Here is a 72,089-nt window from a genome sequence, read left to right as displayed (position 1 = left end):
TGATGAAGGAAATAAAGGAAGGGAAATCAGGTGGCAAAATATTAGGGCCAAAGACCAGGGACAGAGACCATATAGCATAGGGTACATGACCGAGTCAGAAACAGGCAGAGAACCCCAATAAAGAACCACCCACCATATAGTTATTGACAACAAACATGTACATTTAGGCATTCAAAAATATGAGGTAAACATTCATATGGGATTAATGTCGATAGCCCAGCAGGAGCTGTAAATTAGCAAGAAATGGCAAAAACATAAAGTCCACCAAAAAGAAAATTAAGCAGGCAACAGGTGTATCATAGGAACATGTGAGCAGCAAACAACAGCCTCACAGGGCGTATGCCGAATTAAAAAACCAGCAGCAGACTTCACAATATGCCGCAGCAAGGACTCCTAATGGAGCAGCATCCCGACCACCATTATGCCTCACAGGAGAGGCAGGGAAGCAGCCACGTCTTCGGTATCGTGGACGCGAGGGCGGTTGAGGAACATAAGGCCATTCAGGTATAGAGACACGCGGCAAATGAAGAGCAGCATAAAAATCCGGAATATCTCCGGAATCTCGAACAATCAGCAACCCGCCATCTTTTCGAACCTGTAACTGAAAGGGGTGTCCCCACGAGTAAGAAATTTCATGCTCTCTTAGCACATCCAACAAAGGACCCAGCACTTTTCGCTTATCTAAAGTCATCCTAGACAAATCAGACATGAATTGGATCTTGACACCATTTAATAAAACGTCGTCTTTATCTCGGGCCTGCCTCATGATCCGTTCTTTAAGAGCCAAGAAGTGAACTCGGCATAAGACATCTCTAGGTCTGTCAGGATCCCGATTACGAGGACCGAGAGTTCTGTGAGCTCTATCCAACTCCAGAGGATCATCAGCGGGGCGCTCCAGTAAGGAGTTAAACATAGGCTGTAGAGTGGGTATAAGTTGCCCAGGGGAGACCTCCTCAGCTCCTTCCAAGATGGCGCCGCCGGAGGGGAAACAAGACGGCGTGGGGACTCCGCTTGTTGAGGGGCTTTCATCTGCGACCAGCGCTGCTGTTCCAGATACTGGTTGTACCCTCTCCTCTCCCTGTGGTCCTGTGGGACAGTTTCCACCCATACTGGCTGGGGGTGAACAATGTTCTCTTGGGACTGTCATGGCGTTTCCCACTCTGGAGCGCTCACCTCGTGGTGCCTGTCATGGCGGCCGGGCCTCACCTACTTTCTCCTCTTCTATGTCGGGGCCTTCATCATTACCCCCCATCTCCTTCAGCAATACAGCAGGCCACACGTCTCACAGTCTCGCTGCCCCAGGGGATGATTTACAGGGATTGAGGCTACAGTTGTCTGCTCTACCCATTAAACAGGACATGGAGCGTTATATTAATCGCCTGGAGACCACTTATAAATCTGAGATTCAATCGCTCACTAATAATCTCTCTCACTTGTCTGATCAAGTACAGCGTATGGAGGGCGATATCTCCTCTGTCTCAGTGCAACAGGCTTCACATGCTGATCATTTAGAGCAAAACTCCCACCAGATCCACATGATTTTTAATCTGTCGGAAGACCATGAAAACCAGAACCGTCGTAACAATATTCGACTCCGGGGTGTTCCTGCCCGGACTCACTCAGTATCAGTGTGACATATTAAACGCAGACGTCACATTGGAGGAAATTAAGGGCACAATACTGACCCTATCTAATGGGAAAGCCCCGGGGCCGGATGGGTATACGGGGGAATTTTTTAAGTACCTAAGAGATGAATTTAGCCCCGTTTTGGTGGATTATTAAAATGCCTTACTTAGATCAGGTCTATTTCCCGCTGAGGCCAAAGTAGCACATATTTAGGTGCTGCCAAAAAAAAGGGAAAGATCCTCTTGACCCGGGGTCTGATCGACCTATATCGCTAATAGACCAAGACCAGAAATTACTATCCAAGATTTTAGCAAACCGCTTAGCTGTATATCTGCCTGCATTGGTGGGACGATCTCAGGTGGGATTTGTTAAAGGTAGAGCATCAGTGGCGAATTTGCGAAAGGTGTTGATGGTTTTAGAGCAGTTAGGCATGATCCCCAGCCAGGCACCCGACTGTCGCTCTTGGCGTTGGACGCAGAGAAGGCTTTCGATAACGTACAGTGGGACTGGCTGGGGATGGTGCTTCACAGGATGCTTATCCGGGGAGCCTTTAAGGTATTTTTGAAGGGTGTTTATGCTAATCCCCAAGCTCGTATCCATACCCCATGGTTTCTGTCAGACACTTTCAATTATATAAAGGGACCCGTCAGGGTTGCCCCCTGTCGCCACTATTATTTCATTTAGCATTGGAACCTATGGTTAGGTTTTTAGAGGAATCTGCATTGTTTAGTGGCATACAGGTGGTGTCTTCAGTAGTTAAGATAGCCTTGTTTGCTGATGATGTCATTATTTTTCTGTCAAATCCCCAGGCGCATTTATTACCTGTATTTCGTTTTCTACGTGACTTTGGGCAATGCTCGGGGTACAGAGTCAATGTCACTAAAAGTGAACTTTTGGAATCAGGACAAACATTTCCTAGAACCTTCTGGCAGTCCCTGGGTGTGGGATATATCCGGCTCGGCAATGTATTACATATTTGGCCATTAAGATAGGGAAGTTATCTGAGCACCTGTACAGCCTTAATTATCTACCGTGCCTTCAAAAAATACAGGCAGAACTCACGAGATGGTGTCCGCTACCGTTGTCCCTGTTGGGTAGATGCCATCTGATCAAGATGATCAGTTTCCCTAGACGTCTATACCCCTTCCAAACGCTCCCGCTGTTGCTTAAACATGTTGATGTTTCCAAACTAAATTCCGCATTTACAAAATTTATTTGGGCAGGCAAGAGGCCTCGCATTGCACTCACTAAACTGATGCTAGGTAAAAATGATGGGGGGAATAAAGTTTCCTAACGTAAGGGGTTATAATGTGATATGTCTCTTTCGCCATGTAGTAGATTGGCTTCATGTATCTAGCCATTATTCCAATTTAGACCTGGAATGGGCTTATGCCTTGCCCTGGAATTTGAAAGCCTTATTGCATTGTAAAGTTGCTTCACTTCCGTATCGTCTCAAAACCTCCATTATTTTGAGGTCCTAGCTTGGAAAGCGGTTCGTAAACTCTTTGGCCTGCCTCACTTAATGTCTAAACATATGCCTTTATGGGGGCATCCAGAATTTTTGCCGGCAGTAGAGAGGTGGTATTTTTACCTCTTGGGATGCAGAAGGGGTCACGTGCTGGTGATCTTATACATGTAGACGACCAGAAATGGCTTAACGCGTCTGAAACTATGGCCAAACTAAGGTCCTCAGAGGGTAATTTTCCCCAAGTGCGATCATTTTGTACATCTAGGTTAAGGGATTTATCTAAAGAAGCCACCACACACACACTGGATGAGGTCATAGGTCCAATGTCTCATAGGGTGACTATTTCGGTATTGTATAGAGCACTTAACGACTGCTTTCTATGAAGACGTCCCAGATCAATGTTCAAAGCTTGGGAAAGGTGGACTCAAGATCCGGACATAGGAGAGACTATATTGGAGGGTTGGGAGACGATACGGAAGGTCATATTGAATGCGAGATGGAGGGAAACCTACTTTAATCGAATGCATTCAGCAATATGGCTTTGATATCTTACCGTCTCCGTCATTCCCAGATCGTATCACTTCCCAAATGTAATACCCCATTGACGAATCTTTGGCATGGAATATGGAGTTGCGCTCATACTAAACGATACTGGCTGATGGTGCACAAATATATCTTAGATCATTGGAAGGCGAATCTTCCTATGACGCCTCATTCACTGCTGTTCCACCAGGCGAGACCACTAGAGGAGGACGGTAGTCGGGAGACGAGATCTCCTCCCTCCCTGGTACACACAATTTTAATGGTGGCCTTGAGGAGTCTTCTTTCTAAATGGCTGGACACTGACACACCGGTATTGACATGATCGTGTTACACTTGAAAAGGTTATTAGGTTTGAAACGTGTAGAGGCAGAAAGACGGAAAGATTTGGGAGCTGAGAAACTATTTAAAGAGGCTCTGTCACCAGATTTTGCAACCCCTATCTGCTATTGCAGCAGAACGGCGCTGCAATGTAGATTACAGTAACGTTTTTATTTTTTAAAAACGAGCATTTTTGGCCAAGTTATGACCATTTTTGTATTTATACAAATGAGGCTTGCAAAAGTACAACTGGGCGTGTATTGTGTATGTACATCGGGGCGTTTTTACTTCTTTTACTAGCTGGGCGTTAGGAATGGGAGTGTATGATGCTGACGAATCAGCATCATCCACTTCTCTTCGTTAACGCCCAGCTTCTGGCAGTGCAGACACACAGCGTGTTCTCGAGAGATCACGCTGTCACGTCACTCACTTCCTGCCCCAGGTCCTGCATCGTGTCGGCACCAGAGACTACAGTTGATTCTGCAGCAGCATCAGCGTTTGCAGGTAAGTAGCTACATCGACTTACCTGCAAACGCCGATGCTGCTGCAGAATCAACTGTAGCCTCTGGTGCCGATGTGTCCTCGCTCGTCCGACACGATGCAGGACCTGGGGCAGGAAGTGAGTGACGTCACAGCGTGATCTCTGGAGAACACGCTGTGTCTGCACTGCCAGAAGCTGGGCGTTCTGAGGAGAAGTGGATGATACTTCTCGTCAGAACGCCCAGCTAGTAAAAGAAGTAAAAACGCCCCGATGTACGCACATAATACACGCCCAGTTGGACTTTTACTTTAAACACGCCCAGTTGTACTTTTGCAAGCCTCATTTGCATAAATACAAAAATGGTCATAACTTGGCCAAAAATGCTCGTTTTTGAAAAATAAAAACGTTACTCTTAGCTCCATTGCAGCGCCTATCTGCTGCAATAGTAGATAGGGGTTGCAAAATCTGGTGACAGAGCCTCTTTAATAAGTGGCGAATCTTTATTGAATCACAATGTACAGCTGCTGAGATAGCAGAGATTGTTCCGCCATTTAGACATTCCGTCTGGTACCATAAGGAACTTCTGAAAGGTACTCTGGGGGGGTTGCACCTCATATCTTGATAGGAAGTTGTTGAGGAGGGATCATTCGCTCTGATTAATTCTATGTGCTGTTCAATTGTATTTGCTAAAGTCGTGATCTGAGGTAGGGGAAATACTGTTTTTCTTTTATTATGCGAAGCTGGTTATATGCCATGATTTTTCTGTTCTTTATTTTGTAATTGTAATTTAAATGTTGCTCAGTTATGAAGCACATTAGATGTGATCTTTTTGCCTGTTAACAACAAGATGTGAAAGTTTGTTCATAAAAATTATGTTTAAAAAAAAAAAAAAGACCCACTCCTCCGCTGCACAGAGCACGTGTATATTGCCTTATTATAGGCACTCCACTACTTAGGGGCCTCCAGACACTACTAGCAGCAAAACATTGGAGCCAGAACTACTTTATTTTTGTGTGGAAACTCTGATGCCCCATCTTCCTGAATTGCCAACCAAGATACTCAGTGGTCGAGCGTTCGTGATTATGGCCATAGGGTGAGGGGTAGAAGTAGCCTCCGGCTCTGTTTATCACTGGGCAAATGAGATCAAGTTTTTTAACAACATGCCCAATTCTTGGGATAGACAAAATAGACGAGGAGACAGCACTTCCAAAATATGTCAGCTTTTTAATCACCCGTGCGACGTTTCAGTCCAGCAGGACTTTTCCCAAGCATGCTTGAGAAAAGTCCTGCTGGACTGAAACGTCGCACGGGTGATTAAAAAGCTGACATATTTTGGAAGTGCTGTCTCCTCGTCTTCTTTGTCTATCTGGTATTGGGGACCGCGGATCCGGTCCTATTGAGGCGTGCACCCACTTGTGGTCCAGTGCTGTGGTAATTTTCTGCTTTCAATTCTTGGGATAGGCCATCAATGTTTGATCCATGGGGGGCCGACCTCCGAGAACCTCGCCTCAGTACAATAAAGGGGCTGTGGCTTTTGCATGAAAAGCCGAATCCCCTTTTTCTACATAGATACAGTGCCTCATCCCTACAAGTATTTGGTATTGAAACTTGTCCTATTTATTTGAGCTCCGGTTTCGGTGCATAACAGATACAGTCGGAGCCCGACGGAACCCGTTGACTTTAATGGGCTCCATTGTGTTTTCATCATGGTGACTGTAACTTTACCGTATGTAATAGCACAACATACTGCACTATTGTTTCCAGCATTTTCGCTCGGATCTGTGAAGTCCCCTAACGCAGCCTCCAATACAGATGTGAACAGGCCCTTAGTTGCACAGCCCTACTCAACCATTTCTTACGCAATTAATTACGTAAACTTGTTTGTTCCTTAGACATGACATTTGATGGAGAGTTCGGACCAGCCCAAACTTAACATGTAATCTGGAATACTGGACAAAGTATATCAGGAAAAAGGTGGTTTTCCCCAAACACAATAACATTTGCAAAGCTAAAACTTTACTGCAGGCTTGAGCTGCAGCGCTGTGACCTCAAGACCAGTAAAGCACAAGGAAGGAGAGGAAGGGAGAATGACTTTATTGTATGAGCGCTGTTTAACCCTTTAGGACGAGGGTCAATTTGGGCTTCTGGAAGCAGCTCCTTTTTCAGTATTCACTTTTTTTATATTTTTTCTGTGTGAGGTCTTTTTTTTTTTTTTTTTGCATTTCGGGGATTATATATATATATATTTTCCCATTCTGCCCTGGGTGATTTTAATTAGTTTAAAGAGGCTCTGTCACCAGATTTTGCAACCCCTATCTGCTATTGCAGCAGATAGGCGCTGCAATGTAGATAAGAGTAACGTTTTTATTTTTAAAAAACGAGCATTTTTGGCCAAGTTATGACCATTTTTGTATTTATGCAAATGAGGCTTGCAAAAGTACAACTGGGCGTGTTTAAAAGTAAAAGTCCAAGTGGGCGTGTATTATGTGCGTACATCGGGGCGTGTTTACTACTTTTACTAGCTGGGCGCTCTGATGAGAAGTATCATCCACTTCTCTTCAGAACGCCCAGCTTCTGGCAGTGCAGACACAGCCGTGTTCTCGAGAGATCACGCTGTGACGTCACTCACAGGTCCTGCATCGTGTCATTCGAGCGTGGACACCGGCACCAGAGGCTTCAGTTGATTCTGCAGCAGCATCGGCGTTAGCAGGTAAGTCGATGTAGCTACTTACCTGCAAACGCTGATGCTGCTGCAGAATCAACTGTAGCCTCTGGTGCCGGTGTCCTCGCTCGTCTGACACGATGCATGACCTGTGAGTGACGTCACAGCGTGATCTCTCGAGAGCACGCTGTGTCTGCACTGCCAGAAGCTGGGCGTTCTGAAGAGAAGTGGATGATACTTCTCATCAGAGCGCCCAGCTAGTAAAAGTATTAAAAACGCCCCGATGTACGCACATAATACACGCCCACTTGGACTTTTACTTTTAAACACACCCACTTGGACTTTTGCACGCCTCATTTGCATAACTACAAAAATGGTCATAACTTGCCCAAAAATGCTCGTTTTTCAAAAATAAAAACGTTACTGTAATCTACATTGCAGCGCCTATCTGCTGCAATAGCAGATAGGGGTTGCAAAATCTGGTGACAGAGCCTCTTTAATGCTGGTTCCTACTGTCACGGTGCGGGGTGTGGACCCACTGGGCCGTACCGCGTAGCGGGGATGGCAGCTGGCCAAACCGGAAAGTACACAGTTCAATGGTTCAGCGAGAGTACCTGAGGCAATCGTAGGCAGTGGCGAGGCGGACACGTCCAGAACCAGGCGGTGGGAAGTCGTTCGGTGAGGCGTAGCAGGGTAGCGTAGACTGTAGCACAGCACGGTAGGTAGCACAGCACGGTAGGTAGCACAGCACGGCAATAGCACGAGTAGCACGGAAACAGGATACGGAATACAGGAGCAAGGTACACTGGGAGGCTGGAAGACACTGGGAGACCATAAGCAAGACGAACAACGGGAAAACTAACAACGCTCTGGCAAAGGGCAAGAGGGCAGAACCCTTTTTATAGCCCAGGGCATCCTGGGCCAGATTACAGTTTTTTCAAAAACGCGCGCACTGGCCCTTTAAGGCCGTGCACGCGTGGGCGCGCGCACCCGCCGGAGACACTCGGAATCCGGAAGAGAGTGTCGGCGCCTGACTGGGGGACGACGCTGCAGGCAGGTAAGCTGTCCATGGCCACGGCCGTCGGGGTTAACGACCGATCGACGGGCCGTGGCCATAGACGTTACACCTACCATCACCAAGAATATGTAGGTTTAGTCCCAGTTCTGGGTGTATGTGCAGCGTAGGTTCCCACCTCAGAGGTCGCCTTGTCGTGGCAGGTGGGCTCACACAATTTGATCAACATGTGCGCTAAGAACCTCCCTATTGTAAGATTTAGCAATAATGCATATTTATTTATACTTAGTGGCTTAGGTGGCATTAGTGTTCGCAGTGTGCTGTCGCCATTTTCTTGTGTGCTGTATGTGTGTGTGTATATATATATATATATATATATATTTTGTAGCAAAAAATTTGCAATTGATTTATATACATCTTTTCTTAAGCTGAGAGCGCAAAAAATTTGAATTTTCGGCATTGTTGTTTTTGAGGTTTTTCTTCTAGTTCTCATAACACTTTAAATTGTTTTACATTTATTAGATGGGTTGTAACGATTAAAGGGACATATCATTTATATATTTTTTTTATCTGTCAGCATTTTTGAGGCGTCAAAAAAAGAGCAACTCGCATGCGTCTCCACTTCGCCACCTCTTCTTTGCTGAAAAGCCATAAGAGGATTCCTAATTTCCTTGTAGGTGGGTGTCCCAAAAGTAAGCAGTGTATATTCTACCCATATAATGCTGAGCCCCTTAATAAACTTTTTAAAGGGGCCCCCTAGTACATTTTTGGGACATTCAAGATTTAGTGACCGGCATTCCATCCTCAGTGTAGGTCCCTTGGTCATATCTACAGAAAGGTTCATTGAATTTAATAGATATATAGAATTGAAGTCTATTTCAATCTGCATCTAGAGGGGTTCAGGCAGTGGGTTCCATTTAATGGACCCCAAGTGATTACCTCTTCTGACGTGTCACAAGATGGTTTAGCTTGGGTTCTTCTTTGAACAATACACAGTATTTATCTTTTATGATTACTCATTATCATTTTGGCGACAATTGATCTATGTGAATGGGCATTTGGCAAGGATCACCTTACATTTGTCCAGTCGCCATTCTATCAGCGGCTCTCTGCGAGTGTCACCTGATCTGTACAGAACACTTGAACACATCTTTGGTAGGATTGTCATGTGTTGACCAAGTGCTATGAAGGTTTTTCACTTTTGTACTTAGTCAATGAAATGTTCCGAGTCTTGAGATGGTGACTACGTTTAAACAGCTGTTGTTCTGGTCTTATGTGTTTTTTGAGTCATTGACGTGAACAATGCTTAATGGTTTAAAGCATAAGAAACTGTGGTTTTCATGGAGTGAGTCAGAGCAGGAGAGACAAACTACAGCCAGGATTATAACTTGCCTATCAAGGATGCCTCGTCTAAGCGTAGAAATGTGGGTGGCAGTGCCACTTGAAGTTGAGTGGGCCCATGACAAAAACCTTATCTGAAGGTCCTTATAACCGTACTAAAACACAACAGAAATACCTCCTTACCGTAGAGGATTTTATGTTATGATGTAAGAAGAGCAAGACAAAAGTCATTATTTTTCTTGTTTTCACTGGGATAGGTGGCGCCAAGGAGCGCAATTACGCTATGCAACAAGATAGATGTCTACCATTTTGACTAAGAGCAGAACACGGTTGAAGAAGATAGCTGTCTTGGGTGCAGCTTCTTCTCTACGCAAAGAATGTCCACCAAAAAGCCCCACCATTCCTGGAAGCTATGATTTCTAAGGATACCAATGGATATTGAAAAACAATGAACTCACTAGATTCATTAGGCACTAAGGGGGGAATATATCCATAGATTTGCGCCAGTATTTTGGCATAAAAAAATGGAATACGTTTTTTAAAGTGCCAAAACAGGTGGGCGGGATTTACCAGTAGTGGGTGTGGTCTCCACTTTTTAAACAGATTTCTTCATTTTAAAGCCGGTAAATGGTGCAAAATTTGGCGCAAATCTTCACCTGCTCATAGAAGGCTTAGATTTTATTTTCTGGCTTTAGCCAAAATGCACCAACGCACATTTTTTTTTTTTAGACTGGCTTATGACGAGTCTTCTAAAAAACAATAATAACCGCAGTAAATGGTATAAAATAACACAAAAAACAATGCTCACCTTTCCGATCCCTCATTGAGCCAGTGCAGATGGTCCGGCAGTCTCAGTCTTTGTTTACAAGCGGCCAGCACATGACCCTGCAGCCAATCAATGCCCTACTACTGGCATCATGGCTCCCGTGGCTAAGCGGTAATGCCAGTAGTAAAGCACATGACCACTGTGGCCACTGATTTGCTGCATCTGGCACGTGCAGGCTGCTTGTTAAAAAAGGCAAAAGGACCGTCTGTGCTGGATTGGCGAGGGATCAGAAAGGTGAGTATTGTTTTTTGTTATTTTAAAACATTTGCTCCTGGTATATTAATTTTTTTTCAAAAGTTGGAGAACCCGTTTAATAAATCTGCCCCTGACATTATACATAAGATTAATAAAATGGGGTTTGACGGGGTGGTTTTGCCTTGGACATGCCGTGATATCCTTAGGTCTTCTCAGGAGACCTCTTATGAAGTCTGTCTTGTCTAGGCATTATGATTGGATAATAGAATATGCCCATGTTTAAAGAGGCTCTGTCACCACATTATAAGTGACCTATATTGTACATGTTGTGATCGGCGCTGTAATGTAGATTACAGCAGTGTATTGTTTTTTTTAGAAAAACAATCATTTTTGACGGAGTTATGACCTATTTCGGCTTTATGTTAATGATTTTCTTAATGGACAACTGGGCGTGTTTTACTTTTTGACCAAGTGGGCGTTGTGGAGAGAAGTGTATGACGCTGACAAATCAGTGACCAATCAGCGTCATACACTTCTCTCCATTCATTTACACAGCACATAGTAATCTAGCTAGATCACTATGTGCAGCAACATACACACACACATTAGCGTTACTGAAGTGTCCTGACAGTGAATAGACATCACTACCAGCCAGGACGTGATATCTATTCAGAATCCTGACACTTCGGTAACGTTTGTGTGAGATTTACAGCAAGGCAAACGTAATCTCGCGAGATTACGCTGTAAATTGTCATTTAAAACGAGATTACGCTTGCTTTGCAGTAAATCTCACACAAACGTTACCGAAGTGTCAGGATTCTGAATAGACGTCACGTTCTGGTTGGTGGTGATGTCTATTCATTGTCAGGACACTTCAGTAAGGTTAATATGTGAGTAAGTGACTGCACATAGTGATCTAGCTAGATCACTATGTGCTGTGTAAATGAATGGAGAGAAGTGTATGACGCTGATTGGTCACTGATTGGTCAGCGTCATACACCCCTCTGTACAACGCCCACTTGGTCATATAGTGAACCATGCCCAGTTGTCCATTAAGAAAGTCATTAGCATAAAGCTAATATAGGTCATAACTCCGTCAAAAATGATCGTTTTTCTAAATAAAAAAAACTGCTGTAATCTACATTACAGCGCCGATCACATTATGTACAAGATAGGCCACTTTAAAGAGGCTCTGTCACCACATTATAAGGCCCTATTAGATGGAGCGATTATCGTAAAAAATGTATAATCGTTCAAGTGTAATAGATAATTGTCATGTGTAATAGCGTGCAACGATCGAACGGCGAACAATAAATCGTTTGATTTCTGTGGATCGCCATATCTAACTAAACAAAAGATTATCGTTCGCCCCCGCCGCATCCCCTTGTCTAATCAGAAATCTTCCAGTCGTTAGTGGATCAGAGATGAGAAGCGGGCGAACGAGCGACGTTCACAGTAAAAACTGAACGGCGAAAATCTTTAGCAGTTATTGTCTCGTCTTTCCAACGCAAATCATTCGCTAAATCATCACTCGTAGCTGGTTCATGAAAGAATATCTGCCCGTCTGATTGGTCCCTTATTTGCCCTCTGGAGGGATTTTCTTTTATATGGTTAATCCTACTCTTTATCCTATATATTAGCTGCAAGGTGGATTTGTGCCTTTTTTTTTGCTGGGATTATTGCAGCAGTTACTCAAATATGCTACATTTTTACCAAATTTACCAAAGCCCTGTCGTCTTGTTGCAAAAAAAACCAAAACCTGCTTATATGAATACACCCTTAGGGTATGTTCACACGGCAGCGTCCGTAACGGCCGAAATTACGGGGCTGTTTCCAGGAGAAAACAGCCCCGTCATTTCAGTCGTAACGGCATGTGCAGGCGCTTGAACGCCTCGTCCATTACGGACGTAACTGGAGCTGGTTTTCCATGGAGTCCATGGAAAACAGCTCGATTTACATCTGAAGAAGTGACATGACACTTCTTTGGCGCGGGCGTCTATTTACGCGCCGTGTTTTGACAGCGACGCGTAAATATACGCCTCGTGTGAACAGACAAACGTCAGCCCATTGCTTTCAATGGGCAGATGTTTGTCAACGCTTTCAAGCCATAATTTCGGACGTAATTCCAGGCGTAAAACGCCCGACTTACGTCCGTAATTTGGCCGTGTGAACATACCCTTAGTTTCTATGAGATGTTAGTTCATATGTACATGCGACTGAGCGCACCTGTTACTGATACCATAGAAAAACTTTTTGTCAATGCAAATCGTGACTTTTGGGCAATTTTGCAATAAATTCCCCCCAAAGACTATGTGCATTGTACAATACTATGAATAAAGGCCCTTTTTACAGTGGGCGATTATCGGGCAGGCAAGCTTTCATATAACGCTAGTTCCCGATAATTGGGCAGCGATCAGCAGATGAACGAGCAAACACTCGTGGTCGTATCGTTTTAAAAAAGTACAATTTTATAGTTGTCGGCAGCACATCATGGTGTGTAAACAGGGAGGCGCGCTGCCGACATGATGATAACGTATGGGGACGAGCGATCGGAATAACGACCGCTCGTCCCCATCCATAGCTCCGTGTGACCGGAGCAAATGAGCGCCGATCAATGGTGTCTCGATCGGCGCTCACTGCACCGGCTGGTTGGCGGCCGGTGTAAAAGGCCCTTTAGTCTGGGGTTTGTACGTTATTATTAAGTCACTCCTTTTCCTCATAAGATTTTTATTAGAGCTCCTATCAGCTGTACAGAGTCTGATACAATGCAGCGAGATGTTGACTTAAAGGATTTATCTCTCTTCCTTTTATATGATTTATTTTTCCTTCCCTTCACAGTGACTTAGCAAATTCTTCCTTGCAGCAATCTAAATTTAATTGCAGCAGTTGTCCACAAGGGGCAGAGCTGCTCTGTACAGTTACCTGCTGTGACTTCGCTGCTTCTGCATGTTGGGGCTTTTGTTGATGAAGCAGAGGTCAGGGCGGAAGCCAGCACAGTACTCATCTAAATTTAACATTCGGCTGTCGGAGTGTTGAAACCAAAGGGATTGCTTGGCTCACGCACAATTTTGCAATGCAGTCATTTTCATAGCAATTTTGAAGGGTAAATACAGGCTGGTGTCTGGGGTCATAAATTTTTATAAATCCATTAAAGTAATCATTGCTACAATTTGGTGTCTTTTTGTTTTATGACATAATTTGGGATGGGCACATTGTCACTAACCATTGAAGTGAAAAGGGGGTTATGGAAAGTTGGAAGTGAGTGTTATATCCCCTCGTTCTAAGGATTGCTGGGGGTCCCACTGGTAGTTCCTCACTAATAACACTTTTAAGACATGGCCTACCGATTTACAAGAGGATCCGCGGCAGAAATCTGAGGCTGACCATCGGGATCCTGCTGTGGATTTGCAGTTTTATCTGCCGCGGATTAGTCCTATTCAATGAATGCGGAGTCTCCTGTAATATGTAAAGAATTCTCTGAAGATTCTAGATAGATAGGGAAGACTTAACGGCGAGGCTGGTAGAGGAGGGGTAAGGGAGAGCCGGATCACTTTACTCCGAGGCCTTTTCAGGACAAGTCCAACTGCTAACTTCATCTCATCCAGCCAGGCCAGACTAGTACAAAACCATAGTCCTTACATGATCCAGTCTGATTCTCACCCAAGGGGAACCCTTTTGAAGAAATTGTGCCAGATAATGAGTTCTGTTCCTGCTCAGGATTAAAATAATTCACAAGGTTTTCATCTTTTCCAACAGCTGGCTGATTTAATTACCCATTTTGTTGTTACAGTCCAATCCCCGAAAAATACATTAATGCATAGATCAAATGAGCGGGAATGCTACGTCCACCCCATAATAACACCGCAAACACCCGTTCACACAAAAGCAATCATATCACAAATCTCTTATGTCCTTTTAATTTGGCAGAGCACTAAATTCAAGTCGATCATCTAGGCCAGGAGATTTACCATTGCACAGATTTTATATTAGGAAAACAATAGAACAACCACTATGAGCGAGGACCTTGAATCTTCTATGCGACTCGGGTGGATGAAGCAAGAGGGCGATTGACCCATTGCCTTCCTACATGGGTCACTGTGCCTACGCAGATCTTCCCCTCTTCAATATCACTACAACATTAGTAAATAAAGTTTGGGTAACTGGCTCATTGAAATAGTATGGAAGGAGGATAAGAGAGCGTTGGACTCCGTGGGGTGCTGGCATGAACTAGCATTAGAAAGGAGGCCTATTTCAAATATTGCTATGGCCCCCTCTACTCTATTTACACCTCTCACTGTGAGCACCTTCTTGTGAAGCCCGTCGATTTTTCAGTTTGGGCTGTTACTCACCGCACCCAGTTAAAGTGGTACGTCTTCCCAAGTGGCTGCAGCTCCAGCCAATGGTCACGTCCTGTTATGCAACCGGACGCCTTTTCTTCTGCTCCAATCTCCAGCCGGGACTCTCGTCCTCTACACCAAAGACAGCGTAAGGTTACCCGGGCAATTGGTGCTTCTGGATGACGTCGGCCCTAGCAGCCTATATTGAGGGGACTCTGACCCTAAATTCCGTGACTGCAGATAAAGGTACAGTACAACCTTGCCTGGCTTTTGTTCCTACCGTTATTGACTCTGATCCATACCTTGACCTCGGTCTTGTTAGTAAATTATGCTCCTGTCCTGCCCTTTGAATACATTTCTTAGTTCTTGTGGTCTACTGGTATCAACTCTAATCCTCCAGCTTGACTACATTCCTGACTCTGCTACAAGTTTTCTGCTACAGAGCATCTGCCGCCAATGTGTGACTATTCTAGGGATTGCGACCTGGGAATCCGACAGGGAAAGACCGTACCTCCTTCTGGGGGTTAAAGTGATTTTCCCAGAAGCATAAATTATCACCTATCCAAAGGATAGGTGATAATTTTTTGATCGCTTGGAGCCCCACCGCTGGGACCCCCACCGACCATGAGAACGGGGTTCCCTAACACCCAGATCCTTTTCACAGCAACCCCGCAGTGAGGAGGAGCTTAAATGGAGCGGTGGTGGAGCATGACCCCGCCACGCCATTCAATTATTATGCAAATTATGGAAACAGCTAAGCTGTACTTGGCTGTTTCTGTCATTCCCATAGACTTCGAATGGAGCAGCAGTGCGCATGCTCGACCGCCGCTCCATTCAATGTCATCCTCCCTGCGGTCGAGCAGTAAGAAGAAGAAACTGGGGGTTCGGGACCATCGTTCTCACGATTGGTGGGAACCAAAGCGATCAGAAAATGATCATCTATCCTGTGGATAGGTGATAATTTATGATTTTAGAAAAGTCAGTTTAAGGGTGAAGATCGGGAAGATAGACTCCGCACACAAGACTACAGTAGCTATTGCCACCCGACTGCAGCTAAGCGGATCCACTTCAGAGAAATGTAACATGGGCCATATCAAATGTAGGGATATTTTATTGTAGTCCTTTATAATATGTTTGGGTGAAAACCCCTCTTTAATTCCTTCCATTTTTCCCTCTAGCTATTGTTGTCTAGTAATGATAGGTCTGACTTTACCAGTATGTATTTTGCTGGGAACCTGCCCCTCGAATCCACTGCCATTCTTGGAATTTTTGAACAACACATCCTTCACTAGGATTTAGTTTAGTCAACGTCTTCCAAAAAGAAAACCCACAAAGCCAAGGGTGTGAATTTATCATTGAAGAAGTTGCTGAGTCCTCGGATATAACAAAGCCTAAGATGTATAGAGAACTTGCCGAAAGTTAATTTACCGTCTCTAACCCCAACATCTATTTTACTCTATGGCAACGTGGAAGGAGTACAGGGTGATACCACGGGAGGATTAAATGTGGCAGGAAACATTTTTAAAAAGACGTCCAATGTAGTTAACACATATACTGTTAGAGAGACATACCAGACAGGGCTCTGCTGGGATTTGGTCTTAATCTTATAATGCACATTATATATCCATTAACTCTTTCACAATAAAAGGAAGCATTCGGTGGCTCGCGTCCAGCAACTAAATGTAGATCACTGAGAGATCAGATTAGATCTGAGCATCATGGTGACTCGTCTGCATGATATATTTGACATTTCTAACTCTGGTCTTGACTACACAGGCTGGAAAGAAAGTTAATTTTATGCCACGTGAACGAAACTACACCATGGTATGATATTGCGGAGGTCAGGAATAGATGTGTCCAAAAATTTGGATGAGATTCTACTTACCAGGCCATCACTAAAATTGTATTATCCAAAATAGTTTAGTAGTACTGTAGGTCAACAGGATGTTTCCAGGACCTTTACGTGAACTTATGATAATATGGCCAAATAGCGCCAACTACAGGGGGCAGATTGTAATGCAATCAAAAAGTTGCAACAGAGGCAGATTTAATGAACATTTCTCAGGGCCGGCTCCAGTTGTATGCGGGCCTTTGGATGTCGGAAATCACAGTGGACCCCATGTCTACCTGGCCTTTAGGCTTTACAAGCATAAAGCATGTTTACCCAGATTACCATGGGCAGCCAATCACAGTAGGCCCTGGCATCTGTCTAGGTTTGCCTGGTGCTGATGCTGGTTGACCACCCCCGTCGGCACTGTCATGGTGACCAATAGTGGTTGTCATCTATGTGCTGTGAAGTTGGAGCTTTCTTTAAAATTGCTATATAGCTGAAAGGACCACAAAGGGGCAGACACTGAATAATCACCTAAGATAGACATTGAAGGGGCTCCTGGGAGCAAAGGCACCAAAAAGTGGACATACCTGTAACTGAGGTATTTAAGTGGGCTTGCATGTGGCTGAGGGTAAGGCCTTATTTACACGAGCGTATTTCACGTCTGTGATATGCGCGTGAAAATCCCGCACGTCGCACGGACCTATGTAAGTCAATGGGGACATTCAGACATTCCGTGTTTCTCATGCAGCGTGTGTCCGCTGCGTGAAACTCACTGCATGTCCTATACTTGAGCGTTTTTTTGCGATTCACACACCCATTGAAGTCAATGGGTGCGTGAAAATCACGGACATCACACGGACGTACATCCGTGTGCTGTGCGTGATTCGCGCATCGGTTGCTCAAAAAATTATGAGTAATAAAACCACCTCCTTCAATTAAATTTGCATACATCAAAACCACTTGACATAAGGATTCCATATGCGCAAAAATAACGCAGACACGCACCGAACACTGATGACACACAGAACTGCAACGTGCGCAAAACGCAGCGTTTTTTACAATACGGTGCCATAGGGTAATTTGTATAAGAAAAAGAAAAACCAGAAACGCCTGTAAGAAGAGGGCACTCGACTCTAGATTTATAAAAATATAAAAATTTATTATTTAATTTTAAAAAGAGATATTATATGAAAGAATATCAAAAGATCTCTTTTTGATACTATTCGTTCATATAATATCTATTTTTAAAATGAAATAATAAACTAAAGAGGGCATGCCTGTGGCTGAGAGTAAGGCACCAAAGGAGGGCATGCCTGTGGCTGAGATGCTTAAGGGTATGTTCACACGTAGTCAACAAAAACGTCTGAAAATCCAGAGCTGTTTTCAAGGGAAAACAGACCCTGCTTTTCAGACGTTTTTTTACCAACTCGCATTTTTCGCTGCGTTTTTCGCGCCGTTTTCGCTGCGTTTTTTACGTCCGTTTTTGGAGCTGTTTTCATTGGAGTCTATGAGAAAACAGCTCCAAAAACGTCCAAAGAAGTGTCCTGCACTTCTTTTGACGAGGCTGTATTTTTACGCGTCGTCGTTTGACAGCTGTCAAACGACGACGCGTAAATAACAGGTCGTCTGCACAGTACGTCGGCAAACCCATTCAAATGAATGGGCAGATGTTTGACGACGTATTGGAGCCGTATTTTCAGACGTAAAACGAGGCATAATACGCCTCGTATACGTCTGAAATTTGGCCGTGTGAACATACCCTAAAGGGGCACACCTGTGGCTGAGGTGCTTAAGGGTGCACACCTATGTAGGAGACGCTTAAGGGGGAGCACCTGTGGCTGAGACACTTAAGCTGCGGCTGAGGGTAAGGCACCAAAGAGGCCATGCCTTTGGCACTAAGGGGTGGCTGTCACTAAGAGTTTGCTGTGCTTAATGATGCACACCTGTGGCGGACACACTTAAGGGGGCACACCTTTGGTGGAGACACTTAAGGGGGCATACCTGTGGCTGAGGTACTGAAGGTGGCACACATGTGGCTGAGGCATGTAAGCAGGCACATCTGCGGCTGAGGGTAAGGCACCAAAAAAGGCATGCCTGTGGCTGAGTCACTAAAGGGGGCACACCTGCGGCTGAGGTGCTTAAGGGACATTTCTTATAATGCGAAGATTCTGGCCTGCATGATGCATATTGCGCAGCAGGTTACTAGACCATTTGCCACTGCCGCATAATTCCCACCATTGCTCTGCTACGCGAGCTAGCTCTAGGGGCGGTGTACTTTTATTTTTTTCCAATTTTAAAATTGTTAGATGTTTTAATCCTAGTAACAAAGGGCACTGACCAGGAATGGGGTCATTTTGTTCGCTATAGACCCAATATTCTAAGGATTGCAACTCTTGGTACAGAATTATTTACCGTAGTTACTTTTTATGAACTTGTTTAAAGCCCTCTGGTGTACGAACTATATGACCGTTCATTGACCTCCGAAATACAAATACATGTAACAGCCGACACATTAAAAATAATGCAATCAATAGAAGACAGAAACTGTGTTCTAAATAAAAACCTTTATATTTCTTGGGAATTGTGTGTAAAATGCGATTTCATCATTTAGTCCACAAGAGGGCGCTACACAGAGCCGATACATAACACTAGAAAGCCACTTGCAAAATTCCTCTATCCTGCTGTGATAATGGTGTGATGCACTGATCCTATATTTCTAATGATGCCGCATGCACCCATCAACCTTCATTCATCCCTACGACAATGGATTTCAGTGGAAGTTGAATAAACCTGACTGTAGATTTAATGATTTTTTTAGTACAACCATAAATGATATGTAAAATAAAAAATTGCTAAAAAAAGAAATTATTTTTTTTCCCAAAAATAAAAAATTGCTAAAAAAAATCCCAGGAAGAAACCTTATAAATTCCCACTCACTAATATTGCACATGTTGTCCCGGTAGGTCCGGTAGCAGGTACCTGATGCACTGACCTGGTACCAAATTTCCACAATCTCCATTCATTTTACAGGAGAGTCATTTGGAACCGCTTCCTTCTCACGAGGTCTCAACTAGATAATAGGACATTGACACTAAGGCTGGATTCACATGAGCATGTTCGGTCCGTAAAGGATGGAACGTATTCCGGCCGCAAGTCCCGGACCGAACACACTGCAGGGAGCCGGGCTCCTTGCATCGCTGCTAGCGTCGTACCCCTGCCTCTCCGTGGAACTACTGTCCCGTACTGAAAACATGATTACAGTACGGGACAGTTGTCCTGCAGCGAGGCAGGGGTACGACGCTAGGAGCGATGCTAGGAGCCCGGCTCCCTGCAGTGTGTTCGGTCCGGGACTTGCGGCCGAAATACGTTCCGTCCTTTATGCTCGTGTGAACCCAGCCTAAGGTTCAGAGATCAACAAATGAATTGGAACTGCAGATTCTGGAAAGTCCTTAGACTATCAATAGGAAGACTTGCTGATGCAAGTGTGATTGAGCTACGGCCTTGTTTGGAGTCTCCATCACCAATTCCTTCTGATTCTTCCCATCAAGAAAACGGGACCCAGACGGACCCCATTGAAGTCAGTAAGCGCTGGTCGAATTAGTCTTACCACGGATTCGGCACTGAATTGTGGTTTCCATTATAAACGGAAGGCACGATGCAGATGTGAACAGAGCCGTATATACCACAGCAGCAGACCATGCCTCTTGGGGCCCTTGGGGAGCGGGGCTCAGCCCTGGTTTGTCACATTCTTTTTGATATTGGGTGGCAAGGAACTGTGCAGATGTCCCCCCTGTAGCAGAACTGTACTGTTAGCAAGCCAGTTTGTAGTTGAATTGGTCCAAGGGTCATGGTAAGGGTAAAATGTGGCACCATAATGGTACACCCAGTTTGATATTTGCTATGGGGCCCCCTCTCTTCTATGTATGCCACTGCTAGAAGAAATAAAGCAGGCGCTTTATTTTTCATCCGGCATGAATATTTAGTGCACTGTGTTTGATTTTCTTTTATGCCACTATGTAGGTGTAGGATAAACCCTACATGGCCAAAAGAACATGGCCAACGCTTCTAACTAATGAGATTGGTCATAGACCCCATATGCATTTCTCACAAGAACATAAAATCAAGAATAGAGCCATGCAATCTCAGTAGACAAAAATGTGCAATAGAAGAGTTCAGTGACTTTTTAAAGGGGTTTCCCGGGATTTTGATATTAATTACCTTTTTATTAGGATAGGCCATCGGTATCAGACCGATGGGGGTGAGACTCCTGGCACCCCCACCGATCAGCTGATTGAAGAGGTTGTGATGCTCAACTTTACTGTTTACTAGGCACAGCGCCAGACATTTTGTAGTGGTTGTGTCTAGTATTGCAACTTACTACTGTTCAGTCCCATTCGTGAAGGGGACTGAACTGCAATACCAGGTGCAGCGACTACCAAATGTATGGTGCTGTGCCAGGTCAACAATGAAGGGGAGCTTTGCGCTCGTGCAGTCCCTTAAATCAGCTGATTGGTGGGGGTGCAGCAGTTGGACCCCCTACCGATCTGATATTAATGGATAATTCTAAACAAAGTCCCGGAAAACCCCTTAAAATCAACATGTACATCAACGTTTCGACCCGAACAGGAGCCTTTTACAAAGCACTCTAAATGTGGGACTGTCATAGGATGCCACCTTATCAAAAAGTTAGTATGTCAATTTATTTTATATTGTGAAGTGGAAACGTCTTGGAGTAACAACTCCAACTGAGTCTGGAAACAACATCCCAAAACAAACCTGTTTATTGGAGCTTCATGGAAAATCTTGAAATCATTGTGCACAATGTCAAGAGGGCGGGTGTAAAGCACACCACCACTGGATTCAAGCAGTGGAAATTCAACGCACCATGTGGAAGTCTGATGGATGAATCAGGCAGATACCAGAAGAAGAGTTCCTGCCCAAATGTGTAGCATCGATTGCAAAATTCTGTGGAACAGGATTATTGGGCTAGGGCTATCTCTTACGATTTCCAGGGAGTAAAAATGTTAATACTAAGATATACAACCACATTTTAGAGAATTGTGAGCTTCAAACATTGTGGCAGCAGATTGAGGGTTATTTTTTTTCTTCATCGTGACAATGTTTTCGTTTACTGACCTGTTTTGAGCCCCGACCTCGGCCCCATTGAATATCTTTGGGATGAATTGGAACCTAACTAATGGTCTTTTAGCTAAATAAACCTGAATCCTTGTAGCCACGTTCCAAATTCTAGAAGAAGGCCTTCCTAGAAGACTGCTATAACAGCAACCAAGTCCATATTGATGTCGATGGTTCTGGAATGAGATGTTGAACCAACCCACCAACCCATATGGACGTAATGTTCAGATGTCTACATACGTTTCGCCTCTACAGTGTAGATGTATTTAGTTGCAGATACTCCTTTTCCCACAGAGGGTTAAGTCTTCCTTTCCTGTACTGAGGAAACATAAGTGCAAAGGCCTTGTGGCGGATATCTCCTGCACACGTCTGGTGCGCAGACAGTTCACGTCAAGTCGCTGGAGGCCGGCTGTCATTTTCAGACAGCTATTGCAACGGCACAGTGTAAACAGCTGAGCGAGCTTTGTACTTCCGACCGTGCTCCTGACAGAGTTAAATCTGGAGCAGGTGCCGTCTACTTATTCACGCTTTCTAATCTTACCTCCCACATTAGCAAATAGATTATTGGTACAAGTTCATGCCTTATTTTCTCTGTAGGGACAGTTTACGATTCCTACTACGTCTATGATTGGCTGAAAGTTATGTCGTCTCTGCCAGAACAGTTCTTTCCAAAACTCAGTCACGCTAACTGACATATTTTCCCCGTATCGAGACGGCAAGATTCACAAGAAGTGAAATTGAAGAAAACTCAAACCAACATTGCTGTCTGTTAACCCCTTATCGATGAGCTACTTGCTGTTTGAAGTCGGGCGGTCAGGGTCTTCTGATATTGTAGGGTATTCTAGATCACCCCCTGTTAAAGGGGTTGTCCACGACCGGACAACTGATGACTTATCCACATGATAGGTCATCAGTATATGATCGGTGCAGGTCTGACAGCCGGACCCCGCACTGTTCAGCTGCTTTGGCTGCCCCCAGGTGCCGGATGTTATTCAGGGTATGCAGTAGTTGGAGCCAGAAGCAGAACACTCTGACCACTGCGTAGCGGCCAATCTGCAGCTCTGCTCCTATTCACTTGAATAGGAACAGTACTGCAGCTCGGCCGCTATTCCGTGATCGGAGCATCTGCATCCGGCATGGACGTCCGGTGCCTGGAGGCAGCCGGAGCAGCTGATCGGTGCGGGGTTCGGGTGTCGGACCCCCACCGATCATATACTGATGAACGATCCTGTGAATAAGTCATCAGTTTTCCAGTCGTGGACAACCCATTTAATGGCGTGTCAAGAACCATGGAGCTGAATGTAGGCAGCAGGAAGAAACCCAGGAGAGAAGGCAGGAATGTGTTTTTTAACTGTTAACAGACTTCTCAACCCCCATACCTAGCGATCATTAAGGACCCTTCTTCCCCTTGCGGAGATTTAAAACTTGACCTGACATAAAATCCCGACACCCAGTTTAAATGGTGACAAATTCTGGGTGATTCTAGGCAATACATAATGTTGGTGTGTTTTATCCCTTTTAGCGTGCCGATCCGATAGGTTGGCGAGTCTGCCGGTAGGTCTTGTAGTTTGGCAGCACGGTGGCACAGTGGTCAGTACTGTTGCCTTGCAGGTCCTGGGTTCAAATCCGACCAAGGGCAACATTTGCATGGAGTTTGTATGTTCTCTGTGTGGGTTTCCTCGCACACCTCAAAAACATACTGATAGGTCAATTGGCTATCTAGGAAATCGGCCCTAGTTTGTATGTGTTTCAGATCGGGAAATACGATTGTGCACCCCAAGGAACAGTGCGAGTGATGACGATCTCTGTACAGCCCTGCAGAATATGTTGACGATATATAAGCTACAGGAAATAAATGACCAGCTTATCGGATTGCACTATAGGAGCTCAGCTACATGCTGGGGTGTGTCCCATGACAATCTTGACTGTTTCCAGATCTGCACACACAATCTTGCTGGCTGCTTCTTGACTGTTTCCAGTAGAAAACTGCAGAATTGCGTATGCAGCTCTGGGTATAATACAGGCTGTAACAAGATCATTACGAAGTATAAGTAATGTATATACATGTAGATATACTGTAACATGTTGTCCAGAGATGGACATACCCTTTAAGAGCCGGTATATAACAGAAGACCACAGTTGGCCCTTTTATTTGGAACTATCTTGTAAATCATTTCGGGAAGTATTTCCAGCTAAATCTTTTTACATAACCTAATGAAATTTAGCAGATTTTCTGGTTACCTTGTATGACCCAGCTTTCCTGGAGAGCCAATGTCTACCCCACGGCTACTGATGGAACGCCTTGCACCGGGGCTGTACGGAGATGCCCATCATACAACATGTTCTGCTGATCACCTCTGTATTGAAGTCCTGACCTAGGACTCATCCTTCTTTTCTGAGTGGTTAAGGTTGTATTCACACAAGCAGTTGATGTTGTTTTGTTTTTTTTGCGCCATCACTGCAAAATCGCAACACAGAAATGCAGCGTTTTATCAAAAACGGTGCGTAACCGAGAGGTCTTTTTTGCCGCGAAGGAAAAGTTCTAATATGCTCTGCATTTCAGGTCCATTTTCAAGATCCCTGCTTGTTGTCAGTGAATGGAAACATTCCGTTTACATGCATACATTTTAATTGATGTGTTAGCAGAATGAGTTTTTACCCTCAATGCAAAATATATTTATTAAAGCAAGCAGAGATCTTGGAAATTGGGATCAATTTAGATACATAGGATATTATAAGTTGCAAAAGCCGCCTTTATACAATGAAAGGCCTCATGAAGTCAACCCCTGTCCATACACCCTATTAGGTCATATGTACGTTATAGAGGGGGGTACTACGCATGGGACCCCCGTCTATGTGTTGGTTGCAAATAGATATTCTCATGGGGACACATGATGCAGACATTTTTGCACCCCTCACCATAACCCCCATTTTCCTAGTGTGTGACATGGGGAATGTAGATTGTCAGCGCCATTGGGGTAGGGACTGGTATGTATTAATAACTGTGATCCAGTAATTGGGTTATTGACAAATATGTTGTTTGTTTTGCACTTTTCCAGCCTCCTAATGTTAGGAAAGATATAAAGTCATTGAGATCAGATGATCTCCACAACATGGCCACGCGTCAGGACCTTTCTCTTTACAAGGATCTCATGGGAAGCATTGAGGTAGGGAGCTTATAATATGCCAGAAGTTATCTATTCCTGTAGACAAATCCGAGCAAACCATTTTCTTGTGCCGCAAAACGGCTTGAGTATATAGGTGATGTTTACGGTGCTAAATGGAAGACTCTCTTTTTTTCGTTAGTCCAATGCTTCTTCTGCAGGACGTACAGCAGCAATGAGGAGGTGATGTGCTTTTTGCTAGTGACCTATGACAATAACCCCGTACGGAGAGGTTCACATATATCAGTTGTGTCCGGCCAGCTGCTTTATGCCGGAGCTGGACACAACTGATGACAAAGTCGTGCACCGGTCCGGCATCTACAGTCGGACAGGAAAAAGCTGAATGCCAAAACTGCCTCCAATGGAAAGCATGGGATCAGTTCTTGCATCAGCTTTTTTCTGGCATTTCTGTACCATGCCGGAGGGAAAAAAAACCAGATCAGCGGACATATTTTAAGGAGGCCTAAGCTAGAATGTAGTAAAGGCTAGTAGAAAAAGGATGGATCCTTGAGGGCGCTGCTACACTTAAGATAAATATGTGGCGCCGTGCTTTTTGTTTTTGTCTCCATAAGATAGAATATAATACTCCACAAGTGAAAAGATGATGTGCCCGTAATCTTTATTCATGTGTAAAAGCAGGATCACAATGTGTATGTATACATGATCCGTAGATAGAGGCTACTTTCTGTAAAGGATCTGCCTGACACAGCTTCTGTGTCGACGCCCGTGGGTAATCAGTCTGCACCTGCTCCTATGTCTGTGAGACTGACTCCATCTTCCACCACTCAGGATGGCAGGCTTAGGAGTGGGAGAGCCTATCACAGCCTGGCCAGACGGAGCTAGCTCCCGCCCACTGTCTATTTATACCTGCCTTTCCTGTTCCTCCTTTGCCTGTGATTCTGCTCTGCTTGTTTCCTGGCTCTGCTGCTGCTGCTTGAACTACTGATCCTCTGCTTGTGATTGACCTTGGCTTACTGACCACTCTCCTGCTCAGCATTTTGTACCTCGTGCACTCCTGGTTTGACTCGGCTCGTTCACTACTCTCGTTGCTCACGGTGTCTCCGTGGGCAGCTGCCCCATTTCCCTTAGCTTCTGTGTACCCTTGTCTGTCTGTCGTGCACTTACTGAGTGTAGGGACCGTCGCCCAGTTGTACCCCGTCGCCTAGGACGGGTCGTTGCAAGTAGGCAGGGACTGAGTGGCGGGTAGATTAGGGCTCACCTGTCTGTCTCCCTACCCCGTCATTACACTTTCTCTGTAAACACATTGATGTGGACATTCAGGATGAAGATACACAACAGACATGCTGTCCTAAAATAAAGTGAATGTTCACCTTTTAACACTATTTCATTTTTGGCCTAACGTTGTGTGCTGATACAGAGCCCCAAATACCCTGCATAGACATTGAGTGAAGTGATAAAATTCTGCCGCCACCACTAGGGGGAGTTAACTGCATACAATGTAGACATAGTAAAACATTACACAGTAAGTGTACACTCATACGAGTCCAGGGAGCTGAGATATGAGGAGCTGTATGGTGAGGTCCTTGCGCTGTACAGATGCCTTAGCTGCCCCCCAGTTCATTTCTTTCATTGGCCACAGTGTTCCCTGCATGTCAACGAGGGTCAGGACCCCACCAAAACAACGCCACATATCTCAGCTTCCTGTACCCTTGTGATTTTGACATGGAAGGAAGTGGAGAGGGACTAGATACCCAAAGGGTTCGATGGTGACCTAAGCGCGGTTAATTTGAACCACGGGGAGTCCCGATCCTGCGATCGTAATATGGATGCTAAAATTGCTGTTGTCTTGAGTTTATACCTTTATGACCTTATGTTCTTTTATATGTGCTCTTCACAAAGACCTTAATTTGCAAAAGTTCATCATCATCATCATCTACTGTATTCTACGTGTCTCTGAACGTTTATCTTTTATAGCTTTGGTAATGAACACACAACCTTATAAGGAATTTCCACTGGATTTTTTTCCATATATCGCAAAGTCTTGATCGTTAATATAATTGATAAGTGTCACCTAGAAAGAAGATATTATTCTTTGCATGTCCTGGGTGCACCACTCAGTAACAATCCCAGAACACGTTCGCTAAGCATTACTACATGGTGCCAAGTGCCGAACCAGCTAAATGTAGTGAATCGTCCTCTTCATTTAGGATTCTAGTGACATTTTGCTCAAAGTCTTAAATACTTTTTGGTAGGAAAGGCCTTCTGTGTCTTGTAAAGTTGGGTTAGGGTCTGCGTCGTCTTCACAGTTGCTGTCTGTAGTGTCTAGTGACGACACAGTGGTAATGCTCCGAGACATGTTGGATAAGCCGTTGGGCATTGAACTTGGATGTGCTATGTTGAAGTCATTGGACAATGAGGTGGTAGATGAAGCATCGTGTAAGATGTTCTTCATTGAGCTGGTAGACTCAACAGTGGATAAGACATTAGTTGTGGATTTCGGAGGTGCCACCTTGGATACACCATTGGACATGGAGCTAGTGGATGGACTAACAGGCATGTTATTGATGTCCAGCTGTTTTGCACTACAGAATGGGGCATAGTATTCTGTCATTTCCTCAAACTGCTCACCATTGACTTTATAATATTTTTTCTTCGCCTCCAAGATATTGTTGAATCGGAAGCCCCAAAGGATTTCCCGGGGCAAGTAGGATGTTCGAGACTGATGGGATGTTCCAGTGGAATCCCCTGTGTACACAAATGTAACCAAGATCTCAAATCTGTCTGAGGCCAAAGCTTTCCGATCGAGAGCATATAAAGGACTTTCTTGGTCAATAACGTGGACAACAGTGACTGGCGTGACCAATATGATCTGGTCATTGACCAACTTCAGATCTTTGTATTCCATGGTTATCCCTTTCTCATGGTCTTCATTATAGCGTAGTAGTTGGGCCCTCGCATTTCCCTCAACCACATGGTTTGGACGGAAGTCACCAATTCGCCACATAAGGCACAGTTTTCCATCCCGAATGCCAACAAGAGCGAAATAACTGAAACGTATTGTCTGCGCCCTTTTCCGGGCTGTAGCCATCTTGGCCATAGCTGCGCCTATTATGAATGTGTCGATAATGCAGCTAAATACTGATTGCAGAGTGACCAGTGTAATTGCCAAGGGGCACACTTCGGTTACACAGCGGCTACCGTAGCCAATGGTTGTCTGGGTCTCAAGAGAGAATAAAAACGCTCCCGCAAATGTGCGGACATTATCAATGCAAGGAGTTATGTCAATGTTGATGAGATCTCCATGCTGAAAAGCAATGATCCAGAAGAGGAAGCCAAACAAGAGCCACGATAAGATATATGATAAGGTAAATATGATCAGCATGTGACGCCACTTCATGTCAACCAACGTGGTGAAGATGTCAACAACGTAACTCTCCCACTCGCCAATGATGCTCTTGAAATAGACGTTACAGCTGCCATCTTTTTGCATAAAGCGGTGTTGGAAGGATTTCCGGTACACTAAACTGTGTTGGTACCACGTGTTCTCCTTAACGTTGACCAGTTTCCAGGTATCTGTAGCTTGACTCATCTTGGCGTTCAAGGTGAATATTCACGCAATGTTATATTCTGATTTGACTGAACTCCTGAAAAAGAAATACTAAGTGTTAATACATTCCATGTCCCTTTTCAAGTTTTTCAGCTTTAGATAATGACATATAACGGCCAGTAAAGGGAACCTGTCAGCAAGTATGACCCCTCCCACAAACCGCCACCTGACCGTTATACGTGCCCCGGAGCTGATTCTAATGTATGATATTAATGAACAAACTTACTGTAGAAAAAAGGTTTAAATCACTGGCGCCCTATACGTAAATTCGCAGAGAAGTGTCTGCTGGGTGTAGCCACAAGGCGGAAGACTCCTTCAATCCGGTCGCTAAACACACTCTCCCAGGCTTGATTAACGTGCACCCTTCCTTTCTATGTCATTTCACGCCTGGTCCAAGTCTCACAAATGTTCTGTACACTATGCTCCTGACGCCTGTGCAGTGCGAGTAGTCTGTGCTAACCCCTGGCTTCGTCTTTCTGCACTGCGCAGGCGCCTGGAAACGAAAACCAGGCTTGACATGATGTAGCAAGGAAGGGGGCATGTCACTTAAGCCTGGAAGAGTGTGTAAAGTGACCGGACTGAAGTTCGAGTTGTAGTTAGTGGGGGTCAAAACTGTTGACAGGTTCCCTTTAAAACAGTTTACCGTTCACATTTGGTGATTTATAGTAAACTTTGGTAAGCCATTGTCCCAGCCAACAATTGCAGAAGTGCTCAATAGGGACCAGTACCTTTGATCTTCATGAAATTATTCATTATTCTGACTGGTGACTTTTGAACAGAATTAAATTGGCAAATAATATTGTTGTCCAATTTTTTAAGGAAGTCGATAATTGATATAATTTGTAGGGTTTCCTGCTCATAAAATTGAGTCAAGCTAAGACTAAAGATACACGACTGCTTTTATTAAATCGCAACCTTGCACTTCACTGAAACCGGCTGTGAAACACCGCAGCAATGCCCCTCACCATGGGTAGAACAAGGGGTAGGTGGAGTAGACAGCCACAATGGGCCTCATTGAGGGGGTGGGGCAAGTAGAGAGAACTACATATGTGAAGGGGTGGAAGGAAATGGGGAATATGTATTATGAATAAGAATGCTAGGGATTGGTGGGAATGGATGGTGGAGGGAGCAATTAAATGAATGATTGTCCATCTAACGATCACACTGAACTTAAGGGACCAAGGGTGGGGCGCCATTCTTAATCTTCTACCTAGTTCATCAGGAGAACTTGTCCCCCCCCTGCCTGTCACCAAAGGTCTTGGATGGAAGTGTTGACGTCACCATCTATAAATTAATATGGCCGGGACCAAAGGCTAAATTGCAGTGGCTTGCTTTTTCTCCCATTAAAAATAATGCTGCTAATAAGGGAGTTTCCCGGTTTGGACAATCCCTACTTGTTAGAAGGGTCCCTTAAAAATAAGCTGATGACAAAGTGTCCCTCTGCCAGGACCTCCAGCAATCATCATTTGTGTGGAAAACTGCCAGAAAGTGTTCAATTTCACTTCAGCGCCACCACACAGGAAATTAAGTATTACACAGTGCCCATTCATATCAATGAGTTGTCTATGTAATGCTGGACAGGACAGATCCTCCAAAGCGAGAGACCTTCTTTATAATCAGGAGATGAGGATCCTGAATAGAGGACCCCCCCCCCGCTATGAAATCAGAATTCTCTAATAGAGTATATGGAAATGGGTTTTCTAAACCAGACAACCCCTTTAGGGTAGGTTTCTTCTTTAACCCATGAAAGGGGAACACTACTTTAAGTATACCAGACCAAGAGAGTAAACTTTCTACTCTTTTTTTTTTTCCCCTTCTTGATCGCATATTAATGAAACCAAGTTCACAACCAACGTGGGGAAAATAAAGAACCAGCAACAAGATTTCAAATGGAAAACACGCTCATGGTTTTAATTGGTTTCACGTTCACTTCTTCAAACAATAGTTATTTTAAAAAGAACCACAAACATTGGGAAATAAATCCACTTAAATCAGAAGCTACTGGTTGACTCTGCTCTGGATTACGGAGAGGATATTTTTACATCTATTGTGTCGGTTTATAAAAATGCTAGAACACCACTTTCCTGAAATAAAAAAAAAATGTTGGTTTGGTTCTTGCATGATGAAGTTTTCATGTCTCAACAAGACTAACAAAACAGCAGATGATACAGGGAACATTCTCCTAATTGTCACAATCACACAAAAAGTGCAGCTGCACAGCACAGCCGGGGACTGCGCCAAATATAGCAGCAAATTATTCTTTAGAACAGATAGCTTTCACAACCCAAGAAGACATAAAGAGATCTGGATACTTCTCTTTTTTTTCTTTAGAAGTTAAATTTTTTGAATTGCAGCTGCTTTATGTTAGGCTTTCATACAAACCCAGATACAACACCCACCCCTGTGTTCTAAGCCCATACCTCCAGCTATAAATTTAATATTGACAATTCATGTAAGACTCAATAGAGATTAAGGGGGTGAAGTCCTAAATGCAGTATGACTTCTATAATACTGCCCCTATGTACAAGAATATAAATACTATAATACTGCCCCCTATATACAAGAATATAACTACTATAATACTGCTCCTATATACAAGAATATAACTACTATAATACTGCCACCTATATACAAGAATATAACTAATATAATACTATTCTTATATACAAGAATATAACTACTATAATACTACCCTCTATATACAAGAATATAACTACTATAATACTGCTCCTATATACAAGAATATAACTACTATAATACTGCCCCTATGTACAAGAACGTAACTACTATAATACTGCCCCCTATGTACAAGAACATAACTACTATAATACTGCCCCCTATATACAAGAATATAACTAATATAATACTGCCTCCTATATACAAGAATATAACTACTATAATACTGCCCCTATATACAAGAATATAACTAATATAATACTGTTCCTATATACAAGAATATAACTACTATAATACTGCCCTCTATATACAAGAATATAACTACTATAATACTGCTCCTATATACAAGAATATAACTACTATAATACTGCCCCTATGTACAAGAACATAACTACTATAATACTGCCCCCTATGTACAAGAACATAACTACTATAATACTGCCCCCTATATACAAGAATATAACTACTATAATACTGCCCCTATATACAAGAATATAACTACTATAGTACTGCCCCTATATACAAGAATATACCTACTATAGTACTGCCCCCTATATACAAGAATATAACTACTATAATACTGCTCCTATATACAAGAATATAACTACTATAATACTGCCCCCTATATACAAGAATATAACTTATATAATACTATTCTTATATACAAGAATATAACTACTATAATACTGCCCTCTATATACAAGAATATAACTACTATAATACTGCTCCTATATACAAGAATATAACTACTATAATACTGCCCCTATGTACAAGAACGTAACTACTATAATACTGCTCCCTATGTACAAGAACATAACTACTATAATACTGCCCCCTATATACAAGAATATAACTAATATAATACTGCCTCCTATATACAAGAATATAACTACTATAATACTGCCCCTATATACAAGAATATAACTAATATAATACTGTTCCTATATACAAGAATATAACTACTATAATACTGCCCTCTATATACAAGAATATAACTACTATAATACTGCTCCTATATACAAGAATATAACTACTATAATACTGCCCCTATGTACAAGAACATAACTACTATAATACTGCCCCCTATGTACAAGAACATAACTACTATAATACTGCCCCCTATATACAAGAATATAACTACTATAATACTGCCCCTATATACAAGAATATAACTACTATAGTACTGCCCCTATATACAAGAATATACCTACTATAGTACTGCCCCCTATATACAAGAATATAACTACTATAATACTGCTCCTATATACAAGAATATAACTACTATAATACTGCCCCCTATATACAAGAATATAACTTATATAATACTATTCTTATATACAAGAATATAACTACTATAATACTGCCCTCTATATACAAGAATATAACTACTATAATACTGCCCCTATGTACAAGAACGTAACTACTATAATACTGCCCCCTATGTACAAGAACATAACTACTATAATACTGCCCCCTATATACAAGAATATAACTAATATAATACTGCCTCCTATATACAAGAATATAACTACTATAATACTGCCCCTATATACAAGAATATAACTAATATAATACTGTTCCTATATACAAGAATATAACTACTATAATACTGCCCTCTATATACAAGAATATAACTACTATAATACTGCTCCTATATACAAGAATATAACTACTATAATACTGCCCCTATGTACAAGAACATAACTACTATAATACTGCCCCCTATGTACAAGAACATAACTACTATAATACTGCCCCCTATATACAAGAATATAACTACTATAATACTGCCCCTATATACAAGAATATAACTACTATAGTACTGCCCCTATATACAAGAATATACCTACTATAGTACTGCCTCCTATATACAAGAATATAACTACTATAATACTGCTCCTATATACAAGAATATAACTACTATAATACTGCCCCCTATGTACAAGAATATAACTACTATGATACTGCCTCCTATATACAAGAATATAACTACTATAATACTGTCCCCTATATACAAGAATATAACTACTATAATACTGCCCCTATATACAAGAATATAACTGTCAGGTCCGTATTTTAGGGTAGCTTCCTTCTCCCTGTTATTCCACACCGAATAACCACCTCTGTAAATTGAAACCTGAATGCATGCATGGAAAGAAGTAAACCAGCCAGAGATGTTGGTACACAGCTTTCCTCAGATAGGACAGGAAGTCAAACTGAACTTTATTCAGAACAAAGAAACACAGAAAAAGACACATGCCCCCTCCCTAGAGATGTGGGAGTGCCCAAGCCCCACCGGCTTCTTAGCTGCACGTTCTTCTGTGCACTCCTCTTGCATTCCAGGGGGCGGTGTCTTTCATAGGCGTGTCCGACATGAACAAAGAACTTGTTATATATCAGTATATTACACAAAGAACTGAAATGTATATTCATATGTGTGAGGATAATATTTTTCAAACAATATACATGGTAATGATCCCTGACATAACTACTATAATACTGATTCTATATACAAGAATATAACTACTATAATAATGCCCACTATATACAAGAATATAACTAATATAATACTGCCCCCTATATACAAGAATATAACTATTATAACACTGTCCCCTATATACCAGAATATAACTACTATAATACTGCCCCTATATACCAGAATATAACGACTATAATACTGCCCCTTTATACAAGAATATAACTACTATAATACTGCCTCCTATATACAAGAATATAACTACTATAATACTGACCCTATATAAAAGAATATAACTAATACAACACTGCCCCTATGTACAAGAATATAACTACTATAATACTGCTCCTATATACAAGAATATAACTACTATAATACTGCCCCCTATATACAAGAATATAACTACTATAATACTGCCTCCTATATACAAGAATATAACTACTATAATACTGCCCCTATATACAAGAATATAACTACTATAATACTGCTCCTATATACAAGAATATAACTACTATAATAATGCCCCCTACATACAAGAATATAACTAATATAATACTGCCCCCTATATACAAGAATATAACTATTATAACACTGTCCCCTATATACCAGAATATAACTACTATAATACTGCCCCTATATACCAGAATATAACTACTATAATACTGCCCCTTTATACAAGAATATAACTACTATAATACTGACCCTATATAAAAGAATATAACTAATACAACACTGCTCCTATATACAAGAATTTAACTATTATAATACTGCCCCCTATATACAAGAATATAACTACTATAATACTGCCTCCTATATACAAGAATATAACTACTATAATACTGCCCCCTATATACAAGAATATAACTACTATGATACTGCTCCTATATACAAGAATATAACTACTATGATACTGCTACCTATAGACCGGAATACTGCCACTGTATGTGACTGCAATTTCTCTAGAGAAATTTGCTTTACTTCTTCTCATGTGAATGTAAAACATTCCCCAGTAAGCGCATGTATTCTACCGTAAAGTGGGATGGTCTCCAAATTTGTGCGATCGGGAATTCCAAACCTCAATAATGGGCTGGAGATGTAAAATATCACAATAAAATAATTTCTATTTAAACATTAAGAAGTCAGACGTAAATAGCACGGAGCGGCAGACACTTACACAAACTTAAAAGTTATGCAACGAGGCAGCAATTTTCACCCGACTATCTTAGAGAAACAAACACAATGACATTTAATTCCTCTAAGTGAAACCAGAGTCCATTAAAAACGCCATGGAACCGCTGAAGGTTGACGCTATAATAAGCAGCAGAAGTCTATAGTTCAGACGATTATTTGTGTCTTCTATTTTTCTCTAGATCTGCTCTGAAATTCCAGCGGCTTTGCACGTTATAGTACTGATTGTTAGACATCCAATTAACCCTTTTTCTACCGCAAAATCCATAAGGACAACGATAAAGGGGTTTTCCAGGATTTTATGCTACTTACCAGCACTGATGAGTAGAACGAGTGGGCAGCGCCACTCGTTGGAGCATGGCAGCCCGTTTCACTTGAAAGGGCTAAGCTTCAGTAACAAAAACAGTCGCACGTGTATGGACGACGCTGTGAAGGAGCTGCAGCCAATGAAGGCAGACCACATAGCTGCTATGTGACCCGTGGTCTAGGGAGCCAGGCACCAAATAGCCTTATTTATTCCCTCTATCATCCCCATTTACATATCACTGTATTTGCCACAATTTGCGCAAAATTGTACGTGTTTTTTTGCAGTGGTTTGAAAAGATTTACTATGTACTGGCTGACATATAATGTAGTGAGTACACACGTATGCTCGCATGTAGTGTATGTAGTGAGCATTTCTCCTGGTGTGTACATTTACTGCTGCATGTATACAGTGAGCATACATATGGGGGTGTGTATGTAGTGAGCATACATATGGGGGTGTGTATGTAGTGAGCATATATATGGGGGTGTGTATGTAGTGAGCATACATATGGGGGCAGCGTCGTACCAGGGTTCCTTGGGCCCACTAGAGGAGATGTTTCTTAGGGCCCATCCTCCATCTGTATAGAACACGTACATCTCCATTTTTCATTTCATCATAGTCCTTGTTGTCATTGTACACACAAGATATATTATCAATACGGTCTAATAGGTAATTTGAGAATTCCTCTCAAAAGAAATAGACCCTAGTGGCAAGTTATTGGCCCCAACGTCACCTCCAAATAGGGTTCTCTTCTACTTTACCTTTAGGGACCATTATTGTGTTAGAGCCTGGGCCCACCCGAGGATCCTCTGGTTCTCTGGTGGGCCAGTCCGACCCCGTATGGGGTGTGTACGTAGTGAACATACATACGGAAGTGTTTATGTAGTGAGAATGCATATCTGTGATCATGTATGCAGTGATAATGAATACTTATGCATGTATCTAGAGAGGATGTGTCTGTGTGTTCATTTACAGCTGCATGTATGTAGTGAGCATACATATGGGAGTGTTTATGTAGTGAGCATGCGTATTTGTGATTGTGTGCATATGTATGCATGTATGTAGTGAGCATACATATGGGAGTTTGTGTGTGGTGAGCATGCATATCTGAGATTACGTTTGCAGAGACTATGCATGTATCTAGAGAGGATGTGTCTGTGTGTCTATTAACAGGTGCATGTATGTAGTGAGCATACATATGGGAGTGTGTATGTGGTGAGCATGCATATCTGAGATTACGTTTGCAGAGCCTATGCATGTATCTAGAGAGGATGTGTCTGTGTGTCTATTAACAGGTGCATGTATGTAGTGAGCATACATATGGGAGTGTGTATGTGGTGAGCATGCATATCTGAGATTACGTTTGCAGAGACTGCATGTATCTAGAGAGGATGTGTCTGTGTGTCTATTAACAGGTGCATGTATGTAGTGAGGATACATATGGGAGTGTTTATGTGGTGAGCATATATATGGGAGTGTTTATTTAGTTAGCATACATATGGGAGTGTTTATGTGATGAGCATACATATGGGAGTGTTTATGTAGTGAGCATGTGTCTGTGTACATTTACAGCTGCATGTATGTAGTGAGCATACATATGGGAGTGTGTATGTAGTGGGAATACATATGGGAGTGTATATGTAGTGGGCATACATATAGGACTGTTTATGTAGTGGGCATACATATGGGAGTGTGTATATAGTGGGCATACATATGGGAGTGTGTTTATAGTGGGCATACATATGGGACTGTGTATGTAGTGGGCAAACATGGGAGTGTATATGTATTGGGGATACATGTGGGAGTGTATGTAGTGGACATACATATGGGAGTGTGTATGTAGTGAGCATACATATGGGAGTGTACATGTAGTGAGCATGCATATCTGATTGTTTATGCACTGACTATGTATAGATGTGCTTGTATGTATCCAGTGTTCATATGTATGTAGTGATCTATGGGCCCCAGTATTTTCTAGCTACACCCCTGATTGCTGCCCTCATGTTCTGTTGATTGGTGGGTGCCCTTAAGGTCGGACCACCTTACACAGAAATACAGGAGCGTGAGATGTATCGCTCCATAACAAGGCATGTTTTCCTTTCAGGAATTTAGGAAAGCTGGGTGACATTGGTTGTTACCCAGCTCTTTGAGAGACAGATACAACTAAGACACTGCAGAATAGAATCTTTAACTACTTGACAGAGGAGGACGACCCAACGACTTCTATTTGCGTGGGAATTTTTACCACTGAGGTAATAAAATTAAGAAAGCCCTGCCGTCCCTGAAAAACAGGTATTTCTAGATCTTCATATAAAAGATCTGCTGATACATTGTCACTGAAGGACGCCATCTATAAGGCTGAGCCGCCTGGGGACACCACGTGATACAGATGTAATAAGACAGATATTTTTTATGGAGGGGGGATGGGTTAGGGTTAGCTGGTATTGGAGGGGGTATAAATGGCAGGATTTATCCATACTACATATAAATAGTGGATTCCATAATCCCAATTATTTTAAAGAGGTATTCCCCCACTTTAGGCTCCTTTAATATGTAAGTTAGTGTTACTTACGTATAGAGGGTCGGTACGGGGGTCAGATCTGCCGTTTTGCTGGTTTCACCATCAGCCACGTGATCACGCCAGCCCCTAGTAGTCAGTGGTAATGACCACCTGTCCTCTGCCGCAAAGCTCCTAAACCTGGCCCAGTGGTCGGCGCGTCATCCAGACATGAGATCGGAATCCATCCCCTTGCTTACAGTCCTCCTCTTTTGCCTCTGCACATTTCTTGCGCACGCGCAGTGAATTGAAGTTGGATTCCGTCGCTGCCGGCACATCGGAGGTGAGGAGTAGATGAAGGGGTTTAGGTGGCACTATGAAGAGCGAGGGTTTTTCGGCTGAGTGTGACTTACACAACCCGCCCATTTCATTGGCCTCATAAAGAATTACCAAGTACCTATTGATATTAATGGGTGACCATATGATGTAATAGTCCCGATCATGAGGTCCCTCTTTTATGACGCCTATAGAACATGTTTTGGAGGAAATTCTCTGCAAATTTGCAAATGAAAGAGTCACAGAAAACATGTATGGCCCGTAAACAAAAAGTACTGCCAAAGTGTAAAGTCCACTGCATATCTCGGTAAAGTACAGGTCGTCCCGGACTAATCACATTTCCACAAGCTGCATTTGTATTTTTATTAGTCCGTAATCTGACATGATTGCAGTGGTGCACAGGAGTTTGTTTATATAGTCGGTGACAGGCGTTCATGCCTCGGACAGCCTGCGGCCCATAGACCGCAGACAGGAGGGTCAGTGCTTCATTCTATCTGGACAGAAAAATGCAGCCAGAGCGGGATTGTGAAGAGCAGGGTATAAAATGAAGTTGTTTGCTGCCATTATGCCAATGCTGGGTTAAATGACGCATGGTGGTTCATGATGACCCTATGCGGGCAAATATCTTTTACACTAAGACGCATGGGAAAAAAGACGTAAAACTGTCTGTAGATTCCCCCCCCCATCACCGATACATAAACTCTGCTTTTATGAGAAGTCCTGCAACTTTCTAATATACTTTGTGTTTCAAGCTCCTCTCATTTTCAAGATCTCTGCTTGCTGCCAGTGAGTGAGAGCATTCTTGTTTACATCCAGAGGCTGAATATTTGTACAGATTCAGTTCTATCACACAGCTGCAGTCTTTTACAGTGTGTCAGTCTAGTTAAAAGCTCACAAAGGAGCTCACACTGGATACATTGTATCAAATAGAGACGTATCTTGTATCTCAGTGCAAAGTCTGTAACAGAACTCCCCATTTATAAGACTGGTGTCCTCTTATGTGGCAGAGGGGCCTTTATACCCCCTCAGGTGGCAGTCCTGGGTGCTGCTACTACCAATGCACCCAGCTATGCCACTGGTATCAAACAGTATTGTGTAAATACAGAATCGGTATAGATTTTCAACCTCTGGATTGTAAACATAAATGTTTCTATTTACTGACAGCAAGCAGAGATCTTTCAAAATAGCGAAATTGAAACAAAGTCTATTAGAAAGCTGCATAACTTTGCATTATAATATGATTGAGCTTTGGTTATATAATACTGAACTACTCTTTTGAAGAAACTTGTCCAACTTTCTGCATTTATGCTATGTACAACATTGTGTAACATGTTGGTGCAATAAATATAAAACGAAACCAATTGATTCCAATCCCATTACTCGTTCCCTAATAAAAGGTGCCTTACTGCTCAGTGATGTAGTCAAACTTCTATAGCTGCAAAGTGGAGCTCCCCTTTAATTTTTTTGGGGGTTTTTGCAATATTTTTCAGTACATTTCTAAAAACTAAAGATATCCCCAGTAAATATCAGTATATCCTGGATTCTTCATCTTCTGTTCATCCGTTTCATCATCAAATATTACTCCAACCTCATCCAACTACAACTCCCAGTATCCACTGACAGCCAAAGGCTTTATTGTTCCAGCCAAAAGCTGTCCGGGCATGCTGGGAAATGTAGTTTCAGAACAGCTGAAGTACTGAAGATTGCGGACTCCTCTCCCACAGGGTTTATCACCCTACTTTTCTAGAGTCCTCATTGGCTAATTTGCCTAGTTATGTATTGCTACAGTATAGTGCTACATTATTTGCTTTTCAGGACCGTGGGAAAGCTTTGTGACAACCAGTGACGTACAAGTTAGCGGTCACCCAGCTAAGAAAGAGCTGAATAACATTTTCAATCACTTGAAAGACGAGGACGACTTAAGGTGTTACATTTGCAAATGCTTTTTCGGAAAGTTACACAAATTCACAGCGATAAAAGCATTGATTGATAATAACATAAACTCATAGCCAAGGCTGACAACAGTGAGCTCTAGCTTCATTCTATTCCTATCCTACCTGACTGGTGCGTAGAATCGTGATTTTCCATCTGTCTCCTGAGTACAAGTCGCAGCCATGCAGATCATCAGGAACTACCAGTGCCGTCGTAATCCGGTTGTCCTGAAATGATAGGGATCGCTGTCCCAGGCACAGGTGTGGTTATTCGTAGGAATCTTTCCCATGTGTTATCATTTCTTAAACACAACAGTGTCGCTGCCAAGCTTGGGCGGTGCCACTGCCGCTGTGCTACAATAACTGATTAGTCAATACTAATTTCGTCATTTAGTGACCATCGCAAAGAAAGGAATGTTTCGCAAAACGCGCTAAGTTCCTCTTTAATGTCATAAAGGGGATGTACAATTACAGCTAGTTCATTTTTCTTTATCTTAAAGGGGTTTTACAGGATTAGACAAACATGGCGGCTTTCTTCTAGAAACAGCGCCACACCTGTCAATTGGTTGTGTGTGGTATTGCAGCTCAAAAGTGAATAGGGCCGAGATGCAATACCACACACAACCATTGGGCCGGTGTGGCGCCGTATGTGGAAGAAAGCAGCCATTACCATCCTTGCTCACCTGCAAATGTCTATGTAAAAATATTCAAGCACATTTCTATATCTCTCATAAAGAATAATACAAAGTGGAGTCCACTCCTCTGAATATGAGGGGTATGGGAAATAGATAAAACTGAGGACCTCCTGTTATCCCAGGCAGAAACGCTCTTTGCGACTGGTGATGAGCTGATCATTGCGAGTCCAGCATCTGAGGTTGCAGGTGGCTGCACATTTTTCCTGCAGCCACTACTGGTGGAATTTAGTATTTAGAAGTCGCTCTTTGCAACCGCTCTCTACTCTGTCTAATAGAGGGAGAAATTGCAGTATATATTCTAATAGCGCTTGTGGGAAGGGGCAGTCCACCTTTGGGCACCATTTTACAGGTTACATAGAACTAATTTACCTAAATAGTTGCGTATATTTGCATTACTTATCTTGTACCGATCCTGAGTCACAACCTGTATTATATAAGAGCTCACAAAAGCCGTTAGGGCTCATTCAGACGAGTGTGTATCACGTGTGTGTGACAGCCGTTAAAACAACGGCCATCACACGGACTCATGTATTGCAATGGGGCTGTCCACACAGACATTGTTTCAATGTAAAATATCCGATTTTACTGCGTGTCAGGCATCCCTCCATAGACTCTAGTCACGTCCCGCACGGGTATACCTCCGACGTGAAAAACGACAGTTTTTCACGTCCGAGGTTGCCGACGCTCGTCTGAATGTAGCCTTAGGAGTATGTTTGAAACTTGTTGACATTTTCTATTGACTTCCTGCAGAATTTTGAATGCAGCTCTGGAGCATAATACAGGCTCTATCTCAGGACCTGTGCTAGATAAGTCATATATTTACAAAGTGGCTGAGCTTTTTCTCTATATGTAACCGGTAAAATAGAGTGGAAAGGTTTCTGTTATGCAGATGTGCTCCTTCGCTTCAATAAAAGAGCACGAATGGCTTGGCATTGGTTGGACATCACACAAGCACAGGTCATATTTATATAACAGATCCCTTCAAGACTACAAGTGTGGTGGACGCTGACGCCCGGGAGCTCTCCATTTCATAGACTCCTCCGCCAGTTTTAGCTTGTCCTGCTTCCAGGACCCATAATCCATCACAATCCCACTAATTGCCCGAACATGTTGGAAGGCATGAAATGAGACTCGCTGAACTCTGAACTTTGGACCAACACCTCCGTGCAGCCCGTAGGCTTCTCTTCAGGTCATGTTTTTTGTCCCGAGTCAAGGAATGTTTTTTCATTCCTCGTCTTAAATTTCCAGATGTTTCCACAGATCGGTGTTTTTCAGAGATGAGTTCAGTGTTGTTGTTTTTGCTCTGTTACTTTTATATCTTTCTGATGTTGTAATTTTTTCCATTCGAGTAGGACAATGCTGGAGTCTACGGTAAAAGCTAATAAAAGCGTGCAGGTGAACAGAACAACATAGGGACCCATGTGCTTGTCCTATTAGCAAACCTATTATAAGATGTCAGGCCCACCTGTCCCATGATGGTGTAAACCAGAGCCAGGAGGGGGGGGGTCTTATTGGGAATGGCTTTCCTAATCTCCCAGCACGGAATCCAATTCTGATGACATCACATGACAATGAATATGACATCATGAAACCATCATAGTACGTCACTGCGCTGCCAAAGTGCCTTCTTAGGCCGGGTTCCCACGTAGCGTAAACACTGTGGAATTTCCGCAACGGAATTCTATGCTGAAATTCCGCAGCACTTACAGTAGCAGCAAAGTGGATGAGATTTAGATTTAAATTGAGCTGCGGTGCTGAATTTAATTTTGCAGCATGTCAATTTATGCACTTTAGTTGATTTTCCATTGCGGGTTTTCCCCATTGAATTCAATGAGGATGCAAAACTCGCAACAGAAAACCAAGTGTTGCGGTGTATTCGCAGCAATTACGCTGCAAAACTTGCAACTACGGATAACAAACAAAAAAAAATCATACTTATCCAGAACGCCCTCCTTCCAGCAGTCCGGCCTCCTGGGAGGACGTTTCATCCCTTGTGACCGCTGCAGCCAATCACAGGCTGAAGCGTCACATGACCTGCAACGTCATTGTAGGAGGCCGGACTACGCACAGAGAAGACGGAGGGGGTAAGTATGATATTTACGCAGCGTATCTGACCTGTGGGAACCCGGCCTAATAGAGATTTTTTTTTCATATGAAGATCCCCTGTACTATTGGGGGTCCAGATGCTATTTTAACCTTTGCTTCCCCTAATAATATTGAAATGGTTTTGAGGCACCATACAGCAACATACGGAGTGCCTACATCTCTGTAATACAGGACCATAGGCACATGGCTTTATTATGTACATTGGGTATGTTCATTACTATGTTCATTCACCTCATGTTCACCATAGTCAGTCCTCTGCATGTATTGCATTACGGCAAAGGAAGAGTTAATCGGGTTGTATAAAAAGGCATAAAGCAGGTTTTTCCTGCTTATCTGGTGTGCCACAGAAGAACATTATCTCCCAGCAATTTGATACTTCATTTTAACTTAACCTTTAGCAATTACAATCTATTATCCATTCATTTGTAATGAACCGTACAATAAGGGATTTGGATATTACAGAAGTGCAGAATCTTTATGCAGTGATGGGTGTAACTTCTGCATATTATAGCACTGACCTTATAGACAGCTAAGCATGTGTGTACTAGTGACGACATAACAACAACACTTAAAGGAGAACTTCACTCTTGAACTACATTGCTATGACATTTCACTGTGTTCGTATACATTACGCATTGAAGGAATTGTTCCATCGCTGATCAATCCTTTAATACGAGAGACGGCGCGGTGATCAGCAGGGAGCGTGAATTGGAAGTTTATATAATCTCTACAAAGTTAACAGGTCGTACGATGATTTACTGGTTACCAATATCTGTAGGAAGTTTGTATGTTCTGGACATGCCTGGTGTGGGTTTCCCATAATTTTCAAACAATGTTCCATCTCATGCATTGGTGGGGGGGTATATGGATTAATGTCCCGTCACATCAAAAGAGGGCCCTGGTGGACCCCACAGGAACATGGAGATGCAGCGTGGGCACCTCTAGTGATGGAGGCAGCCACCTAAACTCATGTGGGTGCTGCCTAGAAAAGTCTGAGTTATAGGTTCATTAGAGCAGTCGCGTGCAGGGCCGCCATCAGGAATTTCAGGGCCCCCTACAGCTACATTTTCTGGGCCCCCCTACCGTGGCACCGCCTGTTAACGGTACTCCGTCCAGCACTATATCATGGTACCCAGGGCCGCCATCAGAGGGGGTATTAGAGGTACTGATGTGAGAGGCCCGGCCAAACCTAATTGAAAGGGGGGCCCGGCAAACTGCCGCGACTTGCCTTTGGTAGAAAAAAAACAGGCCCCTGCAATGGGGCCCGTTTTTTTCACCAAAAGTATGTCATGATCTGCGGGCCCCCCTTTCAATTAGGTTTGGCCGGGCCTCTCACATCAGTACCCCTAATACCCCCCCTGATGGCGGCCCTGGGTAGCATGGGGGCCGTCAAACACCGCCGCCCGTGCGACCGGTCGCGCGCACCCGCAAACTCCCACGCATGCGCACCGGCTACCGCCTGGAACCGCGCACCGAATTTTGAGGCAGATTTTGACCTGCCCACACTATCTTGCCACGTTTTTTGCCCGCGGCGCAGACAAAAAACGCAGCGAAAAATGAATTTTCTGCCTCCCATTGATTTCGATGGGAGGTCAGAGGCAGAACCGCGGCAAGAAAGGACGTGCTGCTTTTCCTTTTTTCCGCGACTGGCTCCCATTGATTTCAGATTAAATCAATGGGAGGCGGTTTTGGAAGTTGTTTGGTGCTGATTCTGACGCAGTGTCCGAGTCAATATCAAGGCCTAAAAACTCTGTGAACTGGGCCTTATTGTTAGGGCTTATTCAGACGAACGTGTAATACGTCCGTGCAACGTGTGTGATTTTCACGCGCCTCGCACAGACCTATGTTACTCTATGGGGCCGTGCAGACTGTCAGTGATTTTCACGCAGCGTGAATCCGCTGCGTAAAACTCACGACATGTCCGATATTTGTGCATTGTTCGCGCATCACGCACCCATTGAAGTCAATGGGTGCGTGAAAATCACGCCCAGCACTTCCGCAGCAGTATAAACTATGAATGAAAACCGAAAAGCACCACGTGCTACAAACATACAAACAGAGTGTCATAATCATACGCTGCTGCCACACGGAGCTGTTATGGTCAATTTTTTTGCAGCGTGTGGGTGAGATATGTTCAAATCTCATCCGCTCTGCTGCGACTGTGATACGCTGTGGATTTTCCACAATAAAATGTGTTGCATAAAATCCGCAGTGTTCACGCCTAGTGTGTTCCTACCCTAAGGCCGGATATACACGAGCGTGTGCTTTTTGCGCGCGCAAAAACGTGGCGTTTTGCGCATGCAAAAGGTCCATAACCGCTCCGTGTGGCAGCCGCGTATGATGTGTGGCTGCGTGATTTTCGCGCAGCCGCCATCATTATGACACTCTGTTTGTATGTTTGTAGCACGTGGTGCTTTTCTGTTTTCATTCATAGTTTATACTGCTGCGGAAGTGCTGGGCGTGATTTTCACGCACCCATTGACTTCAATGGGTGCGTGATGCGCGAACAATGCACAAATATCGGACATGTCGTGAGTTTTACGCAGCGGACACACGCTGCATGAAAATCCGTGACAGTCTGCACGGCCACATAGAGTAACATAGGTCCGTGGGAGGCGTGTGAAAATCACGCGCGTTGCACGGACGTATTACACGTTCGTCTGAATAAGCCCTAAGGGTATGTTCACACGGCGGGGGTCCGTAACGGCTGAAATTACGGGGATGTTTCAGCCTGAAAACATCCCCGTAATTTCAGCCGTACCGGCATGTGCAGGCGCTTGAACGCCGCGTCAATTACGGCCGTAATTAGCGCTGCTATTCATTGGAGTCAATGAATAGCGGCTCCAATTACGGCCAAAGAAGTGACAGGTCACTTCTTTGACGCGGGCGTCTATTTACGCGCCGTCATTTGACAGCGGCGCGTAAATATACGCCTCGTGTGAACAGACAAACGTCTGCCCATTGCTTTCAATGGGCAGATGTTTGTCAGCGCTATTGAGGCGCTATTTTCAGACGTAATTCGGGGCAAAAACGCCCGAATTACGTCCGTAAATAGGCCGTGTGAACATACCCTAACAATAAGGCCCAGTTCACAGAGTTTTTGGGCCTTGATATTGACTCGGAAACTGCGTCAGAATCAGCACCAAAAAACTTCCAAAACCGCCTCCCATTGATTTAATCTGAAATCAATGGGAGCCAGTCGCGGATAAAAGAAAAAGCAGCACGTCCTTTCTTGCCGCAGTTCCGCCTCTGACCTCCCATCGAAATCAATGGGAGGCAGAAAATGCATTTTTCGCTGCGTTTTTTGTCTGCTGTCCTCAATCGCCGCAGGGCAAAAAAACGCGGCAAGATAGTGTGGGCAGGTCAAAATCTGCCTCAAAATTCTGTAAGGAATTTTGAGGCAGATTTTTTTCTGCCTGCAAAATACTCTGTGTGAACAGGGCCATACATAAACAGCACTTTCAGACACTTTACTCACTGTGTCAGAAGAGCTGCTGGCTCCCACTCCAGTCCTCTTCAGGCGATGTCTTCGGTCCAGACATCCAGTCCTTCACCTCCAGCCAGGCTTCAGGTAAGTTGTTTCCATGTGTGTGTCCGCGGCTGCGCGCGCTTCCGTGCTTTCGCGGGTGCTCGCGCGGGCATTCTCGAGTGCGGGCTTTCGTGGGTGCGCACGCGCGGGAGTTTCCTTGTGCGCGCGATCGGTTCGACGGCCCCCATGACGAGAGGGGGGCCCGCAGCTCATGACATTCTGTGGTGAAAAAAATGGGCCCCATTGCAGGGGCCTGTTTTTTTCCACCAATGGCAAGTCGTGGCAGTTGCCGGGCCCCCCTTTCAATTAGGTTTGGCCGGGCCCCTCACACCAGTACCCCTAATACCCCCCTGATGGCGGCCCTGGTCGCGTGTGCTCCCTAAATAATACCTACAATAGGAAGCGCAATATATGTTCCTTTAATTGTCTTCCTATGTTCTTGAGGCCAAGACATATAACTTAAAGTGTAACTGAACTTTTCAAAAACTTTCTGACATGTCAGAAGTTTTGATCGGTGGTGGGCCAAGTATTGAGACCCCTTGATCACTAAATGAAGCTGCAGAAGCGTTCAGATAATCGCTTTAAAGCTTTGTTTCTGATTTAGCCGTTTCTCGGCTTTCAACGGAGCGATGTACGGGCTCAATAGAAAGTCTATGAAGCCGGACACCACTTGCTCGCCTTTATGAGAAAAGCCGATCAGAAACGAAGCGGCACAGCGCTCACCCGAGCGCTTCTGCGGCATTGTTTAGCAATCAGTGGGGGTCTCGGTGCTCGGACCCCCACTGATCGAAACGTCTGACATGTCACTATGATACAGTAAAAAACTTTTAGTTACACTTTATGGTGGCCATACATCTTAGGTAACGGTCAGCTGAAAACTCATTAGGCAAACAGCTTTAGCTCCCGACCCCTCCATACACGGGCACGCTAGACTCGGGCAAGCGTGCATATATTCTAAATGGAGTGAGGGGTGTAAGCCGCTTCCAGACACGGATTCCCGATCCTTTCGCCGGCCGTCTGAGGAGAGACAGGAGACCCCATACATATTAGTTGGTCGGCTGTTCCGCTGGTTTGGCCAATGTTCATCTGGACGCCTTTAGATTGTGACTTCCACTTAGAAAAGGGATTGGTTCGGGATATATTGGTTCTATTATACAGATGAGATTTTTTTTTAAAAATGTTCATTACATATCCTAGTATCTTATTCTCTGTACGTCATAACATCAAAGACAATTTTTTTCCAAATATATCTGACCAAGAATAGGTGGATATTTATAAAGGATTGCTCTGACTTCACCCCTATTTGCCTTGAAGGTTGGAAAATGTTACTGAAAGGATGAATACATGGGATTTTTTTTTTTACAGAAAATGGAAAAACGATAGTTCATAACCTCACGCTTCCGACAAATTTGCGGAAGTTTGTGATGTCTACAGAGTGCTTGGTGCAGGAAGCTCTGGAGAAAACAGATGGACAACTCGCTGAGGTTTTATAATAACAGGCAAATCAAACTGAAGATGTCACCAAGCATCCTGAGGAAAGCAAATAAGGAACATCAGCCAAGGAACCTTCTAAATAAAAGCGGAAAAGTAAAGATGAAAAGGAAATGGTTTTGTTTGGATATGACCGGGCCGATGATGACCATGGACAAGCTAAGGCATCCTTCTGTAAATAACCACTGGTCACACTTAACCCCTCCTGAGAAAATGAGATAAAGCAGCCCACCATGGGCTAGATGAAAATGTAGAAGATATATTACCACCTAAAGGCAAAAGTAGGAAGTTGATAATGATATTCACTTAATAGTATGCTATTAAAGGGAATCTAAGGAGGAGAACCCACTCAACAGCCTCCAATATTACCAAAGAGCTTTATAGAAATGATGTCTACATGGCCAGCCAGAAGAGCTGAAGGTCCTTCTACACGGCCCGACATGTGCTGTGAAACTAGCGCCGATCGTTGAGACAGCTTGTTGATCGGCACTTGTATGCTTCCTTCACAAGGAGCAGTGATCGGTTATGTATGGGGATGAGCGAACGTTACTCCGATCGTTCGTCCCCATACAGTTCCATTATGTCAGCAGCACATCTCCGTTACACAGGGAGATGTGCTGTCGACTAGCGACCATTTTATTTGGCCATGTAAACAAGCAGATCTGTAATGATGGGGGTAGGGAAACGGACAAGTGAGCCCTAATCTACCCGCCACTCTGTCCCTGCCTATTTGCAACGACCCGCCCTAGGTGACGGGGTACAACTGGGCGGCGGTCCCTACGCTCAGTAAGTGCACGAGACAAACAGACAAGGGTACACAAAGCTAAGGGAAATGGGGCAGTTGCCCACAGCAACACCGTGAGCAACAAGAGTGGTGAACGAGCCGAGTCAAACCAGGAGTGAACGAGGTACCAAACGCAGAGCAGGAGAGTAGTCAGTAAGCCAGGGTCAGTATGGAGCAGGATCAAATAGTTCGAAGCTGAAGCTGGGCCAGGAAACCACACGAGAAGAATCACAAGCAAAGGAGGAACAGGAAAGGCAGGTATAAATAGACAGAGGGCGGGAGCTAGCTCCGTCTGGCCAGGCTGCGATAGGCTCTCCCACTCCTAAGCCTGCCATCCTGAGTGGTGGAAGATGGAGTCAGTCTCAGAGACAGACTCAGGTGCAGACTGATTACCTATGGGCGAATACACAGAACTTGTGCCTGGCAGATCCTTTACACTCTGTTTGTATGTTGGTAAACAGAAAAGCACGTGATGCTTTTCTTTTTTCATTCACACTTTTCACTGCTGTTGCGCGAATCACGCGCGTCCCACAGAAGTGCTTCCGTGTGGTGCGCGTGATTTTCATGCATCCATTGACTTCAATGGGTGCGTGATGCGCGAAAAACGCACAAGTATAGGACATGTCCTGAGTTTTACGCAGCGGACTCCCGCTGCGTAAAAATCACGGACTGTCTGCACGGCCCCATAGACTAATATAGTTCCTAGTGAGGAGCCTGAAAATCACGCGCGTTGCACGGACGTATATCACGTTCGTCTGAATAAGCCCTAAGACCTCCAGAGCAGGAGCTGTCCGAACGATGTCGATATACCCTATATAGCGCCACTTTTGCCATCAAAACAGCGGAAACATCAACAGAACCCAGACCATTATGTCAATGGGGTAAATTGGGTGCCCTTCCAGTCTGTTGTAAGCCAGATCCGACACAGCGTTATAGCTCTCATTATAAACAGAAAATAGCCTAACAGTATGATACATAATTTTGTATACACATGCCCACATATTCGTGCCCAAATAATACCACCATATAGTGCCTAAATTAAATAGCATCCGGTGCAACAAGCTGACGGGGGGAAATATAGGGTGGATCACACATGGTGGAGGACCCTAAATGGACCCTAAACATTTTCTACAAAATATTGTAGACAGTTCTACAGGAACTTAAGAGGATATGTTCACACAGGATGGATACGCTGCGTAAAAGCACACTTCATATCCGCCCTGTGCACCGCAGAGAATTCTGGCTGATAAACCGCACCAAATTGTGGTACAGTTTTCCGTCCAGAATGTTCGCTGCGGAAAACTGCACAAAAAAAAAATAAAAGCGGATACTTACCATGGCGACGCATCTCTCCGACGTCTTGATGTCCTGACGTTCTGCAGCCTTGGGATGACGACATCCCACGTGACCGCTGCAGCCTGTGATTAGCTGCAGCAGTCACATGGGATGAAACATCCTCCCAGGAGGCCGGCCTGAGCGAAGAAACACAGACTTCTGGGTAAGAAAGTTGTTTTTTTTCTGAGTTGCGTTTTTCTGAGTTGCTTTTCCGCCGCAAAAAACACAATTTCTGCTATTTTTTGCGTTTGAATTCAATGGGGAATACTGCGGATTAAAAAAACGCACCGCAGGTCATTTTGTGAGCGTTTTTTCCACCTATCATTTACGCAGCGTGTGGAGGAGATTTAATCAAATCTCATATACTTTGCTGCTACTGTATTATGCTGCGGATTTTCCGCAGCAAAATCCGTTGCGGAAAATCCGCAGTATTTATACTACGTGTGAACTTACCCTAAGGCCTCGTTTACACGAGCGTGATATACGTGCGTGCGACGCGCGTGCTTTTCACGCGTGTCGTACGCACCTATATTAGTCGATGGGGCCGTGCTGACAGTCCGTGAGTTTTGCTCAGCGTGAGTCCGCTGAAAAAAGCTCACGACATGTCCTATCTTTGTGCGCTGTTCGCACATCACGCACCCATTAAAGACAATGGGTGTGTTAAAACCACGCATGCCGCACGGAAGCACTTCTGTGCGAACTGCGTGGTTCGCGCAACAGCTGTCAAACTCTGAATGGAAACAGAAAAGCACCACGTGCTTTTCTGTTTACAAACATCCAAACGGAGTGTCATAGTGATGGCGGCTGTGCGAAAATCACGCAGCCTCGCATCATACACTGATGACACACAGAGCTGTTATGTGCCTTTTGCGCAAGCAAAACGCCGCATTTTTTGCGTGCGCAAAACGCACACGTTCATGTAAATCAGGCCTAACAATGTTTTCTCTAGGGATGAGGTTCTAGATGTTTTACACAATGACATAAAAACAATCGCACGAAAGAAAAAAAAGATGTAATGTGAACGCATTAGCATCTGCTGTGAGCCGGGACGTAACACGCAATCCCAATTTATTCATAGTAACAGACGCATTTCTGAAATTCTTTACAGCGCAGCCATATCACAAATATTTATAGAGAGTGTATATAGGAAATCCTGAGATTTCTATAAAAACACCACGATAGTGACAGACGTTTTACGCAAGTGTGCATGCGTTTCCTCAATTTTCCTCTTACCAGTTGCTCCTCTGCCTTTAATCAAGATAGTTGTGAGGCTTCCCTCTAATTACATGACCGCCCAAACGAGATGACGGCATTTACAAGGAATCTCCAGCCAAGGTTCCTTCTGGTCATGATGGAAAATAGTGCCCTTATATAACAAATTTAAAAAAATCCAAGAAAATGACATAACAATGCTAAACTGAGCATGTAAACCTGCAAGGGATTCATAACTGTGCACTTTAATGACATCTACTAATAGTAAAATAAACAAAAATGGCCTTAAATTTCCATTAAAAACCGTTTCATAATATCTTACTTCTATGCTGAGATATGGTCACTTCAAGTTAGAGGCCAAAAGCCTGAGACTGCACTACTGACAGATTCTGTTGACAGGTGCAGATTTGTCATGGATCCAAGTACAACACTATCTGCCTCCTACCTGGCTTGTATAGTGGCAGTCCTGAATATATATATATATATATATATATATATATATATATATATATATATAATATATATACGGAGATATCAATGTATTTAGTGATCTGAATCCATATAACATCCATGATGACACTGCACCTGACCGAAATCAGAGGGGGCAGGGCTTCATTTATCTATAGGTACAGTAGGCCCTGGGGGAAGAATGCCAACTTAAGGGGTCATTTACATATGTACACACTTAAATTATGTATATTTATACACTCACAGTGCTGTGGGAATGAGAGGAGGACAACCGCAAGGCTGCAGGGGGCGCTAGATATTGTCGTGCACTGCATTGTTCTGCAAAGAGCAGACAAATATTTTAAAGCCATACACGACTACAAAGCCATACAAGGCTTCCTCATATCTTTCTGTCTCTTCATGTAATCCCAGACAGACTCGATGATATTGAGATCAGGGCTCTGTGGGGGCCATATCATCACTTCTAGGGCTCCCTGTTCTTCTTTATGCCGACGATAGTTCATGACATTGGCTGTATGTTCGGGGGCGTTGTACTGCTGTACAATAAATTTGGAGCCAATCAGACGCCTCCCGGATGGTACTGCATGATGGATAAATATCTGCCTGTATTTCTCAGCATTGAGGACACCATTAATACTGACCTAATCCCCAACTCCATTTGCTGAAACGCAGCCCTAAACTTGTAAGGACCCTCCACCATGTGTTACTGTTGCCTGCAGACACTCTTATTATTGTACCGCTCTCCAGCCCGTCGGCGAACAAACTGCCTTCTGTTACAGCCAAATATTTCACATTTCAACTCCTCAGTCCAGTGCACCGGATGCCATTTTTCTACACCCCAGTTGCATAGTTGAGTTGCTTCGCCTTGTTTCCATGTCGCAGGTATGGCTTGTTGGCTGAAGTTCTTCCATGAAGACCACTTCTGACCAGACGTCTCCAAACAGTAGATGGGCGTAGCTGGGTCCCACTGGTTTCTGCCAGTTCTGAGTTGATGGCACTTCTGGACATCTACCGATTTCAGAGGGAAGTAAGCATGATGTATCTTTGATCTGCTGCACTGTATCCTTGGCCGACCACTGCGTTTACGGTCCTCCGCATTACCCGTTTCTTTGTGCTTCAAAAGAACTTGACCAGCACATCTTTAAACTCCAGTCTGCGTTGAAATCTTCATCTGGGAGAGACCTTGCTGATGCAGTATAACTACCTTGTGTCTTGTTGCTGTGTTCAGTCTTGCCATGGTGGACCTGTGACAGGAAACTGTCCTTCACAACCTCACCTTTGTAGCAGAGTTTGGCTGTTCCTCACCCAGTTTTAAGCCTCCTACACAGCTGTTTCTGTTACAGTTAATGACTGTGTTTCAACCTACATATAAAATTGATGATCATTATCACCTGTTTGGTATAATTGGTTAATCAAGCAAGCGTATCTAGGAGAATTGATGCTGTTTTCAAGGCAAAGGGTGGTCACACCAAATATTGATTTGATTTATATTTCTATTTTTGAAAGCATTCTTACTTTGCAGAATTTTTCCACAACTGCCTACAACTTTTGCACAGTACTTTATTCACTAAGCTAGAGTGATTTATATCCAGTGTTATCTTCGTGTATATTTACTGACAACAGAGAAATGACACACTTACTATAGTCAATTTTTTCATAAACAGTCTGTGTTTTTACCATTTAAGACAAGTTGTTTCTCTTAGATAAAGAAGCTGATAATGAAATACCTTTCTAAAACCACAAACAGAAAAGTGACTTCATCTAGATCTAGCTGCTCAGCACTCGTCTTTACAATGTTACAAAGCTCCAGCAGTGATCACGGGCAGTAATATTGTATTCAGTGAGTACCTGTAGGATTACCCTCGTAGGGCATCACTGTGATCATCCGCTGATATGTATGTGACCCCTGTGCCTGCCCATTTCAGCATGATCAAGCTCGAAGCAAAGGTGCAGACCCAAATACTCATGATTCAAATATTTTGACCCCTCTTTTAACCCAGACACAAAGTTATTTCCAGCCTCAAGGAAGATTTTTTTTTTCTTTTCATCAAGAGCCATAATTTTAAAATGTTACCGATGACTAAACCATATAAGGCCTTCAAGTTTTTTTTTATTGGTATATAATGCCTTGAAAAAGTTTTTTTGCATTTTTTTTTGCGGAGGAAATAGGAAAAAAAACAGCAATTCCGCCATTATTTTTTGGGATACGAAAACAGCAGCACTAAATTTATATAGTTTTGTTATGTTTTACTATATTTGCAAATTCAAAGTTGTACTCTGTACAGCCATAACTTTTTTACCGTCGACACAGATTTATGTTGGCTTGTTTTTTGCGTGGCGAGTTGTATTTTTGTCGTGGTACCATTTTAGGATATATTGGACTTTTATTTCTTTATTTCCGCCATTGTTCTTATGGTTCTTACGGTTGTGGCGATATCAATTATGTGGAAATGCAATAAATATCTTAGGACCTGTTCACATCTGCGTTGCTGTTTCTGCTGTTCTGCTTCATCAGAAAAGCAGAAGAAGGTTAAAAAACAGAAGTAAGACTTACCACATCGGTGCCCGACGGAACCCATAGACTTTAATGGGTTCTGTTGGGTTTCCGTTGTGTCCGTATTTTTACCGAAAGCGATAGCGCAGCATACTTCAATATTTTTTCCAGTATTTTGGGCCGGATCTGTGAACGAGGCCTCTAACGGAGCCTTCAACGCAAATGCGATCACGTCCTTAGATGGGAATAACTCTTGAAGGACAAAGCCAAAGTTTTGGCTTTAGGCTAGGACCACACTCAGAGTTTTGATACAGTTTTTGGCTCTGTTTTTTTAACCAAACAGAGGAGTGGACACCAAAGAATGGAGATGCATCAGTCTTTTCTATAAAAAATTTCTTACCTTTAGATCCACTTCTGGCTTTGGTTAAAAAACTGCACTAAAAAACTGCGTCAGAACTCAAAATGTTTTTCTTCGTTTTTATCCCTGTTGTATTGTTATGTTTTTGTATCTCTTTAAGCCTAACATTTTATGGGATGAGTAGTGTTTTTTTAGATGCCATTTTCGGATGCACCTAAATTATCGCTTAATTTATATAATTTTTTTTATTGTGGAAGAAATACAGAAATTAAAAAAAAATGGCAATGTTGTTTTTTATTTTGCTTTTTAATGGTGTAAACTTTATCATAAATATTTGTTACAGTTATAGGAATACCAAAAATGCGTATTTTATGTACTCTTTGTGACGTTTGTTTATTATTATTTTTTTTTAACTATTAGGAGACTTACTTTTCATCATATATATTTTTTTCACTCTTACGAACGGGCTTCTCCGGCACAAAAAAATAAAATATTCAAATCCACCTGGTTATACAATGATAGATTTCCCATTACAGGATTGACAAGTTACTAGGTAGATTATCCCATTCAGGAATCCAGGACAGCTGGGTGACAACCCCTGTGAGTTCTGAACTGAGGGCCATATCTGTCACTTCGTCGATTTTTTTTGGGATCTGTAATGGCGGCCATGTTGGTTGTCCCACCAACTATGACTAGGAAAAGGCTGAATGCAGGTTTGAACAACTTGGCAGAACAGACTCAAGGAATTGCTGCTGATTTTTTTCTAATATCCTGCTACAGATGGTGATCGAGAGTATTATTCTGATGAGTCTTAATCGAATTTCACACTTTTTAACACGTGTCATTGAAGTGAATCATTATCCTCTGCTGTAATTCAATCTCCAATTCAATGCTTCCATGTTTCTGACCCTCCCATTCAATCAGTTCTAAGGCTGGCCATACACTTTAGATAGCTGTCGTCCCAACCATCATTCGGCCTGCAGCTTTTCCTAAAGACTCCCCTGACACGTGCATTTGGCCCGGCATGTGTTTTCAATAGGGAGACGAGAGAAAGCCGCTGCCTGACTCCTCAGTCAAAAATGCAGATCCTTCTTTTCCCCGAAATCTGCCGTCGAGGGAGAGTCGGGACACCGCTATACACATTAGATGGTTGGGCCGGTCCCGTCGGAATCGGTGGGTTCGGCCGACACACATCTATTTTGTATAACCTCAAGTTTCTACAAAGACACATGTCACATGCAACAATAAACTTGTCATAAAGTTACTTGTAGTCCTTGTAAAGCTAAAACAAAAAAAGATAAAACATAGCGCAGTAAAACATTAAAGGTCACTGACAGCAGAGCAATTATAACAAAGATGTAGCAGTTTTGGAGATGTAGCAGTTTTGGACTTGTCAGATGCAGTAGTTTTGTCATTTGATAGTGATAATACAATGGGTTACCTACGGCTATACACAGTGCCTTTTTTTTTTATCTTTAGAAAATGGGGCCCTGAACAACAAGCAAAGTAGACCTCCCTACCGCCCGATCCCACTCACCATCTTTAGATCATTTTTTTTTTTAGAATTTTTCAACTTGTGGTTTTGTGAAAACCACATTACTTTTCATTTCTGTGCTAGAAATAACTACTGGATTAGCAATTCATGGATTAAAGGGATTTGCACTAATACATTTAAAAGGATAAAGTTTATACTTTAAAGTTGCTGTCTGCCAAAATGTGGCATTTGTGGTGGCGATCTGCGGTCTGGGTCTTCCGTTCTTCTCCGCGTTGCTTCTCCTGTGTTCTAAACGGCAGCAGCTCCTGAAGTGACTGCTTTACAGAAGCTTGTCCCGCGAGATTAGGTAAATCTCGCGAGATTAGGTAAATCTCGCGAGATTAGGTAAATCTCGCGAGATTAGGTAAATCTCGCGAGATTAGCAGGTCTGTGCATCACTGTGAGGCTGTTTGCTCTGATTTGACAGCATCACAGCGATGCAGAAGACAACGTTTACTAAGGTCTTCTCTCCTCTGTTCCTTTACTCACAATGCGCTTATTTGCTAAAACAGAGTGGGGCCGTCGCGGGACAACAGGTGCTGAAAATTTTTTCTTTTTTTTTACAGTGCTGGAATCTGGAGGATGCTGGGTATAATGGGAGGTATGTAGTTTTAAAAAAACATGACAGGTCCTCTGTAATATTTTATTTAACGTCATTTTTATATTAGTTTAGTCTATTTTATTACGTTTTCCATAGGATTTATGAAAATATAACCATTCTTGTTAAGGAAGACATTAACTATGTCACAAAATCTTCCTGATTAGCGCCCATATTTATGGGGTTTTGTGTACTTTGGTTAATCGTTCACTTGCAATGATAACTGTGTCTGCTAAAATGGCAAATACAAAAATAAAACATTACAAAAAAAATTAAAAAAAAAAAATTTAAGCAGCTGAAAATGTTATCTGAGTCTGGATTACGAGGCCTTTGTTGCGCAGCGGAGTTGACATAGCGGGACACTATCTGTACACTCTTTTATGTACAGTAGCGATACTCTTTTATAACCTAAATATTATCAGGCTGCGCCCCACGCCATCCGGCCTGGACGTTATCCAATGGAATGGAAATATCAAGAGCCACATACATGAAAAAGATCTATTACACCCGGCGAAAAATTATCTGTCTGAACTTTTCCTGTGTTTAAGTCAACTGGCTGCAACATCTGAATAAAGTGATTTCATCAGTTGGCAAAAAGATGAAGCAGGGATCATATTCACAGCGAAGAGGTACAAGCTAGATTAGGTTATACATAATTCAGCTCCGGAATATGTATATATATATTTTTTTAAGGGGGATTTGCACATGAATAGATATTTCCCACGATACAACCACCCCCCAATGGAAAATGGTCCGACCGATAGAGTGGATTTCCCATAGTAAGAACTGCTCGTTCTTAGTACTGCAGACTTAATGCTTATGCACACGACTGTATTACGGCTCCATACGGTTTTGTGAACCCGAAATACGTCACCCATAGAGACGTTGCTATTAGGGAAGAATAATTCCGTAATGTATGGAGGCAGCAGAGTGCCTATGGCTCCATAATACGGAGTTAAAATCTATTTAATCTCTATGAATTCATGGTAAATATATTAACATATTTTATTTTAGGAAAAAATAAAGAATTACGTTTATCAGTGCCCATGACATAGTAATAGGTGGTTCCGAGGCTAGAGTGGCACCAGAGCCCTGAGGGGACCCAAAGACCCCGCTGCCACATTAAATGACAGCAGCCTCATGATGGTTGGGGGGGTCCGTGGTACAGAGTTTGTGTTGATAGAGAATTGCTTCAATCTATCACTTTGATCAACAAACGGATATTTTCCTATGTCTATACCTCACTCCATCCAGCAATTGGAAGGGTTTACATAAAAGTCAAATCAGTAGGGATCTGTCAGCCAGGACTCCTGCCGATCCAGAGCAAAGTGTCAATCCTGCTCCTGACCCTTAAAAGAAAAGTGGAAAACCCTTTATTGAAATGTATTTGGGGTTTTTTTCGGCAAAGTTCTGCAACTTTCGAAAATACTTTGTTTCAGTTTTTCAAAAATGTTCAAGATCTCTCTTTGCTGTCAATGAGTAGAAACTTTCTTGTAGAGGCTGAAAATCTGAATAGGCCTACATGTCCAAGTCCAGATTAAAAGGGTGTCTAGGATATGCAGCAATTTATCAGGGCCCACCAACCAACTCTGGACCCTCCACCAACTCCAGATAAAGAAAAAGGAGTCGCCACTACAGAGGGGCACGAGTATAGGAAGCGCCCACACAAATTTATGTATGTATGTATGTAATGTAATTATGTATCTGTAGATTGGCAGTATGGTCCCAATTCCGTAGCCAACCTACAACCGCTGTCCTATATAAACCTCTCAACTTTTATAGAAAGAGGGTCTACAAAGCCACACTTCTGACTCCGGTCTCAAAGGTTTCACAAGGTTCTGAAAAACTATAACTCCCAGCATGCCCTGAAGGTCTTCTTCTGCTATTTATGGGAAACCTACAACTCCCAGCAAGAGTCAATGGAGAGCCATAGGTACCTGAGCTGAGCAATGAGGTATTATGCCGCACATCCTGCTGGCAGTGAACCTTTTGTTTTTTTTAGTTTTTTTAAAGCAGTAGCAGCTAACAAAGATTTGGGGCACCATGCATGTAATCTGGCTCACGTGCCCCAGATCTCAAGGTCTCACTGTGCGGTTCCAGTCTGTAGACAATGTGACAGTTTAAGGGTATGTTCAAACGTCCTATTTTCGGACGTTTTTCAGGCCGTAAACGTCCAAAAAACGGCCGAAAAATCGGAAGCAGAATACCTCGAAACATCTGCCCATTGATTGCAATGGGAAAAACGACGTTCTGCTTTGACGGGCCGTTTTTTAAGCGGTCGTTTTGATGAACGGCCGTGAAAAAGAAGTGCAGATTCATAGACTATTGAAAAAAGCTCCAAAAATGGCCGTTAAAAAACGCAGCGAAAATCGTGAGTCACTTAAAAAATGCCTGAAAATCAGGAGCTGTTTTCCCTTGAAAACAGCTCTGTATCTTCAGACGTTTTCGAGTTTGCGTGTGAACATACCCTTAGTTGTATGTGGAGGCCCCTCCAGCCTGCGGGAGAGCAGGAACTGCCTGGTCCCCCCTGAGGACCGGGGGATAATGGGGCCTGGAACTAAATCTCCCGTGATAATCCTACCCTGTATATCTCACAGCACAGGGTTTATTACAATGCATCCATTCTAGACAATCCTCTGTGACCTGTATGCCATGGACTGTCTCGATACCACTGCCTGTAAATATTTACACACCTTATAGTCCAGAGTATGATGACTGTCCTCGGTTTCATGACCACGATCAGTTGGGAGCTTTCTGTCCCACCCAGGATTAGAGACCACTGAACCCAACATTGTCGTGAGAAATTGCCGGTGTTCAGTCTTTTCCTAGCTTCCTCCTATGCCCTATACAGTGGCTACAGAAGATTAACTTATTGACTACCCTACAGCCAAGAAAGTCAACTAACGTGTTTTCTGAGCCGGAATGCCGTTACCAGGCATCAAAGGAAACAAGAGCTAATATTTGTGCTGCTCTCCTAAGACCGCCTCACATTGTATAACTTGTTTGTCAACGTAACAATGATTTTTTGTTTGCCACTTAAGACAAAAATAAAGGAAATGATGACAAACATTACTAGAGCGAGGAATAGATATTCAAGGAAACCAAGGCTAATAAAAATCGAATTGTGATTATTTGCCAATCAAGTGAAAGTCCACATATGACCATAGCTAGCGAAGACCGGCGTCTCTTCCTAGTCAACATATGCCGTGTATGAACCTGGTCGTGGACATTTGGAAGTAGTGAGATATTTTCTTGGTCGTGAAGTGGCACACCAACCATAGAGGCAGGCCTGGTACCAAGATGGCCGTTCTATCTGGACGAAGAACATTGCAATGTAGCATCTCAGCACTACTGGTCTCGGGGGAAGGAAAGGTCTTCTGCTCACCATAGGCGAAGGTTGAGCTATCAAAGCTCCTGACGGTACAACTGAGGCTTCTGGAGGCATCCAGGCTACTGAGTGTGTGAAAGGGAGGTTCAGGGGGTGGCAGTCGAAACTGTAACTTTGGGTCACCCCTCATTTTTTCACTGTTGGGCCCTCCATTCATTTTGGTATTTCTCTCAGGCCATAGCTATATATCCCAAGAGGTTCAGGGTCCACATGTGAGCTACATCTTTCCAAAGAGCCAATTCCACATTCTAGGAGGGTCATTTTACCACTAGACGCCACTCATGTATGTTGAAAGGCTATGAGGTGTCGTATTAATGGCAATTTTGAGAAGTAAATTCCAGGTGCAATTGGGGTTAGATATGGACTAGTGACTTAAACTAGTCACGTGAAATGAACTTCAGCCGAACCGACCAACATTCTAATGTGTATGGGGATGTCTCGACGCTCCCCCAATGGCAGATATCGGGGGTAAGAAGAATTGGGCATTCTGGATTTTAACATGCTTGATACTTTGTTCTCATTGGAGTTAAGCCGCCACCAGGGGTGTCTGGCAGTAGCTTTTTCCCCTTCATCATTGAGAACATATGCACGCTCAGCTGTGCCAAGCGTGCATGTGTATGGGAAAGTCGGGAGGAATAGCCGTTGTCTGAACGAGTGTTTGACCGACAGCTATCTAAGATGTACGGCCACCTTAAGGTTCCTTAACAAGAGGGAAATAGTAAAATTACCTTTTCAATTCTCTCTGCTAAAGGCCCTTTTACACGGGCCAATGATTGAGAAAACGCTCGTTCATCGGCTGATCTGTCCAGTTATGCAGCATAAAAATATTATCATTATCGGCAGCACATCTACCTTTGCAAACCGGTAGATGTGCCTCCGACATGCTGGAAATGTATGGGGACGAACGATCATAGTAACGATCGCTCATCCCTCTACATAACCGATCACTACTCCTTGTAAAAGGAGCTAACGAGCGCCGATCAACGAGCTGACTCATTGATCGGGGCTCGGTTTCACAGCCCATATTGGGCCATGTAATTGGATCTTAAGTATTTCGCTTCTGGTCTAGTGAAATGGTACATTGTATTGAAGGACTGTGCTGTAAACATATCCTGTATTATCAGATTTAGCAGATTATCGGATGCCGAATTAGCGGAATTACAGCGCGAAAACTTTCTCATCTCTTTGACCAGCATCACTAAGCCATGTAGAAGTTAAACAATAATGATAATTTCTGTGTTGCATTGCATTAGAGATGACCTTTGGTAACCTAAGGAAGCATTGAAAATCACCAGGAGTCTAACCTTGTTGTTTAAGAAAAGTTATTGTGTACCTCAACAATGACTTTACTCACCTATAAAAACCTATAAAGTCTATAGTACAGTTACAACAAGACTGCAAATCTCTATCTTACCATCCATTTCATGCAATTATGTCCCATGCAGTCCGCTATATTGATTTCTATCAAATCCCATAGAGGAGAAGAAGCTAGCTACTTCCTCCATCACTGATGTCACCATAAACTATACATCCTAGCATTCCATGTTGGTAAAAACATTAAAAAGTGAGAGAGATGGTTCTTTGCCTCTGATAGACTATCAAGAAAAGCTAAAAAAAAAAATAGAACATTCACTGGGTGACAGAAAAAGCAGCATCACTAGATCTAAAATGGATGTCAATGGTGGCTGTCAGACAGATACTTCCTGTTTCTCAAACTAAAGGCAAGAGCAGCCTGGACTACAAACAGCTCAACAGACAATGACTGCAGACACTTACTGCACAAGGATCCAAGATCACTATCACTAATTTCAGAAGAGAGACTTGTAGGTTTCCTTTCAAGTGGAGAAATGGTCAAGGGTTAAGGCAGCTACCTGTTTGTTTAAAACATTAGAGGGGGCACCAGCTCCTGGACCTTCACCAATGTGAACTTTGGGTATGTCTAAATACCATTTCGGAACGTCTTATGCAGCTCTAAAGGGAATCTCCCAAACCCCTTTAACTTAGATGCCCTAATGAAATAAGTTATTGGGTACTACTACACCCACTGAGTGCCCTCTCCTCAGTCTCAAATTCTTATTCAGGGCACCACATCATAACAAGTGTTATATGAAAATGGACTAGCCCCCTCACAGATTGGACAAGATCTTTTTCAAGACCTCTGCTTGCTGTCATTCTTGTTTACATGAAGAGGCTGAAAATCGGCCACAAATAACACGGCTGGATGGCATGTTACAGTGTATCAGAGTACTATGTTGTGACAATCATTGCACCTGGGCTCAGTTAGACATAATCAGGACAGGTTTTCACCTTTTGAATGTAAATAATAATGTTTCCATTCACTGACAGGCAAAACTTTATATTATTGAGTTTTATTTTACGGAAAAAACAAACCCCTCTAAAGTGACCACACTGAAAGCACGGATAATCTGAAGCTATAAGGTAAATGGTTCTGTTTTATCAGGTCGTTGCAGTGGTGGGCCAAAGAAAAACATGTACAAGGGACGCAGGGGTTGCCCATGGCCCATTTGCCACCTAAGGGGACCGCAGCACGTGGTCAGAGCTGAGTTGTCCGGGCAGATCATGATTCGAACACTAATGTAATCTATGATGCATATGAATCCTATACATTGTGACGTCATCGCATTATATTGTTTTGGCACACGTTCACTTCAACTATATTGAAAATAGTATTTGACTGTATGCAACCCCCACAACAAAAAGATGTATACCCCATAGAAGCCAATGGTAGACATATATAACTGTATGCATTTGTATATGCTGGGGCAGACCGCTTCAAACAGTCCTGCCGAACGTGGTGTGAACCTAGCCTTACTCTGGATCAACTGTAATCGCCCACGACACCCCATAAATGCTATAAATGGTTGTATCCCGCTCTTACCTGCGTGTTCTCTGGGCTTCTCATGTCGCTCTGCCGTCTCCAGCTCTCATTTGTAGCTCAGGACTGGCTCTTCCTTGTTACAATCGTTAACAATCAGGAATTTGGGTTAAATATTTACTCCAGAAGAATGATCTGACCCTGATAATCTATGTGTGAAGAGATTGGGATCTTGCTGAATGCTTGGGGACGGGTCTGTCGATCTGTGTCACTTATTTGTACGCCTGCTGTGCAGATTTTTCAGTGACAATGCGTACAATACAGCGGGTAATAACTAACATTCAACCAAAAGAGAAACTATTCTTGTATGTACAGCGATATATAGCAACTTCATAGTGAGTGCAGCTCTGGAGTATATTACAGGCTCTAACTCAGGCCTGGTTTACACGAGCGTGTGTGTTTTGCGCACGCAAAAAACGCGGCGTTTTGAGTGCGCAAAAGGCACTTAACAGCTCCGTGTGTCATCACCGTATGATGCGCGGCTGCGAGATTTTCGCACAGCCGCCATCATTATGACACTCCGTTTGGATTTTTGTAAACAGAAAAGCACGTGGTGCTTTTCTGTTTACATTCAGAGTTTGACAGCTGTTGCGCGAATCACGCTGTTCGCACGGAAGTGCTTCCGTGTGACCTGCGTGATTTTCATGCACCCATTGACTTGAATGGGTGCGTGATGCGCGAACAGCGCACAAATATAGGACATGTCGTGAGTTTTTTTCAGCGGACTCGCGCTGCGCAAAACTCACGGACTGTCTGCATGCCCCATAGACTTACATAGGTCCGTACGACACGCGTGAAAAGCACTCACGTATATCACGCTCATGTAAACGAGGCCTCAAAATCGGTACAGAATAGTGAGTGCAGCTCTGGAGTATTAACAAATCTGATCATAATGTAGTGGCAGAAGACTCAAAGTCAATAAAAATAACTTGTAGAACACTTGACACAAGCAAATGTAAAATTAGTAGAAAGTAGCAGCTAATAAAACATGAGCGACGGGTTAATCAGATCAATGAAGAGGGTGGAGTAAAAACATACTGAGCCCTTTATAAGGTGGTGGGAAGTGGCATAATTTTAACCCTCTCTTTATTTTACCATGCAGCACTGATACTCCCAGGCATTGTAGTGTTTGCAGATCTCCATTGCTCTTTCTCAAAACGCTACAAAACAAGGCATATTTGTCATTCAGGACTCTGGATAAGTTCAACAGCCACATCTATTGGGTGGCCATAATGACTGTCACCCCGCCTTTTCTTATTCTTGTCCATGGGGACAATATTATAATAGTAGTTATATTCTTGTATATAGGGGGCAGTATTATAATAGTTATATTCTTGTATATAGGAGCAGTATTATAGTAGTTATATTCTTGTATATAGGGGGCAGTATTATAGTAGTTATATTCTTGTATATAGGGGCAGTATTATAGTATTTATATTCTTTTATATAGGGGGCAGTATTATAATAGTTATATTCTTGTATATAGGGGCTGTATTATAGTAGTTATAGTCTTGTATATAGGGGACAATATTATAATAGTAGTTATATTCTTGTATATAGGGGGCAGTATTATAGTAGTTATATTCTTGTACATAGAAGCAGTATTATAGTAGTTATATTCTTGTATATAGGAGCAGTATTATAGTAGTTATATTCTTGTATATAGGGGGCAGTATTATAGTAGTTATATTCTTGTATATAGTGGGCAGTATTATAGTAGTTATATTCTTGTATATAGGGGCAGTATTATAGTAGTTATATTCTTGTATATAGGAGCAGTATTATAGTAGTTATATTCTTGTATATAGGGGGCAGTATTATAGTAGTTATATTCTTGTATATAGGAGGCAGTATTATAGTAGTTATATTCTTGTATATAGGGGCAGTATTATAGTAGTTATATTCTTGTACATAGGGGCGGTATTATAGTAGTTATATTCTTGTGTATAGGAGGCAGTATTATAGTAGTTATATTCTTGTATATAGGGAGCAGCATTATAGTAGTTATATTCTTGTATATAGGGGCAGTATTATAGTAGTTATATTCTTGTACATAGGGGCGGTATTATAGTAGTTATATTCTTGTGTATAGGAGGCAGTATTATAGTAGTTATATTCTTGTATATAAGAGCAGTATTATAGTAGTTATATTCTTGTCCATAGGAGAGGATAGACGTGTGCTTGTGAGCTCCCTGCTAGGACTATGCATGGCTTCTGACCCAGGTGGAGGGGAGGGGTCCTGGGCTGATGATCCTGGGAAAGCCCAGAGTCTGGAGTTTGGCCTGCAGCATGGAGATCGTGGAGGTGATGATCTGGAAATGGTGGCTGGTGAGTCAACTGAATCTCATGATGTTGGTGAATTGTGCACAAAAATGACAAAGAAAAATATCTTTAAAATGGAAATGCAAGTTCGCAAATTGAGAACTGAAATTAACCAAGAGACTGATCCAAAGGCAAAGCTGATGAAATGTGAGTGTCTGGATGTTTGCACACGTGAGCTGGTTATATTGAAGGAGAGATTGGAGAAAGAATCATGCACAGTACCCAAAATAAAGAAACGGGCAATTGAGAACAAAAGGGAGACCAGAGCCCAAACTGTGAAGAGAAAAAATATCATTGCAAAAAAAGACACTAACTATAAGACTGTGTATAATATTGTGGAGCAGGGAAACCCTGGAAGATATGAGTGTGCAGTGGCTGGAGGATCACATCTCTCATCATGTGTGGGGTCTGTGCAATCCGCCAACACAAATGCTGCTAAAGCTGCAGAGAAATGTGTGCCAGCTGACGAGGGGTTAACTGCAGTTGACTCTATGTGCAGTACTGATGAAGTGAATGCGAGTGGCACTCCTGGGAGTGAGCAAGAAAGTGCCGCATATACTGACATTATAAGTGAGACCTCGCTCAGCGCGGTGATTGACAGTCTATCTGATGAACCAGCGGCACAGGCTGAGGCGGACATTGCAGACCCTGTTCTGGAGGTTCAGCCGTCCGCAGTGTCAGTGAATGGAGTGCAGGTTACACAGCGATCAGGAGCAGACACAGGAGGATCTGCAGTACAATCAGCTGAGGAGAGGTCCAGTCCTGACCCACCTGCTGACAGACCTCAGTACAGGAGACTGTTCTCCAGCGTCACAAGACCGACTAACCCCACACCTCAGAGGAGGAACGCGGTCAGAATCAGGTACTCAGGACCAGAGGAAAACCTCCCCTCCAGACTCCACATTGGGAAAGTTTTGTTGAAGGAGTTTATGAAGTTTAAAGCTTCTGAGGTGTTCGCTCTGATCCACGTTCCCTCCAGCAGGAATTATGACATTAGTTTCAAGCTGCAATATAGTCTAGACTTATTCTGGAGTATTTATAACAATACAAAGGAGCACGCGATGTGGGAGCATCTACATGTCATCCAGATGACTAAACCCCAGGTAGTCACCGCCACCGTCCTGTTCCAGTCTGAGGTGGTGGCTCTGGCAGATTTGCAGCACTGGTTGAGCAGATATTGTGAGGTGAAGAGACTGCCAACAAAGATCTATGATGAGGAGGAGATCTGGAATGGAGGATATTCTGTCAAGATTCAGCTGGTTCAGGAGAATGGAGTGACCAGATATCTGCCGCACTCCTTCTACCTGGGCTCGGAGAGAGGCGTATGTTACTACCATGGTCAACCGCGACGGTGCCATAGATGTGGGGGCAGACACCTGGCATTCAACTGTTCCCGTATTAAGTGCTCACTATGTGGTCAGTTTGGGCATGTGAAGGACGATTGTACAGGACCTGTCATCTGTAACCTGTGCTTAGGACCTGGACATACATTCCGGGAGTGTCCGCATGCAGAACATAATAAAGAGGAGACCTTTAAAGAAGCCATGGAGGAAGAGCAGGAGGATGTCTCCATATGTGTAGATACAACCCCAGAACCTGGAAGTCCCAGCGATGATGTGAGCCAAAGTACCAGAGACCCTGCTCCAGAGCCGAATGCCCCATCTGTGGATGCTGCACAAGTGTCACCAGCCACTGAAAATAAAGGTCATGCTAAAAGTAAAATATCCAGTCATTCTGTCACCAAAACATCTAAACATCTGCCCAACACCAGTAAAGAACTAGCTGATCCAGCCGCAGCGAACAGTAAGGAACCAGCTGATCCAGCCGCAGCGACCAGTAAGGAACCAGCTGATCCAGCCGCAGCGACCAGTAAGGAACCAGCTGATCCAGCCGCAGCGGCCAGTAAAAAACCAGCTGGGCCAGCCGCAGCGACCAGTAAAAAAACAGCTGATCCAGCCGTAGCGACCAGTATGGATGAGGAGGGATTTCAGACGGTTAAAAGGAGAAGTAAAACAGATGATTCCTCTAGGAAAAAAATCACTGCTGCAAAGAAATCACCGGAGTCTCCAGTGCTGGCGATAACTGGGGGACGTTACTGTGCGCTGGGAGAAGATGACCAGGAAGAAGAAGCAGAGATGGAGCAAGTCTCCTCACACATCCCAGACAACGAACCTCAGGATGAAGACGCTGACCCCCCAATGTCCACCAAAATATGGGGTGTTACAGGACATAGCAGTGGAAGAAGGAAAAAAAGTAGGAAAGACATGTAACCAGGATGAGGCTGAAAATCACCTCCTATTAATGTGAACAGTGTGAAGAATAGGAGCAGGCGGCAGGCGATATTCCAGCGTCTGTCTGATGACAAAACCAATGTCATCTTTATACAAGAGACTTATCTACAGAGTAATGTCCCTGCTGTGTCCCTGCAGTCACCACATCTAGTGGGACAGTGAAGCTCTCTGCTGCTGTATGGAGACTTCTAGCCTGAACTCAGTTTATATCATAGAGGTTCACTATATGTCATAAATGTGGTGACCGTGTACCCTCTGTGGTGTGCCCGATGCTGCCTGGTCACCAATAAAGAAGAACTCTCCTGTAATACTGTCTAGAATAATATCATGAAAAATAGTTGAAACAATCTATACTGGCGCAGTATTCATATATTATGGTTTGTTTAATGAGTGTGATGTTATGAGACAAATGTTTATTTTCTTTATCTGTTATGAGTGTATTGCAAAGGTATTGTAATATTTTGTTGCAAGTTTTCAAATAAAAAAGATAATTATAGTAGTTATATTCTTGTATATAGGAGCAGTATTATAGTAGTTATATTCTTGTATATAGAGGGCAGTATTATAGTAGTTATATTCTTGTATATAGGAGCAGTATTATAGTAGTTATATTCCTGTATCTAGGGGCAGTATTATAGTAGTTATATTCTTGTATATAGGTGGCAGTATTATAGTAGTTATATTCTTGTACATAGGGGCAGTATTATAGTAGTTATATTCTTGTATATAGGGGGCAGTATTATAGTAGTTATATTCTTGTATATAGGGGGCAGTATTATAATAGTTATATTCTTGTATATAGGGGGCAGTATTATAATAGTTATATTCTTGTATATAGGGGGCAGTATTATAGTAGTTATATTCTTGTATATAGGGGGCAGTATTATAGTAGTTATATTCTTGTATATAGGGGGCAGTATTATAGTAGTTATATTCTTGTATATACGGGGCAGTATTATAGTAGTTATATTCTTGTATATAGGGGGCAGTATTATAGTAGTTATATTCTTGTATATAGGAGCAGTATTATAGTAGTTATATTCCTGTATCTAGGGGCAGTATTATAGTAGTTATATTCTTGTATATTGGTGGCAGTATTATAGTAGTTATATTCTTGTACATAGGGGGCAGTATTATATTATAGTAGTTATATTCTTGTATATAGGGGGCAGTATTATAGTAGTTATATTCTTGTATATAGGGGGCAGTATTATAATAGTTATATTCTTGTATATAGGGGGCAGTATTATAGTAGTTATATTCTTGTATATAGGGGGCAGTATTATAGTAGTTATATTCTTGTATATAGGGGGCAGTATTATAGTAGTTATATTCTTGTATATACGGGGCAGTATTATAGTAGTTATATTCTTGTATATAGGGGGCAGTATTATAGTAGTTATATTCTTGTATATAGGAGCAGTATTATAGTAGTTATATTCTTGTATATAGGGGGCAGTATTATAGTAGTTATATTCCTGTATCTAGGGGCAGTATTATAGTAGTTATATTCTTGTATATAGGAGCAGTATTATAGTAGTTATATTCTTGTATATAGGGGGCAGTATTATAATAGTTATATTCTTGTATATAGGGGGCAGTATTATAGTAGTTATATTCTTGTATATAGGAGCAGTATTATAGTAGTTATATTCTTGTATATAGGTGGCAGTATTATAGTAGTTATATTCTTGTACATAGGGGGCAGTATTATAGTAGTTATATTCTTGTATATAGGGGGCAGTATTATAGTAGTTATATACTTGTATCTAGGGGGCAGTGTTATAATAGTTATATTCTTGTATATAGGAGCAGTATTATAGTAGTTATATTCTTGTATATAGGGGGCAGTATTATAGTAGTTATATTCTTGTATATAGGGGGCAGTATTATAGTAGTTATATTGTCTATAGGGGGCAGTATTATAGTAGTTATATTCTTGTATATAGGGGCAGTATTATAGTAGTTATTATCTTGTATATAGGGGTAGTATTATAGTAGTTATATTCTTGTATATAGGGGGCAATATTATAGTAGTTATATTCTTGTACATAGGGGGCAGTATTATAGTAGTTATATTCTTGTATATAGGGGGCAGTATTATAGTAGTTATATTCTTATATATAGGGGCAGTATTATAGTAGTTATATTCTTGTATATAGGAGCAGTATTATAGTAGTTATATTCTTGTATATAGGGGCAGTATTATAGTAGTTATATTCTTGTACATAGCGGGCAGGATTATAGTAGTTATATTCTTGTATATAGGGGCAGTATTATAGTTGTTATATTCTTGTATATAGGGGCAGTATTATAGTAGTTATATTCTTGTATATAGGGGGCAGTATTATAATAGTTATATTCTTGTATATAGGAGCAGTATTATAGTAGTTATATTCTTGTATATAGGGGGCAGTATTATAGTAGTTATATTCTTGTATATAGGGGCAGTATTATAGTAGTTATATTCTTGTATATAGGGGCAGTATTATAGTAGTTATATTCTTGTATATAGGAGGCAGTATTATAGTAGTTATATTCTTGTATGTAGGAGGCAGTATTATAGTAGTTATATTCTTGTATATAGGAGCAGTATTATAGTAGTTATATTCTTGTATATAGGGGGCAGTATTATAGTAATTATATTCTTGTATATAGGAGCAGTATTATAGTAGTTATATTCCTGTATCTAGGGGCAGTATTATAGTAGTTATATTCTTGTATATAGGTGGCAGTATTATAGTAGTTATATTCTTGTACATAGGGGGCAGTATTATAGTAGTTATATTCTTGTATATAGGGGGCAGTATTATAGTAGTTATATTCTTGTATATAGGGGGCAGTATTATAATAGTTATATTCTTGTATATAGGAGAAGTATTATAGTAGTTATATTCTTGTATATAGGGGGCAGTATTATAGTAGTTATATTCTTGTATATAGGAGCAGTATTATAGTAGTTATATTCCTGTATCTAGGGGCAGTATTATAGTAGTTATATTCTTGTATATAGGGGGCAGTATTATAGTAGTTATATTCTTGTATATAGGAGCAGTATTATAGTAGTTATATTCCTGTATCTAGGGGCAGTATTATAGTAGTTATATTCTTGTATATAGGGGGCAGTATTATAGTAGTTATATTCCTGTATCTAGGGGTAGTATTATAGTAGTTATATTCCTGTATCTAGGGGCAGTATTATAGTAGTTATATTCTTGTATATAGGGGGCAGTATTATAGTAGTTATATTCTTATATATAGGGGCAGTATTATAGTAGTTATATTCTTGTATATAGGAGCAGTATTATAGTAGTTATATTCTTGTATATAGGGGCAGTATTATAGTAGTTATATTCTTGTATATAGGGGCAGTATTATAGTAGTTATATTCTTGTATATAGGGGGCAGTATTATAATAGTTATATTCTTGTATATAGGAGCAGTATTATAGTAGTTATATTCTTGTATATAGGGGGCAGTATTATAGTAGTTATATTCTTGTATATAGGAGCAGTATTATAGTAGTTATATTCTTGTATATAGGGGCAGTATTATAATAGTTATATTCTTGTATATAGGGGCAGTATTATAGTAGTTATATTCTTGTATATAGGGGCAGTATTATAGTAGTTATATTCTTGTATATAGGGGCAGTATTATAATAGTTATATTCTTGTATATAGGGGCAGTATTATAGTAGTTATATTCTTGTATATAGGGGCAGTATTATAGTAGTTATATTCTTGTATATAGGGGGCAGTATTATACTAGTTATATTCTTGTATATAGGAGCAGTATTATAGTAGTTATATTCTTGTATATAGGGGCAGTATTATAGTAGTTATATTCTTGTATATAGGAGCAGTATTATAGTAGTTATATTCTTGTATATAGGGGCAGTATTATAGTAGTTATATTCTTGTATATACGCGGCAGTCTTATAGTAGGTATATTCTTGTATATAGGGGGCAGTATTATAGTAGTTATATTCTTGTATATAGGGAGCAGTATTATAGTAGTTATATTCTTGTATATAGGGGGAAGTATTATAGTAGTTATATTCTTGTATATAGGGGGAAGTATTCTAGTAGTTATATTCTTGTATATAGGGGGAAGTATTATAGTAGTTATATTCTTGTACAAAGGGGGCAGTATTATAGTAGTTATATTCTTGTATATAGAAGCAGTATTATAGTAGTTATATTCTTGTATATAGGGGCAGTATTGTAGTAGTTATATTCTTGTATATACGCGGCAGTCTTATAGTAGGTATATTCTTGTATATAGGGGGCAGTATTATAGTAGTTATATTCTTGTATATAGGGAGCAGTATTATAGTAGTTATATTCATGTATATAGGGAGCAGTATTATAGTAGTTATATTCTTGTATATAGGGGGCAGTATTATAGTAGTTATATTGTATATAGGGGGAAGTATTATAGTAGTTATATTCTTATATGTAGGAGGCAGTATTATAGTAGTTATATTCTTGTATATAGGGGGCAGTATTATAGTAGTTATATTCTTGTATATAGGGGCAGTATTATAGTAGTTATATTCTTGTATATAGGAGCAGTATTACAATAGTTATAATCTTCTATATAGGGGACAGTATTATAGTAGTTATCTTCTATATAGGGGGCAGTATTATATTAGTTATTT

The 72,089-nt window shown here is 42.4% G+C and overlaps 1 protein-coding gene across 3 annotated transcripts; it reads right to left on the bottom strand.

The window, feature by feature from the left end:
* Positions 1 to 25,548: 25,548 nt before the first annotated feature.
* KCNJ16 (potassium inwardly rectifying channel subfamily J member 16) lies at positions 25,549 to 62,917 on the bottom strand. 3 transcript variants are annotated; one of them, XM_075845154.1, is made up of 3 exons: positions 62,817 to 62,905; positions 40,052 to 40,171; positions 25,549 to 28,551 (listed from the first exon to the last, which is right to left on the bottom strand). In XM_075845154.1, exon 3 carries the CDS (start codon positions 28,494 to 28,496, stop codon positions 27,111 to 27,113), a length of 1,386 nt encoding a protein of 461 aa, XP_075701269.1. In that variant the 5' UTR covers positions 28,497 to 28,551; positions 40,052 to 40,171; positions 62,817 to 62,905; the 3' UTR covers positions 25,549 to 27,110. The 3 variants fall into 3 exon arrangements, with proteins under 3 accessions (XP_075701269.1, XP_075701268.1, XP_075701270.1); XM_075845153.1 differs by lacking the exon at positions 40,052 to 40,171 and having other exon boundaries at positions 62,817 to 62,917; XM_075845155.1 differs by lacking the exons at positions 40,052 to 40,171; positions 62,817 to 62,905 and adding an exon at positions 35,167 to 35,221.
* Between the last annotated feature and the right edge of the window lie 9,172 nt (positions 62,918 to 72,089).

Source organism: Rhinoderma darwinii, chromosome 13 (assembly GCF_050947455.1).
Source record: "Rhinoderma darwinii isolate aRhiDar2 chromosome 13, aRhiDar2.hap1, whole genome shotgun sequence".
Lineage (NCBI taxonomy): Eukaryota > Metazoa > Chordata > Amphibia > Anura > Rhinodermatidae > Rhinoderma > Rhinoderma darwinii.
This window is presented reverse-complemented; position numbering and strand designations above follow the sequence as displayed.

What these genes read in the sequence shown, in the direction of transcription:
- KCNJ16 (XM_075845153.1), bottom strand. Translation starts at nt 28,496, where the DNA reads ATGAGTCAAGCTACAGATACCTGGAAACTGGTCAACGTTAAGGAGAAC.